General features: G+C 44.7%; 1 protein-coding gene across 1 annotated transcript; it reads left to right on the top strand.

Moving 5' to 3' along the window:
* The first annotated feature begins 15,946 nt into the window (after positions 1–15,946).
* Positions 15,947–51,386, top strand: LOC138665090 (uncharacterized). Its single transcript, XM_069752264.1, has 8 exons — positions 15,947–16,029; positions 18,477–18,612; positions 28,610–31,355; positions 45,841–45,933; positions 46,142–46,252; positions 47,893–47,941; positions 49,553–49,613; positions 49,726–51,386. Exons 2-8 carry the CDS (start codon positions 18,486–18,488, stop codon positions 51,117–51,119), a joined length of 4,581 nt encoding a protein of 1,526 aa, XP_069608365.1. The 5' UTR covers positions 15,947–16,029; positions 18,477–18,485; the 3' UTR covers positions 51,120–51,386.
* Positions 51,387–72,089: the final 20,703 nt, after the last annotated feature.

Below are 72,089 nucleotides of genomic sequence, written 5' to 3'. Positions count from 1 at the left end.
CAAAGTCATCTGTCAAAAATGTTCAACTACCTTAAGCAGAGGACAGAATCTGAAAAGTCTCAATACAAGTTGCATGCATAGACATTTAACCACCATGCATTTGCAAGCCTGGACTAACTACCAAACGTCCCTTAAGGTTGTAGCACCCTCGGCCAATGAAGCTAGTCAGCAACTCAACATCCCTTCCGGCAGTGTAGGGCCACCATTTTCCGCACCACCTGCAGTATCTGTGAAGGTTTCTTTGCCAGGCCAAAGCAGTCAGGGTCAGGGAATCACCAGTTTCGTAGTAGGAAACACTGCATCTAGGGCACCGGCGGCAACAATACCATCTCCCACCGTCTCTCAGTCTGCCATGTCCACCGGCACCCCCGCTAGTTCCACGATCTCCAGCTCTCCAGTCCAGCTCACCCTACATGAGACTATGGTTAGAAAAAGGAAGTACTTAGCCTCGCATTCGCGTACACAGGGTTTGAACGCACACATAGCTAGACTAATCTCGTTAGAGATGATGCCCTACCGGTTAGTTGAAAGCGAAGCTTTCAAAGCCCTGATGGACTACGCTGTACCACGCTACGAGCTACCCAGTCGACACTTTTTTTCCAGAAAAGCCATCCCAGCCCTCCACCAGCATGTTAAAGAGCGCATCGTCCATGCACTCAGGCAATCTGTGAGCACAAAGGTGCACCTGACAACAGATGCATGGACCAGTAGGCATGGCCAGGGACGTTACGTGTCCATCACGGCACACTGGGTAAATGTGGTGGATGCAGGGTCCACAGGGGACAGCAAGTTTGGGACAGTTCTGCCTAGCCCACGGTCTAGGAAACAATTGGCTGTAGCCGTTCGCACCCCCTCCTCCTCCTCTTCGTCCTCCTGCAGAAGCGAGAGCTCATCCACAGACCGCAGTCGCACAACCACTCCATCCGCAGCTGCCACTGTTGCACACCAGGTCTCCCATTATGGGGCAGCTACTGGCAAACGTCAGCAGGCTGTATTGGCTATGAAGTGTTTGGGCGACAACAGACACACCGCGGAAGTTCTGTCCGAGTTCTTGCAGAAAGAAACGCAGTCGTGGCTGGGCACTGTAGATCTTGAGGCAGGCAAGGTAGTGAGTGATAACGGAAGGAATTTCATGGCTGCCATCTCCCTTTCCCAACTGAAACACATTCCTTGCCTGGCTCACACCTTAAACCTGGTGGTGCAGTGCTTCCTGAAAAGTTATCCGGGGTTATCCGACCTGCTCCTCAAAGTGCGTGGACTTTGCTCACATATCCGCCGTTCGCCCGTACACTCCAGCCGTATGCAGACCTATCAGCGTTCTTTGAACCTTCCCCAGCATCGCCTAATCATAGACGTTGCAACAAGGTGGAACTCAACACTGCACATGCTTCAGAGACTGTGTGAACAGAGGCCGGCTGTTATGTTTTTGTGGGAGGATACACATACACGGGCAGGCAGTAGGATGGCAGACATGGAGTTGTCAGGTGTGCAGTGGTCGAAGATTCAAGACATGTGTCAAGTCCTTCAGTGTTTTGAGGAATGCACACGGCTGGTTAGTGCAGACAACGCCATAATAAGCATGAGCATCCCCCTAATGCGTCTGCTGATGCAAAGTTTGACGCACATAAAGGATCAGGCGTCTGCAGCTGAGGAAGAGGAAAGCCTTGATGACAGTCAGCCATTGTCTGGCCAGGGCAGTGTACAGGACGAGGTAGCGGGCGAAGAGGAGGAGGAGGACGAGGAGGATGATGGGGATGATTATATTTTTAATGAGGAAGCTTTTCCGGGGCCACTGGAAATTGGTGGCAACAGGAACACATGGGCTACTTGCACAGTGAACAAGTCTGTATGATCATGTTCACACACCACCAAGAAACCTGAAGACACAAAAGAGAATAGTAAAACCAAAAACACTCAGTTTGAAAAAATGTTGCAGTAATCCGCAAGTGCTAGTAAAAGATGTAAAAAACAGGGTCTTTGGTTGATACATTTTTTGCAAAAAATGTATACTAAGCTGCTCTACCAATCTTCACGGTATACCCTTATCAGAGCAGTCCTAACTAATGTATGCAATCCCTATCTGATGTATTTAAAAACCTGATCATCTGTATATAACCTGTGGGAACAGGGTTCAGAGAGGAAAAATCCATGTGTGCATACAGGGTAGAACAGCTTTTGTGCAGATAGCCCGAGAGGAGTGGTGGAACTCCCCAGTCTTGTAGACACAAGAGAACAATTATGGAAACAGGAACACATGGGCTACTTGCACAGTGAACAAGTCTGTATGATCATGTTCACACACCACCAAGAAACCTGAAGACACAAAAGAGAATAGTAAAACCAAAAACACTCAGTTTGAAAAAATGTTGCAGTAATCCGCAAGTGCTAGTAAAAGATGTAAAAAACAGGGTATTTGGTTGATACGTTTTTTGCAAAAAATGTATACTAAGCTGCTCTACCAATCTTCACGGTATACCCTTATCAGAGCAGTCCTAACTAATGTATGCAATCCCTATCTGATGTATTTAAAAACCTGATCATCTGTATATAACCTGTGTGAACAGGGTTCAGAGAGGAAAAATCCATGTGTGCATACAGGGTAGAACAGCTTTTGTGCAGATAGCCCAAGAGGAGTGGTGGAACTCCCCAGTCTTGTAGACACAAGAGAACAATTATGGAAACAGGAACACATGGGCTACTTGCACAGTGAACAAGTCTGTATGATCATGTTCACACACCACCAAGAAACCTGAAGACACAAAAGAGAATAGTAAAACCAAAAACACTCAGTTTGAAAAAATGTTGCAGTAATCCGCAAGTGCTAGTAAAAGATGTAAAAAACAGGGTATTTGGTTGATACGTTTTTTGCAAAAAATGTATACTAAGCTGCTCTACCAATCTTCACGGTATACCCTTATCAGAGCAGTCCTAACTAATGTATGCAATCCCTATCTGATGTATTTAAAAACCTGATCATCTGTATATAACCTGTGTGAACAGGGTTCAGAGAGGAAAAATCCATGTGTGCATACAGGGTAGAACAGCTTTTGTGCAGATAGCCCAAGAGGAGTGGTGGAACTCCCCAGTCTTGTAGACACAAGAGAACAATTATGGAAACAGGAACACATGGGCTACTTGCACAGTGAACAAGTCTGTATGATCATGTTCACACACCACCAAGAAACCTGAAGACACAAAAGAGAATAGTAAAACCAAAAACACTCAGTTTGAAAAAATGTTGCAGTAATCCGCAAGTGCTAGTAAAAGATGTAAAAAACAGGGTATTTGGTTGATACGTTTTTTGCAAAAAATGTATACTAAGCTGCTCTACCAATCTTCACGGTATACCCTTATCAGAGCAGTCCTAACTAATGTATGCAATCCCTATCTGATGTATTTAAAAACCTGATCATCTGTATATAACCTGTGTGAACAGGGTTCAGAGAGGAAAAATCCATGTGTGCATACAGGGTAGAACAGCTTTTGTGCAGATAGCCCAAGAGGAGTGGTGGAACTCCCCAGTCTTGTAGACACAAGAGAACAATTATGGAAACAGGAACACATGGGCTACTTGCACAGTGAACAAGTCTGTATGATCATGTTCACACACCACCAAGAAACCTGAAGACACAAAAGAGAATAGTAAAACCAAAAACACTCAGTTTGAAAAAATGTTGCAGTAATCCGCAAGTGCTAGTAAAAGATGTAAAAAACAGGGTATTTGGTTGATACGTTTTTTGCAAAAAATGTATACTAAGCTGCTCTACCAATCTTCACGGTATACCCTTATCAGAGCAGTCCTAACTAATGTATGCAATCCCTATCTGATGTATTTAAAAACCTGATCATCTGTATATAACCTGTGTGAACAGGGTTCAGAGAGGAAAAATCCATGTGTGCATACAGGGTAGAACAGCTTTTGTGCAGATAGCCCAAGAGGAGTGGTGGAACTCCCCAGTCTTGTAGACACAAGAGAACAATTATGGAAACAGGAACACATGGGCTACTTGCACAGTGAACAAGTCTGTATGATCATGTTCACACACCACCAAGAAACCTGAAGACACAAAAGAGAATAGTAAAACCAAAAACACTCAGTTTGAAAAAATGTTGCAGTAATCTGCACAAAAGCTGTTCTACCCTGTATGCACACATGGATTTTTCCTCTCTGAACCCTGTTCACACAGGTTATATACAGATGATCAGGTTTTTAAATACATCAGATAGGGATTGCATACATTAGTTAGGACTGCTCTGATAAGGGTATACCGTGAAGATTGGTAGAGCAGCTTAGTATACATTTTTTGCAAAAAACGTATCAACCAAATACCCTGTTTTTTACATCTTTTACTAGCACTGGCGGATTACTGCAACATTTTTTCAAACTGAGTGTTTTTGGTTTTACTATTCTCTTTTGTGTCTTCTGGAAATTGGTGGCGCGGCAAGGCCGGGTTCTGTTTTTTTGAGGGACACAAGTGACGTGGATTTGCCTGAAACTGCCCCTCAACCAAGCACAAACGCAGATTTGAGAACTGGAACTTTGGCCCACATGGCGGATTATGCCTTACGTATCCTCAAAAGGGACACACGCATAACTAAAATGATGAATGATGACGATTACTGGTTGGCCTGCCTCCTTGATCCTCGCTATAAAGGCAAATTGCAAAATATAATGCCACATGAGAACTTGGAACTAATATTAGCAACCAAACAATCAACTCTTGTTGACCGTTTGCTTCTGGCATTCCCTGCACACAGCGCCCGTGATCGTTCTCACACGAGCTGCAGGGGCCAGCAGACCAGAGGAGTTAGAGGGGCAGAAATCAGAAGTGACGTTGGCCAGAGGGGTTTTCTGACCAAGTTGTGGAGTGATTTTGCTATGACCGCAGACAGGACAGGTACTGCAGCATCAATTCAAAGTCACAGGAGACAACATTTGTCCAGTATGGTTACAAACTATTTTTCATCCCTTATCGATGTTCTCCCTCAACCGTCATTCCCATTTGATTACTGGGCATCAAAATTAGACACCTGGCCAGAATTGGCAGAATATGCATTGCAGGAGCTTGCTTGCCCGGCAGCTAGTGTCCTATCAGAAAGAGTATTCAGTGCTGCAGGTTCAATACTAACAGAAAAAAGGACTCGTCTGGCTACCCAAAATGTAGATGATCTAACCTTCATTAAAATGAACCACAACTGGATTTCGAAATCTTTTGCCCCACCTTGCCCGGCTGACACCTAGCTTTCCTATGAAAAGGTCTTGCCTGTGGACTATTCTGAATGCCTTTTCCAATCTCGTAATTTTCTGCACCTGATTGTCCAGCATACGACATGTTTACACCTCACTAAATGGCCAAACTCCCCACACGGGGCCGTGGTATCAACACTTGGCGACAGCACCCGTGAGAGTACAGTTTGTCTGAAGAGGTGGGTGAGCCCGCTTTTGGTCGACGGCACTGCCACTCGGTCCCTCCTAGTACAATAAAGTGTCTCTGGCGGTGGTGGTGCGCACCCAACGTCAGACACACCGTTGTAATATGAGGGGCCCTGGGCCTGTACCGCCGGCCACAAGACAGTTCCCCCCCCAGCTCAAACAGTGCTCTACCACTTGCAAAATTATCTCACAGCTCCACCAATGTTTAGTCTATGCGCTGACATCCTTCAATGCCTGCCACTGACAATACCATTGTATTGACATTTTTGTTATGTTAGGCCTTCGATGCCTGTCTTTGGTCACTCCTTCCACTAGGCCTCCACTGACCACACCACTGCTGCCCGTGTACCCCTGGAACCAATTTAAAATTGCCTACAGCCAGCCCAATTTATTATGTTAGGGCTTCGAAGCCTGTCTGCGGTCCCTCCTTCCACTAGGCCTCCACTGACCACACCACTGCTGCCCGTGTACCCCTGGAACCAATTTAAAATTGCCTACAGCCATGTGTTATTATTTTAGGCCTTCGATGCCTGTCTGCGGTCACTCCTTCCACTAGGCCTCCACTGACCACACCACTGCTGCCCGTGTACCCCTGGAACCAATTTAAAATTGCCTACAGCCATGTGTTATTATTTTAGGCCTTCGATGCCTGTCTGCGGTCACTCCTTCCACTAGGCCTCCACTGACCACACCACTGCTGCCCGTGTACCCCTGGAACCAATTTAAAATTGCCTACAGCCATGTGTTATTATTTTAGGCCTTCGATGCCTGTCTGCGGTCACTCCTTCCACTAGGCCTCCACTGACCACACCACTGCTGCCCGTGTACCCCTGGAACCAATTTAAAATTGCCTACAGCCATGTGTTATTATTTTATGCCTTCGATGCCTGTCTGCGGTGACTCCTTCCACTAGGCCTCCACTGACCACACCACTGCTGCCCGTGTACCCCTGGAACCAATTTAAAATTGCCTACAGCCATGTGTTATTATTTTAGGCCTTCGATGCCTGTCTGCGGTCACTCCTTCCACTAGGCCTCCACTGACCACACCACTGCTGCCCGTGTACCCCTGGAACCAATTTAAAATTGCCTACAGCCATGTGTTATTATTTTAGGCCTTCGATGCCTGTCTGCGGTCACTCCTTCCACTAGGCCTCCACTGACCACACCACTGCTGCCCGTGTACCCCTGGAACCAATTTAAAATTGCCTACAGCCATGTGTTATTATTTTAGGCCTTCGATGCCTGTCTGCGGTCACTCCTTCCACTAGGCCTCCACTGACCACACCACTGCTGCCCGTGTACCCCTGGAACCAATTTAAAATTGCCTACAGCCATGTGTTATTATTTTAGGCCTTCGATGCCTGTCTGCGGTCACTCCTTCCACTAGGCCTCCACTGACCACACCACTGCTGCCCGTGTACCCCTGGAACCAATTTAAAATTGCCTACAGCCATGTGTTATTATTTTAGGCCTTCGATGCCTGTCTGCGGTGACTCCTTCCACTAGGCCTCCACTGACCACACCACTGCTGCCCGTGTACCCCTGGAACCAATTTAAAATTGCCTACAGCCATGTGTTATTATTTTAGGCCTTCGATGCCTGTCTGCGGTCACTCCTTCCACTAGGCCTCCACTGACCACACCACTGCTGCCCGTGTACCCCTGGAACCAATTTAAAATTGCCTACAGCCATGTGTTATTATTTTAGGCCTTCGATGCCTGTCTGCGGTGACTCCTTCCACTAGGCCTCCACTGACCACACCACTGCTGCCCGTGTACCCCTGGAACCAATTTAAAATTGCCTACAGCCATGTGTTATTATTTTAGGCCTTTGATGCCTGTCTGCGGTGACTCCTTCCACTAGGCCTCCACTGACCACACCACTGCTGCCCGTGTACCCCTGGAACCAATTTAAAATTGCCTACAGCCATGTGTTATTATTTTAGGCCTTCGATGCCTGTCTGCGGTCACTCCTTCCACTAGGCCTCCACTGACCACACCACTGCTGCCCGTGTACCCCTGGAACCAATTTAAAATTGCCTACAGCCATGTGTTATTATTTTAGGCCTTCGATGCCTGTCTGCGGTCACTCCTTCCACTAGGCCTCCACTGACCACACCACTGCTGCCCGTGTACCCCTGGAACCAATTTAAAATTGCCTACAGCCATGTGTTATTATTTTAGGCCTTCGATGCCTGTCTGCGGTCACTCCTTCCACTAGGCCTCCACTGACCACACCACTGCTGCCCGTGTACCCCTGGAACCAATTTAAAATTGCCTACAGCCATGTGTTATTATTTTAGGCCTTCGATGCCTGTCTGCGGTCACTCCTTCCACTAGGCCTCCACTGACCACACCACTGCTGCCCGTGTACCCCTGGAACCAATTTAAAATTGCCTACAGCCATGTGTTATTATTTTAGGCCTTCGATGCCTGTCTGCGGTCACTCCTTCCACTAGGCCTCCACTGACCACACCACTGCTGCCCGTGTACCCCTGGAACCAATTTAAAATTGCCTACAGCCATGTGTTATTATTTTAGGCCTTCGATGCCTGTCTGCGGTCACTCCTTCCACTAGGCCTCCACTGACCACACCACTGCTGCCCGTGTACCCCTGGAACCAATTTAAAATTGCCTACAGCCATGTGTTATTATTTTAGGCCTTCGATGCCTGTCTGCGGTCACTCCTTCCACTAGGCCTCCACTGACCACACCACTGCTGCCCGTGTACCCCTGGAACCAATTTAAAATTGCCTACAGCCATGTGTTATTATTTTAGGCCTTCGATGCCTGTCTGTGGTCACTCCTTCCACTAGGCCTCCACTGACCACACCACTGCTGCCCGTGTACCCCTGGAACCAATTTAGAATTGCCTACAGCCATGTGTTATTATTTTAGGCCTTCGATGCCTGTCTGCGGTCACTCCTTCCACTAGTCCTCCACTGACCACACCACTGCTGCCCGTGTACCCCTGGAACCAACATCAGAAAATATAAAAATAAGTATTTTGCTTATAAAAAAGAAAATACTGGAGAGATATCAAATGCAGACATTTTAACATTAAAAACAAACACATACAACAAAAATCTGGTACAGTACTAAAAATGGCCACCAGCTACAATAACTTTCTCCTGCAAGTAGTTAACTGAAAGGTTTTTTCAATTTTAAACACAGATATGGCATCCACCGAGTGTTGTCCTGTCGCGTCTTCTTTATATTATTGCCAAGAAGATGCAAAACAATGAAAATAATAAAATCATTATTTACCAAAAAAATAGAGTAAGTCAAAACCACATTGCAAATAAACATTCATTACAAATAAAGAAGCAGGGCGCGTCCGAGGGTGAGTATATACCTAATAAGAATATAATCACCCTCGGACGCGCCCTGCTTCTTTCCGACAGCCTTCCTTCCTAAGAATCAGCCCTTCCGTGGTGTAGAGAGAGGGTTTGTTACACTCCAAGGTGTTCCCCAGGTTGCCTTTCCTGAGCTTCGATCTTCCGGCTCTCGTTTAGTAGTTGTTGGAAACTACGCTGCATTGGGCCTACAAATTGAGTATGGGGTGTAGAGAGATGGTGTGTTCCACTCCAAGGTGTTCCCCAGGTTGCCTTTCCTGAGCTTCGATCTTCCGGCTCTCGTTTAGTAGTTGTTGGAAACTACACTGCATTAGGCCTACAAATTGGGTGTGGGGTGTAGAGAGATGGTGTGTTCCACTGTAGAGAGATGGTGTGTTCCACTCCAAGGTGTTCCCCAGGTTTCCTCGCCAATGCTTCGATCATCATGCTCTCGTTTAGTAGTTGTTGGAAACTACGCTGCATTAGGCCTACAAATTGGGTATGGGATGTAGAGAGATGGTGTGTTCCACTCCAAGGTGTTCCCCAGGTTTCCTCTCCATTGCTTCGATCTTCATGCTCTCGTTTAGTAGTTGTTGGAAACTACGCTGCATTAGGCCTACAAATTGGGTATGGGGTGTAGAGAGATGGTGTGTTCCACTGTAGAGAGATGGTGTGTTCCACTCCAAGGTGTTCCCCAGGTTTCCTCGCCATTGCTTCGATCTTCATGCTCTCGTTTAGTAGTTGTTGGAAACTACGCTGCATTAGGCCTACAAATTGGGTATGGGGTGTAGAGAGATGGTGTGTTACACTCCAAGGTGTTCCCCAGGTTTCCTCTCCATTGCTTCGATCTTCCGGCTCTCGTTTAGTAGTTGTTGGAAACTACGCTGCATTGGGCCTACAAATTGGGTATGGGGTGTAGAGAGATGGTGTGTTCCACTCCAAGGTGTTCCCCAGGTTGCCTTTCCTGAGCTTCGATTTTCCGGCTCTCGTTTAGTAGTTGTTGGAAACTACGCTGCATTAGGCCTACAAATTGGGTATGGGGTGTAGAGAGATGGTTTGTTCCACTCCAAGGTGTTCCCCAGGTTTCCTCGCCAATGCTTCGATCATCATGCTCTCGTTTAGTAGTTGTTGGAAACTACGCTGCATTGGGCCTACAAATTGGGTATGGGGTGTAGAGAGATGGTGTGTTCCACTCCAAGGTGTTCCCCAGGTTGCCTTTCCTGAGCTTCGATTTTCCGGCTCTCGTTTAGTAGTTGTTGGAAACTACGCTGCATTAGGCCTACAAATTGGGTATGGGGTGTAGAGAGATGGTGTGTTCCACTCCAAGGTGTTCCCCAGGTTGCCTTTCCTGAGCTTCGATCATCATGCTCTCGTTTAGTAGTTGTTGGAAACTACGCTGCATTAGGCCTACAAATTGGGTATGGGGTGTAGAGAGATGGTGTGTTCCACTCCAAGGTGTTCCCCAGGTTTCCTCGCCAATGCTTCGATCATCATGCTCTCGTTTAGTAGTTGTTGGAAACTACGCTGCATTGGGCCTACAAATTGGGTATGGGGTGTAGAGAGATGGTGTGTTCCACTCCAAGGTGTTCCCCAGGTTGCCTTTCCTGAGCTTCGATCTTCCGGCTCTCGTTTAGTAGTTGTTGGAAACTACGCTGCATTAGGCCTACAAATTGGGTATGGGGTGTAGAGAGATGGTGTGTTCCACTGTAGAGAGATGGTGTGTTCCACTCCAAGGTGTTCCCCAGGTTTCCTCGCCAATGCTTCGATCATCATGCTCTCGTTTAGTAGTTGTTGGAAACTACGCTGCATTAGGCCTACAAATTGGGTATGGGGTGTAGAGAGATGGTGTGTTCCACTCCAAGGTGTTCTCCAGGTTGCCTTTCCTGAGCTTCGATCTTCCGGCTCTCGTTTAGTAGTTGTTGGAAACTACGCTGCATTAGGCCTACAAATTGGGTATCGGGTGTAGAGAGATGGTGTGTTCCACTGTAGAGAGATGGTGTGTTCCACTCCAAGGTGTTCCCCAGGTTTCCTCGCCAATGCTTCGATCATCATGCTCTCGTTTAGTAGTTGTTGGAAACTACGCTGCATTAGGCCTACAAATTGGGTATGGGGTGTAGAGAGATGGTGTGTTCCACTCCAAGGTGTTCCCCAGGTTTCCTCGCAAATGCTTCGATCATCATGCTCTCGTTTAGTAGTTGTTGGAAACTACGCTGCATTAGACCTACAAATTGGGTATGGGGTGTAGAGAGATGGTGTGTTCCACTCCAAGGTGTTCTCCAGGTTGCCTTTCCTGAACTTCTATCTTCAGGCTCTCATTAAATTGTGGTTAAACGGAACAACTGCATTTGGCGTACTAGTTGGTTTGGGGCCTACTATCGGTGTCTGCCGCTCCTTGCTGTTCTCCTGGTTTCCTGTCCTGAAATTCCGTTTTCAGGCGCTCGTTAAGTAGTTGTTAATGTTAGACTGCATTTGGCCTACTAGTTGGGTTGGGGCCTACTATCGGTGTCTGCCACTCCTTGCTGTTCTCCTCCACTGAACAAAGCTGTGCCGCCTGTTTACTACTGTTGCCAATTTTGAACTGCATTTCGACTACTTACTGATTTGGGCCTACTCTCTGTGTCAGCCTCTCATTCCAGTTGTCCTCCACTGCAATGCCCCCTGATTAGTCCTGTGTTACCAATTTTGAACTGCATTTAGCCCACTTTATTCTTTGGGCCTATATCTGTGTTTCCTCCTCATCCTGCCCATTGCCCAGCCAGTGATAGATGAGTCTGCTGGTACATTGACCCATAACGCAACATTTCCCGTGCACGCTACACTGCAAGATTGTGACCCTGCTGAAAGTCAGGTCCCCCTTCCCGCATACCATACCACCTTACACGGGGACAAACAGGAAGGTGCAGATGAAAGTGCAGGTTCCTTCATCAGGTGGGGGGAGGAATACTAGTTGGCGACGTCACTGGCACAGGGCCTCTCATGGTACGCAAAAGTGTTGCTGCCGGTGGGAGGCGCCCCCGCCGTGCAAACACACCGCTGTACTTTGAGGGGCCCTGTGCCAGTGCCAATGCCAACGAGTGGGCCCCCCCTGCTTGCTCAGGTTCACAGCACTTGCAAAGTTGAAATACTTACCTCTCCCTGCTCCACTGCCGTGACGTGGTCCAGATTTCCTGGGCCCACTAATTACTTGAACCAGCCCTACCCACCACAACTTTAGCCAAATGAACCCCAATTTCAAATGCCTTCCAATTATTATAAGGTAAATTACGCTTGACAAGCTTCATTAAGAAGAATGGATGGTTTTGACATTAAAATGGGCACTCTAGGTGTTTTCCTGGCCCCCACTCACTGCCGACTATGCTGCCCCATTGACTTGCATTGGGTTTCGTGTTTCGGTCGATCCCGACTTTACGTCATAATCGGCCGATTTCACTCGACCCGACTTTTGAGATAGTCGGGTTTCGCGAAACCCGGCTCGACTCTAAAAAGGTCAAGGTCGCTCAACTCTAATGTTTATTACTAAACATCAGGCTTGGTATTATCTATCTATCTATCTATCTATCTATCTATCTATCTATCTATCTATCTATCTATCTATCTATCATCTATCTATTTATAGATCTATCTATTATATATCATTATCTATCTATCTATCATCCATCTATTATCTATCTATCTATCTATCTATCTATCTATCTATCTATCTATCTATCTCTGTGTGTGTAAACATTATTCTTCAATGGAGTATGTAAATGAAGAAGTTGGACAAGAAATGATATCACAATTCTTTTTTTTGTCAAATACTCAATCTTTATTTAGCTTAAAAAACGCATACAAATCCGCATGAAAAAAAGCATGAAAATCCGCTGCAAAAACGCATAAAAAAAGCATCAAATTCGCGTGAATTTTTATCTGCGTTTTCTGCCAAGAGATGCAGAATCTGCGCAGAAAATTCCACAGGCAAATCTGCAACATGTGCACATACCCTAAGGGTATGTTTCCACATCCAGGAAACGCTACGTTTTTGACGCTGCGTTGAGCCGCAGCGTCAAAAACGCAGCGTCCAGATGTCACAGCATAGTGGAGGGGATTTCATGAAATCCCGTCTCCACTATGCAGGAAAAAACGCATGTGGCATAGCTGCGAAAACGCACATGCGGCGCGTCTTTTCAGAACGCAGCATGTCGTTACAATGAGCAAAACACGCAAGAACACCGCAGGTGACCTGCCAATGACCTGCCAGTGACCTCAGGTGCAGATTTGGTCAGGATTTTACCTGCATAAAATCCTGACCAAATCCTGAAGCAATCCTGAACGTGGACACATACCCTAAGGCTTCAATAGGAGCAAACGAACTTTTTAGGTGCCACAAATATACCCCTCTATGACTACACCACTGTGCACTGTGAGTACTTCAAATATGTTTTAGTTTTGGTGTTCCAGGGAGGCCCAATTAGGACTTTTGCTTTGGGGCCCCATGATTTCTATGCATTCCCCTGATGGCAGCAGATTTACTAGTCCATTAGTGATAATCTCCTGTTGTTCTCAGTGATGTAACCAACACACTTGACATTTAATGGGGGCAGTTTATGTCATACGAATGTCTTAAACAATGGTAAGTATTGCTGTGGCATAAGGCTGTGTATTTAACCTATTGTGTTGATATTTACACGTTAGTTATACATCCCATTAAAATGTATACCTAGTAACGTGGTTACTGTAATTTTGTTGGTCTGAAATGTTAAACCTTTTGCTGGCTGATCACATTACAGCATCACAGTTAATAAGACAAGTGAAAGCTCTACGCAGTTTGCTGTAGGCTTAATGTCTGCTCAGGAGAAGAGCGCTCTTAAGTTGTTTTTGTACATCTTAACATGGGTCAGGGGTTTTGTTAAATAATCTAATCACAACGTGTTATAATCAGATACGTGGAAAATACAACTTCTAATAACATAATGTAGTGAATAAGCTATAAATGGAGTAGAATAATATATATATATATATATATATATATATATATATATATCTACTATATAATTGTGTAAGGGTCACTTCCGTCTGTCTGTCTGTCTGTCACGGATATTCATTGGTCGCGGCCTCTGTCTGTCATGGAAATCCAAGTCGCTGATTGGTCGTGGCAAAACGCAAACGACCATTGCCACGACCAATCAGCGACGGGCACAGTCTGGCGGCAAAATGGCCGCTCCTTCCTCTCCGCAGTCAGTGCCCGCTCCATACTCTCCTCCATTCAGCCCTCGCACAGGGTTAATGGCAGCATTAATGGACCACGTTATGCCGCGGTGTAACGCACTCCATTAACACAGCTATTAACTCTGTGTGACCAACTTTTTACTATTGATGCTGTTTATGCAGCATCAATAGTAAAAAGATCTAATGTTACAAATAATAATAATAATAAAAAAAAGGTTATTCTCACCCTCCAACGTGCGCGCTGTCCTCGGCAGTGCAAGCGGCAGGTTCCGGTGCCAAGAATGCTACAGTATGCGAGAAGGACCTTACATGACGTCACAGTCATGTGACTGCGACGTCATCACAGGTCCTGCGCTCATACCAACCCTGGGACTGGAAGCTGCCACGTGCACCACACACAGGCGCCAGGACTACAAGGGGCCTTCGGAGGGTGAGTATATGTTTATTTTTTATTTTAAGTCTTTTTTAACCATGCATATAGTGCCCACATTGCTATATACTACGTGGGCTGTGTTGCATACTGTGTGGGCTGCGTTATATACGACATGGCTGCTATGTACTACGTGGGCAGTGTTATATACTATGTGGGCAGTGTTATATACTGTGTGGGCTGCGTTATAAACTACATGGCTGCTATATACTACGTGGGCAGTGTTGTATACTATGTGAGCAGTGTTATATACTGTGTGGGCTGCGTTATATACTACATGGCTTTTATATACTACGTGGGCAGTGTTATATACTGTGTGGGCTGCGTTATATACTGAATGGCTGCTATATACTACGTGGCCAGTGTTATATACTATGTGGGCAATGTTATATACTGCGTGGGCTGTGTTATATACTGTTTGGGCTGTGTTATATACTGCGTGGCCACTGTTATATACTGCGTGGCCTTTTTTTTTACGCATCGGGTATTCAAGAATATGTCGTGGCCTGTGCTATATACTATGTGGCTGCTATATACTGTACATACATATTCTAGAATACCCGATGCATTAGAATTGGACCACCATCTAGTATACATATATATATATATATATATATACTAGATGGTGGTCCAATTCTATATATATGTGGTATACATATATATATATATATATATATATACCACACTATTTGCTTCTAAGTGCAAAGGCCTGTCCGCTTGTCCGGTCTCTTACTCTTTCCCCCGGACAACAGAGGAGACAGCCCCAACCGTTCCGGACCCGGCCTAGGACAGATACCCACTGCCCGGTTTGCTTTCTTACAACTACACCAGGATTCTGCAAATCTTTTTGAACAACTTTAGGCTACGTTCACATTTGCGTCGTCGACGCATACCGACGCATGCGTCATGCACCCCTATCTTTAACATGGGGGGCGCATGGACATGCGCCGGTATGCGTTGTATTGCGTTTTACGACGCATGCATCAATTTGACGCACCAGACAGGGAGCGGACGACACTACTTGCAGCGTTTTCCCTGCGCCAAAATTCATGAACATTACTTTACTATTTTATGTCAACGCATGCTTCAAAAAACGCAGCGTTGTGTATATGCGTTGTGGGTTGCGTTGACGACGCTGCGCCCAACAACGCAAATGTGAACGTAGCCTTAGTGTGCACATAAGACTTTGATTTTTTAGCCACTATAATGAATTAAAGAGTTGATGTGTTCAACTGCTGTGTGACATAAGGGTGAAATAGTATATTTATAAAAGGTGTAATTGCCAAATACAACCATTGGTCATAGTCCCAACACATTTTTTCTTTAGTCCAATGTGTTAAATAATTTTTGGGGAATGAAGAAATAATCAGATGAGGACAAACCATATTTGTCACATTTTTTTATTTGTAGTTTTCTTTGTCTGGAGTCCAAAGTAAATAGTTGCCAAAGTACCATTCTACCATAATCTTCTCTGTCATCAATTGGGATTATTTGTTGGAAAGGCTTATAGCCCATCAGTATAAAAGTAAGGTTATTTTGCTGTTTCTTCAGTGGAGAAGGAAGGAAGAATCAAAATTCCTGGGTGAATTTAAAAGAAATAACCACTCCACAACTGAGCAAGGTATTTTGATATGATAAGCCATTAGTAACTTATAAGGACATGTCTTATCTTATTCAGTACTGTGGTGTAATTTTCTTTTTGCAATTTAGAGCATCAACATACATGTGTGCAATGGTATGGCAGAAATTCTATAAAATACTGTAAGTTTAGTTACATGTGTCAGTAGCGCTTTTTCTATTGAATAGGTGAGGAACAATGTTGAAATTTTGGGGGGAATGTTGTTTGGGACTCACACCAAACCCAAAAAAGAAGCATTAAAATAGCCTGTCTAATTGCAGCAGTCACCATACAGGCATTCCATAGCTCCATTCAGACTCTATGATATTGGCGGCGCTGGATAAAGCCGAGTGCTGTAATCTACTACAAAAGTCACGGAGAATGAATGGCGAGATGGTGAACATGTCCGGTCACTGATCCAATCAGAAAGGGCATTACAGTGCACTATTCTTTGGATCAGTTGTGGCCCCAGCTGCCAAATCTACACCGATCAGACAGTTAACAAATATCCATAGGATAGGTACTACCGTCAGATGTTGGGAATAAGACTTTGAAAGTATTCAAATAGAAAAAAAAATACATAATAGTTCTCAATGGCAAAGTCAAAGCTTAATCTAAGCATCATATCATTTAAATTTACAACTTTGTGCTGATTAATTTTGAAGGTTCAACTATTTTCATTTTAGCCATTGACTCTCCAATTTTTGGATACAGAGAACCATTTCTTATACAAAGACATAGGGTGGGCAATTAAACTTTCCCATTTTGGCACATGTAATATTTCCACTTTCGCAACATTTATTTCCACTCTCAGGAGTACAGGACCTAACGAGATCAAATCTTGTAGTGCTCATTGCTTGACCACAGTCTCACCAAAGCTTAATCTGATGAACTGTACGAAGAGTTCACCCTAGTCACTGCATTATAGTAGGTCAACTAAGAGGTAATGAAAAAATATCTATTAAAGATGAGCGATTCTTTTGATACTTGAAATTCACCAGCTTTGCCAAATTTCCCCCAAAAGTCAAATCTCAATTCTGCAAAGCCTTTAATCACCTGGAATAAGATTTGTATAAAATCTACGGCCTATAGAAGAGTTCTAAACCACTTTTGTGTTCTTTATTACAAGCACAAACTTAGTAATGTTCAAATCACCATAACTCATCCGGTTAGAGGAAAAGTGATGGTAATCACAAGCCCATCCAACAATACAATGTGCGGGTTGCCTGGTTGCTAGGGAATCCCCACATGTACTTATGCTGGCTAATAGATGTAAATCATTCAGCTGCGGCAAGAAAAACTAAATCTCCGACCACTAAAAAATACTCGGAGGACCCCCGAGCGTGCTCGAGAAATCTCGAGTAACGAGTATATTCGCTCATCACTAATCATTTTACTTTTTAACAAGCACACTGTGTGAGATAGGCAATTACATTTACATTTCTGGAATATGGAGATAGAAATAATAACTTGGCTTGTGCGTCTAGAAAACCAAGTAGCACACTTTCTGTGATAAACAAGCCTTGGATTCAGGATTTTTCTTTAGTAGCCAAGTTAGAACAGATTTGGAGTAACATGGCCTTTTTGTTTGCAGTAAGTAAAAAATTAAATTAAATGCGGTTATTAAGGAATTCTTACTGCAGAATTTTACAGATCAATTCAAAGTCACATTGACTCTGCAGGTACAGCATTTCCCCCATAACTTAAATATTTGGATTATTATTAACTAGGACTGCCACTCCCATTTTTAATGTTCTTCAGCTCTGCAGAAGTACACCACAATGAGATTCAGCCTTTTTTTCTATCCATATGTGTAATGAGCTGTGTGTTCTAACATCCTATCAATAGGCTGTAAAATCCTATAATGGCCTTGGTTTGGTCCTCATCTTTCATTCTGTTATAGTCCCTGTGATAATCCCCCGTGATTGGCTGCACTAGACCATGTAGCTGAACCTAATGTCATGAGCGCACTCTCTAGCTGCTGCAGTCTTCAACAATGTGTTAAATGGTGTCAGACTTTTTTTTGGTGTGACCTTGTGAATCGAGTCACAAATTGTTCAAAATTTATTAAAACCAGTGATTTTAATTAAATTCAACTATTTGACAATTTGCAGCCAATTTGATCCCCTCATCTCTACTATCTATCCATCTTGGGTGTACTGTATATATAGGCAATTACTGTGAAAGCAGGATCCTGAGTTTTGCACACTTTTGGAGTATAACAGTACTGCTCCGTGCTGTGTATTGGACATCTACCTAAAGTTCAAAGTGGGATAATTGGACTTGTCACTCCAGCACATAGTAAACCTCAGAAATAGAAATCCGGCTGGGTTGTTTCTCATCATTTAGATGAACATTAGAATAAATGGGGGTAAAAGCCTCTTGTGTGGGCACTATGTATTGTAACTTTGTAATTTGAATGGAGCTAATAAAAGATATCCTTTTTGCAGACTCAAAGGATGATGTTTTTCTGGAAAATGCTGCTTCTTTGCAGCTTTGCCATTCTGTCTCATAATGCTGTATTTGCAAGACCTGCAGCTAAAAAAACATTTGCTATGGATTTAATGTCACATGCCAAAAGTGCAGGTAAGGAAATTTTATACTACAAATGTTTGGCTGGCCACAACCTCTTCCGATTATACCACACGATCATGACTTTTAAAGATAAACTTTCTGCAATCAATTTGATTTTATTAAGGAGTTGTTATGGTCGAAAAACCTCTTTAAAAATATATTTGCCACCATGTTTTTGCTACCTAACCAGAAATCAGCATATTGTAGACACAGCTACCCTGATACCAGTGATGTATCACTTACTGGGCTGTTCAATGTAGTTTTGATAAAGAATGACTGTTTTATCAGCAGAAGATTATCACTTGAGGAAGAGTGAACCTGCTGTCATGTAGTCCGCCATATGCATGAGGTCTGTATAATCATGTCCCCAATCTGGCTTTCTGCAAGATTCCAATCATTGGTGTGTGTGGGTTTAGCATTCAGAAAAAGGTCTGCAGCAAATAATGATTTTATAGAAAAATATAATTTGCAGCCCAATAAGTGATATATTGCAAGAGTCATGTTCTTCACCCATGCACCATGCAGGTCTGAGATGGAGGTAGCAAAACCCTGGCCATATATAAACTTTAAAACATTTTTTATAAAGATGCCTGTCATGGATTAAGCTGTGAGTGTCCACCGAGACCAATCAGCAAACAGTGGATCAAGGAGTCAACATTACGAGTAATCTCTCATAAATGTTCAAAAGGTAACCCAGCAATGAGAAAAATATGATCCAACTTTAAAAAGTATTTAAAATAACAATGCTACAGAGTGGTTACAGAGATAGGAGGGAGACCTAGCCTCTCTGATAAAAGTCAGATATAGTCAAAGAAGCTCTGACATAAAAAGATAATGAACCATATATAGTAGGAACAACGGACGCCTGCAAGGAAACATATGTCATTGTGAGGTGGCCAGGGTGATAGTCATGGCAAGGGGCTGTTGTGCTCCCACACACTGGCACTCCGCAAAGAAAAAAAAAGTCCCGTCTGATATGTGATGTGAGAGTATTGTACAAAACTCACGTTTGGGATCAGCAGGATCTGCAAATGCATAGTCCCGTCTCCGGACGATATCACATACTCAGAAACAAACACCGTATTCCGCTTTAACAGCATAACTTTACTCAATAACAATCCATGGCAGATTCAGTACAGCACAAGTTCATGTTTTCAGCCTGAGCTTTACTTCTCAGTTCTGGCTCCTCTAGCCTCCCAGATGCTCTGCGGTCCCATATTTAGCCGGAGCTTTCCCTCTCAATGCTGGCTCCTCTAGCCTCTGAGATGCTCTTCTTGGCTCTGCGGTCCCATATTTAGCCTGAGCTTTCTCTCTCAATGCTGGCTCCTCTAGCCTCTGTGATGCTCTTCCTGGCTCTGCAGTCCCATATTTAGCCTGAGCTTTCTCTCTCAATGCTGGCTTCTCTAGCCTCTGTGATGCTCTTCCTGGCTCTGTGGTCCCATATTTAGCCTGAGCTTTCCCTCTCAATGCTGGCTTCTCTAGCCTCTGCGATGCTTTTCCTGACTCTGTGGTCCCATACTCAGCCTGAGCTTTCCCTCTCAATGCTGGCTCCTCTAGCCTCTGTGATGCTATTCCTGGCTCTGTGGTCCCATATTTAGCCTGAGCTTTCCCTCTCAATGCTGGCTCCTCTAGCCTCTGCGATGCTCTTCCTGGCTCTGCGTTCCCATATTTAGCCTGAGCTTTCCCTCTCAAAGCTGGCTCCTCTAGCCTCTGTGATGCTCTTCCTGGCTCTGCGGTCCCATATTTAGCCGGAGCTTTCCCTCTCAATGCTGGCTTCTCTAGCCTCTTTGATGCTCTTCCTGGCTCTGTGGTCCCATATTTAGCCTGAGCTTTCCCTCTCAATGCTGGCTTCTCTAGCCTCTGTGATGCTCTTCCTGGCTCTGTGGTCCCATATTTAGCCTGAGCTTTCTCTCTCAATGCTGGCTCCTCTAGCCTCTGAGATGCTCTTCTTGGCTCTGCGGTCCCATATTTAGCCTGAGCTTTCTCTCTCAATGCTGGCTCCTCTAGCCTCTGTGATGCTCTTCCTGGCTCTGTGGTCCCATATTTAGCCTGAGCTTTCCCTCTCAATGCTGGCTCCTCTGGTCTCTGTGATGCTCTTCCTGGCTCTGTGGTCCCATATTTAGCCGGAGCTTTCCCTCTCAATGCTGGCTCCGCTAGCCTCTGCGATGCTCTTACTGACTCTGCGGTCCCATACTCAGCCTGAGCTTTCCCTCTCAATGCTGGCTCCTCTAGCCTCTGTGATGCTCTTCCGGCTCTGGGGTCCCATATTTAGCCAGAGCTTTCCCTCTCAATGCTGGCTCCTCTAGCCTCTGCGATGCTCTTCCTGGCTCTGCGTTCCCATATTTAGCCTGAGCTTTCCCTTTCAATTCTGGCTCCTCTAGCCTCTGTGATGCTTTTCCTGGCTCTGCGGACCCATATTTAGCCGGAGCTTTCCCTCTCAATGCTGGCTTCTCTAGCCTCTGTGATGCTCTTCCTGGCTCTGCGGTCCCATATTTAGCCAGAGCTTTCCCTCTCAATGCTGGCTCCTCTAGCCTCTGTGATGCTCTTCCTGGCTCTGTGGTCCCATATTTAGCCTGAGCTTTCTCTCTCAATGCTGGCTCCTCTAGCCTCTGTGATGCTCTTCCTGGCTCTGTGGTCTCATATTTAGCCTGAGCTTTCTCTCTCAATGCTGGCTCCTCTAGCCTCTGTGATGCTCTTCCTGGCTCTGTGGTCTCATATTTAGCCGGAGCATTCCCTCTCAATGCTGGCTTCTCTAGCCTCTGTGATGCTCTTCCTGGCTCTGTGGTCCCATATTTAGCCTGAGCTTTCCCTCTCAATGCTGGCTCCTCTAGCCTCTGAGATGCTCTTCCTGGCTCTGCGGTCCCATATTTAGCCTGAGCTTTCCCTCTCAATGCTGGCTCCTCTAGCCTCTGTGATGCTCTTCCTGGCTCTGCGGTCCCATACTCAGCCTGAGCTTTCCCTCTCAATGTTGGCTCCTCTAGCCTCTGAGATGCTCTTCCTGGCTCTGTGGTCTCATATTTAGCCGGAGCATTCCCTCTCAATGCTGGCTTCTCTAGCCTCTGTGATGCTCTTCCTGGCTCTGTGGTCCCATATTTAGCCTGAGCTTTCCCTCTCAATGCTGGCTCCTCTAGCCTCTGAGATGCTCTTCCTGGCTCTGCGGTCCCATATTTAGCCGGAGCTTTCCCTCTCAATGCTGGCTTCTCTAGCCTCTGTGATGCTCTTCCTGGCTCTGTGGTCCCATATTTAGCCGGAGCTTTCCCTCTCAATGCTGGCTCCTCTAGCCTCTGAGATGCTCTTCCTGGCTCTGTGGTCCCATATTTAGCCGGAGCTTTCTCTCTCAATGCTGGCTCCTCTAGCCTCTGTGATGCTCTTCCTGGCTCTGTGGTCCCATATTTAGCCGGAGCTTTCTCTCTCAATGCTGGCTCCTCTAGCCTCTGTGATGCTCTTCCTGGCTCTGTGGTCCCATATTTAGCCGGAGCTTTCTCTCTCAATGCTGGCTCCTCTAGCCTCTGTGATGCTTTTCCTGGCTCTGCGGTCCCATATTTAGCCGGAGCTTTCCCTCTCAATGCTGGCTCCTCTAGCCTCTGTGATGCTCTTCCTGGCTCTGTGGTCCCATATTTAGCCGGAGCTTTCTCTCTCAATGCTGGCTCCTCTAGCCACTGAGATTGCTGACTCTGGGGTCCCCATATTCCTTTGCACACTTTCCTGTACTGGTTCCCACTCTGGCTCCCCTTCACTGGGAGATGAAAAAGGTTCCTCTGTCCTGATTCGAGCCATAGGCCCCGGATTCTCTGAGGGATACCATTGTACCAATTGGCGGCCGACCGCATTCTGCTTTTCCCCAGCGTTGTGTGCCTTTCCATACTGTGTGGCCCTCTGGCATGTTCTGCCTTCTCCTGAATCACTCTCCAGCACTTTCTTAATGTTACAACTATAATACACAACTGTACACTGCTCCCACTGACTGCCTGAGAATCAGAAAGTCTTTCCTAGAAAAACTCACTCACTCTTACCCCTCCCAACTTGGAAATCCCCTATTTTAATTATTCTTATACAGGAACCCTAGTTTCGTGACTCTATTATGCCCCACTATACTAAACCCAATACTATCCTAATTTATAGCTACCCTCTTATCTTATCCTTTACATCTTTCCCTATTCTTGTGTCAATATCAAAACACAAAATTAGATGTAAAACCAAATACAATATACCAACCACATGACTATTAGTGAGGTACACATAAGCATCATTTACATTACAACATATCACTTATACACACATTGTCATTAAGGAGAGATATGCATGAAAACTTCTGTCACACTCTTACAGCATAAATCAGGTATCTACATATAACCCAATATAAAGAATATCTGCAGTTCTCAATAATGAAGCGACTGGATCTATCCCCAAATGTTTGCACAATATGACAATGATGAACCAATTTTATGGTCAAATATGGTACTGCAAGGCACTAAGATAAATGTCACTGGACAGTGATCCAAAGTGATATCAACAATACAGAAACCCTATTTAGCAGTCTCACCCTATAGATCCCTATTAGGGCTAACAAATCCTAACTCCCCAAACACCCGACTGACAAGGGCAGTCCACACCTGATCCTATAATAGAGGCCCTGCACTGTCCCTCTGCATCCTGGCGCGTTTCAACACATCTGAATCCTCATTGGACCTATGGCACACATGGTCCATTTCCTAATAGTGCAGATTAGTAGGACAACTCCTAAGCTCTTCCTATAAAGTAGAGGCAAGAGACAGCTATGGGAAAAGATCTTATATAGTGGACACTCAAAAAAATCCAGACTTAACTAACTAGTCAAAATAATCTAAGCCACATATAAGCTTACGTTTCCTTTGATTGGAACGCACACAATTTGTTCCATATGTATGTGGAATGCACCGCGCTCCACCTAGAAACTATCTCTGGTATTTTGATCCGGAAGTGGCACAATGTTAATGTGCGAGCCAAGCCACATGTATGTGGAAAGCAAAGTGTTCCACTGAACGCTCGTTTCCGGTATCTGGCCCGCAAAGTGGCATTACATCAGGTCTTTGAGAAACAAGAGGTGTAAATTCCGGTATGAGAACCGCATATCAGTGCTGTATAGGAAATAACAACCACACCCAGGAGATCTGGAATAACATGGTGGTACCTGGAACTAAAATAACGGGTTCTGCATGACAGTATTAGTGAATACATGATTAAAAAAAAAAAAAAAGATCTGCGGGGCATAATTGTTTACATGATCAAAACAGGAATCAGCGCAATTCATTAAAGGTACAGTGACACTAATAGGTTCCAATTATATCATATGTCATAAGTCATTCGATATAAGTATTTGAGGTCACAATTTGTGTTCTAAAGGAAGTATAAGTGGCCGTATAACGATTATTACAGAACTATATACTGTATATAGTGCATTACCAAAGATATAAGGTAGCCATAATCCAAAGATAGAACAAGGGTATTTATTGGCAGTTCAAGAAGTATTAATTAGAGAAATAATGACCAAAACAAGTTATAGAAATAGTCTGTGGGTAAGATAGGGAGTCTACATAGAACAGCTGTAATTGAGCTGTTTATTAACCTCCTGGGGCCACTGTCTTCAGGTAGAAAATCCACCTTATTTATTCTTGCAATATTAGTCTGTCCCAGTTACCACCCCCATGTGGCTTAGTAATCTTTTCGATACCCATAAATTTAATGTGCCCAACATCACCCCTATGACAGTTGTTTATACTTATCGAGATTGGGGTGTTTCTCTTATGCTGTATGTCTCCTACGTGGTCACCAATCCTATGCTTGAACTCCTTGATGATCTTGCCCACATATTCAATGCCTTATAGACAGGTCTGTATCTAGAGTTTCTGCTGCCCTAGGCACTTTTAGTGCTGCCTCCCCCATTGGTGAGTAAGTTAGTAGACACTATCGGCAGTGACTTTTGCAAAAATCGTTGATGTGAAAGTAGCCTTTTGCAGCAGGTCTGGCAGTTTTTCAACATCTGCCATGTAACAGATCACTTACAGCAACACTGCGTTCGGCCTCATTCTTTCCCTATGGGACTTGCAGACATGTGCGGCACTTGCGGTTTGGCTGCGATCTGGCAAATGCGGTACTTGCCTCTGACCACATTCCGAGTAGATGTGCCCGGCCTTGCTCACTTAATTTTCTTTGACTGGGGCCACTCATGTCTAGTCAGCATGTGACCGCATGCATGTAAATCACCAGCATGAGAGAATCCTGACAGCGTGCAGTGCGCACTGTGAAAATTCAGGAGTCTGCAGTCAAAGAATGACTGCAGACTCATTACAAACCTGGACATTCTCTTTAATGCTCCTAACAAATAAAAACATGATAATTACCGTATATACCCGAGTATAAGCAGAGACCCCCTAATTTTGCCACAAAAAAAAAAAAAAACAAAACTGGGAAAACTTATTGACTCGATAATAAGCCTAGGATGGGAAATGCAGCAGCTACTGGTAAATTTCAAAAATAAAAATAGATACCAATAAAAGTAAAATTAATTGAGACATCAGTAGGTTAAATGTTTTTGGATATCCATATTGAATCAGGAGCCCATAAGATGCTCCATACAAAATATGCCCATAAAGTTCATGATGGGCCCCATAAGATGCTCCATACAAAAAATATGCCCCATATAATGCTCCATAAAAGGTTAATGATGGCCCCATAAGATGCTCCATAGAATAATATGCCCTGCATGCTGCTGCGATAAAAAAAAAAAAGACATACTCACCTGGCTAAGTGCTGGTGTCCTGAGCAGGCGGGGACACCAACACACTATGGGGGCCAGGTGCTGGCTTCGCCGCTGTCTCAGGCCCCCGGCACTTGCAATATTCATCTGTCCCCATTCCACTGACGCGCGCTGCAGTGTCTTCCAGGTCTCTGCAGTGTCTGATTAGGCAGAGGGCCCGCACTAAACAGATCATCGCACCCTCTGACCAGAACGTCAGAGCCAGAGGACGCAAAAGACACAGCCCGGTGGTTGAACGGGGACAGGTAAATATTGCATGGCTTACCCTCCCCAGTTATACTCACCCACCTGGCGCAGCCTCTTCAATTCCCTGCTTCGTCCTGGGGCCTATAGCTCCTTCCAGTGTTGAGCGGTCACATGGTACCGCTCATTAAAGTAATGAATATGCGCTACACACCTATGGGAGTGGAGTCGCGTCTATATTCATCACCTTAATGAGCAGTACCACGTGACTGCTGAGCACAGGAAGAGCTGCCGGCGCTGAGACCATTGGAGTTGCAGGCATCGCTGGAGGAGGGCGAGTATGATGTCTTCAAGAAGGTGGGTGAGCGGACGGTAGACCGCGGACTAAAATTTTTCTTTTTTTTTTTTATGCACTTGCTCAGGTGCTGGCCCCGCATCCTAGCACCCTAGGCACATGCCCTCAAGTACCTAGTGGCAAATATGGCTCTGCTTATAGACCACCCCTTTGCTGCTACAATTGATAAATTCCCTGATCTTATATTGTTTACCCACGATATTGTTCGTGAAAACACTGCCAGACCTTATATGGGAGCAAGCAATACAGTGATCACATTTGAACACCCCTTAACATCGCTGGATAGCCATGTGTTCAAAACAGGTTTGTTTTTTGTTTTTTTTAAATGACTATGTACTATTCTGTCACTAAACAATTGTCCTTTCCTACATGCGATTTGCTGTTGTCTGGTCAATTTGGTCCTATCTCAGAATCCATGAGTAAAATGTACCAATGTTTCTCAAGTATGACTCATGCCTCCTGTGCATCCATTATCAAAAGTTGTAATAAATCTGCCACTTGCAGTTAGTGCAGGATTAAGGAGATCAGTTCTACTCTTGCCTTCTGCCTCCCTATAAGCACATTTAAGGACACCAGGGGGATACCCTCTTGCAAGGAATCTATTTCCAAGATTCTTCCGTAGTACAGTTACTGTGGGCCCTGAGATATTGTCCCTTTGGATCTCCCTCTTAAGATGTATCCAGTGATCAATGTCCCACAAGTAATGAATTAGTTGAAGGTTCTTTTCTGTAAGTACAGGTAAATTCTCCATTAGGACCCTTCTGGATCACAATGTCCAGTCATGGCAGGGAGGAGGGATCCGTGAAGGAGGTAAAAAAAAAAAAAAGACCACAATCATTGTGGTTAAGGGTCTCCACAAAATCCTGGAAATATCCTGTGAGTCCCCCCAAACCACAAAGATGTCATCTATATATTGGATTCAAAATTCAGTCCGCTCAGTCTCCTCTGTGCCATTCCAGAACACCTGGGTCTTCTCTCATCAGACCAGGAGCAAATTAACATAGGCCACTGCGCATGGACTGCCCATGATGATGCCTTTGAGCTGGTGGTAGACCCTGTAATCAAAAAGAAGAAAAAAGTTTCATGTTAGGCAAAAACAAAGCAACCTCAAGATAAACTCATTATGAGCCCGGTATTGACAACCCTTGATGCTCAAAAAGTATTTTACAGCTTCCACACTTATCATGTGGCATGAAATATAAAGGGCCTCCATGTCGATACTGCTCAACAATACACCAGGGTCCACAGAAACACCCGACAGCCTACAAAGTAGGTCTGGAGTATCTCGTACAAAAGATTGGTGGGAAATCACAAAGGGTCTGAGAACCCGATCCAGATAGATTCCTGCATTTTGGCTCAAGCTGCCTATACCAGCCACAAAAGGCCTCCCCCTCCCGTTAGTATTTCCTCATCGAGAATACCATTGAGTTCTGCCACATAACTAGCATGTGGGCTGGCTCGCACACTATCATTATGCCACATCCCGAATAAAAAGCCCGAAGATAGTTACTAGGTGGAGAGTGGTGCATTCCGTGTACATACGGAACAAGTTGCAAGCGTTCTAATCAAAGGAAAAGCTTATATTCGGCTTACATTGTTTTGACTGGTTAATTAGGTCTGGATTTGATTACAGAGTGTCCACTATAAAAGATATTTTCCCATAACGTTTTCTTGCCTCTACTTTATAGGAAGCACTTAGGTGTTGTCCTACTAATCTGTGTTATTAGGAAATAGACCATGTGTCCTATAGGTCCCCAGAGAATTCAGATGTAATGACATGCATCAGGACGCACAGGGAGGGTGCAGGGCCTCCATTATATGGTCAGATGTGGACTGCCCTTGTCAGTGTGGGAGTTTGGGGGATTTAGGATTTGTTAGCCCTTATAGGGATCTATTAGGGTGATACTGCTATCCCCATTTCCCTGGAGGTTTTCATTGGATTCTGATATACTTCCCAGACCAGACTGCTTACTGTGAATAATAGGGGAGACCACTCCATTTTCTTTTTTACATCTATTATATGTGTTGGGTGACTATTTTCCCATTGTCATCTTTTCCCTATTGTTGAATATGCACATTTCGCATCTTATAGCTATTAAAATAGGGTTTCTGTATTGTTGATATCTCTTTGGATCACTGTCCGGTGATATAATGTCTTGCGGTACCCGATTTGACCATAAAATTGGTTCATTATTGTCGTATTGTGCAAACATTTGGGGATAGATCCAGTTGCTTCATTATCGCATAACTGTAGATATTCTTTATATATTGGGTTATACGTGGATTCCTGATGTATGCCATATATGTTGCCTTATAAAAAAAAGTGTCCATTGTTCCTACTATATATGGTTCATCATTATCTTTTAAGTCAGAACTTCTTTGACTTTTATCAAAGAAGCTGGGTCTTCTACCTATCTAATTACCACACTGTTTTGGAGCCCCTGTTTCATCTCTTTAGGTAGCTTTGTTATTTTAAAGACTATATTAAAAATGTCCATTGAGCAGTCATTTAAACAAAAATTTGGCAGTGCTATTGAGAAAGTAATGAACTTTCATGAGTATTAAAGGTGAAGGAGAACTGGAATGAAACTGATTTATTATTATTATTTTTTTTTGCACATTTATCATAAATGATTAAAATATCAATGTTTTATTGTGGCTTTTTTATGCTGTAGGAGAACCCTTAAGCCATGGCACTGGTGGGGCACAAAGTCATCGGAGCAAATCCGGAGGAAGCCATACTTGGACTGATGGTGGAACAAAAGAATTTCATGGAAAAAATTCTGATTGGAGCAAACCTGCTTGGAGTGTAGCTAGTGGAGGAAATGATCATTTTAGTAACAGCGCTGGTCATTCTGGTCAATTAGTTGGCAGTTGGAATACTTGGGGATCTGATTTTGATAGAGGAGCACGTCAAGCTACTTTCAACAGTAACCCTATTGAAAGTTGGCATTCATCTAGTAGGGGGAAAGGAGAGGTTGAGTTGGATGCTACTGTAAGAGAAAGTGATACTAGCATAGCTAGTGGTACATTTAGCTTAGAGAGTAGCAAAGCACAAAAAAGTAACAAGAAAGGTGGTTTTAGTGACTTTAAAGGAGGGAGTAAGCATCACAGCAAACATAAAAAGGATTTAGACCATCTGTTAGGTTTTGCCCTTGGTGAAAATGGTCATATAGGCGGTCACAGAGTTGACAATTTGTTAGTTGGTGATCAATTAGGCGCTGTCCTTGGTGAAGATGGTCTGGTAGGCGGTCTCCTTGGTGGTGATCAATTAGGCGGTGTCCTTGGTGAAGATGGTCTGGTAGGCGGTCTCCTTGGTGGTGATCAATTAGGCGGTGTCCTTGGTGAAGATGGTCTGGTAGGCAGTGTCCTTGGTGGTGGTGATCTCTTAGGCAGTGTCCTTGGTGGTGGTGGTGATCTCTTAGGTGGTGTCCTTGGTGGTGGTGATCTCTTAGGCGGTGTCCTTGATAGTGGTGTTGATCTCTTAGGCGGTGTCCTTGGTGGTGATCTCTTAGTTGGTGTCCTTGGTGAAGATGACCTGGTAAGTGGTGTCCTTGGTGGTGATCTCTTAGGCGGTGTCCTTGGTGAAGATGGTCTGGTAGGCGGTCTCCTTGGTGGCGATCTCTTAGGCGGTGTCCTTGGTGAAGATGGTCTGGTAGGCGGTGTCCTTGGTGGTGATTTCTTAGGCATTGTCCTTGGTGAAGATGGTCTGGTAGGCGGTCTCCTTGGTGGTGATCTCTTAGGCGGTGTCCTTGGTGAAGATGGTCTGGTAGGTGGTCTCCTTGATGGTGATCTCTTAGGCGGTCTCCTTGGTGAAGGTGGTCTGGTAGGCGGTGTCCTTGGTGGTGATCTCTTAGGCGGTGTCCTTGGTGAAGATGGTCTGGTAGGCGGTGTCCTTGGTGGTGATTTCTTAGGCATTGTCCTTGGTGAAGATGGTCTGGTAGGTGGTCTCCTTGATGGTGATCTCTTAGGCGGTCTCCTTGGTGAAGGTGGTCTGGTAGGCGGTCTCCTTGGTGGTGATCTCCTAGGCGGTGTCCTTGGTGAAGGTGGTCTGGTAGGTGGTGTCCTTGGTGAAGGTGATATGGTAGGCGGTCTCCTTGGTGGTGATCTCTTAGGCGGTGTCCTTGGTGGTGATCTCTTAGGCGGTGTCCTTGGTGGTGATCTCTTAGGCGGTGCCCTTGGTGGTGATCTCTTAGGCGGTGTCCTTGGTGGTGGTGATCTCTTAGGCGGTGTCCTTGGTGGTGATCTCTTAGGCGGTGTCCTTGGTGGTGATCTCTTAGGCGGTGTCCTTGGTGGTGATCTCTTAGGCGGTGTCCTTGGTGGTGATCTCTTAGGCGATGCCCTTGGTGGTGATCTCTTAGGCGGTGTCCTTGGTGGTGGTGATCTCTTAGGCGGTGTCCTTGGTGGTGATCTCTTAGGCGGTGTCCTTGGTGGTGATCTCTTAGGCGGTGCCCTTGGTGGTGATCTCTTAGGCGGTGCCCTTGGTGGTGATCTCTTAGGCGGTGCCCTTGGTGGTGATCTCTTAGGCAGTGTCCTTGGTGAAGATGGTCTGGTAGGCAGTCTCCTTGGTGGTAATCTCTTAGGCGGTGTCCTTGGTGAAGATGGTCTGGTAGGCGGTCTCTTTGGTGGTGATCTCTTAGGCGGTGCCCTTGGTGGTGATCTCTTAGGCGGTGCCCTTGGTGGTAATCTCTTAGGCGGTGTCCTTGGTGAAGATGGTCTGGTAGGCGGTCTCCTTGGTGGTGATCTCTTAGGCGGTGTCCTTGATGGTGATCTCTTAGGTGGTGTCCTTGGTGAAGATGGTCTGGTAGGCGGTCTCCTTGGTGGTAATCTCTTAGGCGGTGTCCTTGGTGAAGATGGTCTGGTAGGCGGTCTCCTTGGTGGTGATCTCTTAGGCGGTGTCCTTGATGGTGATCTCTTAGGTGGTGTCCTTGGTGAAGATGGTCTGGTAGGCGGTCTCCTTGGTGGTGATCTCTTAGGCGGTGTCCTTGGTGGTGATCTTTTAAGTGGTGTCCTTGGTGAAGATGGTCTGGTAGGCGGTCTCCTCGGTGGTGATCTCTTAGGCGGTCTCCTTGGTGGTGATCTCTTAGGTGGTGTCCTTGGTGAAGATGGTCTGGTAGGTGGGCTCTTTGGTGGTGATCTCTTAGGCGGTGTCCTTGGTGGTGATCTCTTAGGTGGTGTCCTTGGTGAAGATGGTCTGGTAGGTGGGCTCCTTGGTGGTGATCTCTTAGGCGGTGTCCTTGGTGGTGATCTCTTAAGTGGTGTCCTTGGTGAAGATGGTCTGGTAGGCGGTCTCCTTGGTGGTGATCTCTTAGGCGGTCTCCTTGGTGGTGATCTCTTAGGTGGTGTCCTTGGTGAAGATGGTCTGGTAGGCGGTCTCCTTGGTGGTGATCTCTTAGGCAATCTCCTTGGTGGAGGACTTGAGTAAGTATTATAAAATAAATGTCAATAGTATACACTTATTTACATATTGGTAAACTAGAAAAAAATATAGGTCACATTGTTCTATTGTATTATTACTTTTTAGGTTTTAACCTGTAAGATGGCATTGTCTAAATTTAGATGAACTTTACACCTCTGAACTGAGTTAAACAGTAATCCATAATTCACTTGTCTAAGTTTGCTTAGGAAGCTGCAGTTAAAGACATAAACATACCTGCTCATATACTAAAAGACACAAATAGAACATTGTTACGCATTTTCGAGAAGTAATACAATAAATTTCATAATTCATAATTTAAATAAGTTTGCATCAGAGAAAAAGTTGTTTAAAAAAAAAATCTACATATCTATCTACAGTACTGGGCAACATTTTTACTCAGGTTTGGAAAAATGATAAAGAAGTGTTAACAGTTTATTTTGTTAGGTAGCGTAACAATTCAATTCAATATTTTTGTGATCAACATTTGTCATCAAAGCATTAGTTCCTCTAGGTACATTTGCAGTTTTTGAAGGAACGTCGCAGAAAAATTGTTTTGTGGATGTAGGCTTGCGCAAATCCTTTGTCTCTATGTAATCCCACAGATGCTCAGATATTTTGTTGAGATCAAAGTTCTGTGGGGGCCATTGCATCATTTCCAGGACTCCTTGTTTTCCTTGCTAAAAGCAGGACTCCTTGTTTTCCTTGCTAAATGGTATTTCTTGACGATATTGGCTGTATTTTCATGGTCATTTTCCTGCTTAAGCTTAAATTTGGAACCAGACATTTCCCTGATGGTATTAGGGTATGTTTCCACATTCCATATATGCAGCACTTTGGACCTAGCTCCACCCAAAGCACTGCCAGCTTTTGTACATGCGGTGATTCCGTATATGTTCATTGAACACGGGCGGAATCACCGCATCCTATATATAGACTGTGATATTTATCTTGCAGAGACAAGATAAGTAGACATGCTGCGGTCTATAAAGACGCGCCGCATATGCTTATACGCAGATCTTCAACCTGCGTCTTTGAACTATGCTGTAACTATAGTTGAGCGACTTTTACTTTTTTAGGATCGAGTCGGGTTTTGCGAAACCCAACTTTGTCAAAAGTCGGGTAAGGTGAAATCTGCCGATTATTGCGAAAAGTCAGGCGCCGACTGAAACACGAAACCCAATGCAAGTCAATGGGGAATCAAAGTCGGCAGTGAGTGGCGGACAGGAAAACATCTACAGTGCCCATTTTAATGCCAAAAACCTCAATTCGTATTACTGAAGCTTGTCAATCTTAATTTACTTTATAATAATAGTTAGACATTGAAAACAGGGGGTCATTTGGCTAAAGTTGTGGGGGGGTAGGGCTGGCTCAAGGTAGGGCTGGCCCAGGAACCGCGGAATATGTCATGGCGGGGGAGCAGGGAGAGGTAAGTATTTCAACTTTGCAAGTGCTGTGATCCTGAGCAAGCGGGGGGGGGGGGCACTAGTTGACACTGGCACAGGGCCCCTCATAGTACGGCGGTGTGTTTGACGGCAGTTAGCGCCTCACACTGCCAGAGACACTTTTGCATACTATGAGGGGCCCTGTGCCAGTGCCAACGAGTATGCCCCCCCACCTGATAAAGGAACCTGCACTTTCATCTGCACCTTCCTCTTTGTTCCCGTGTAAGGTGGTATAGTATGCGGGAAGGGGAACCTGACTTTCAGCAGGGTCAGACTCTGGCTGTGTAGAGTGCAAGGGGAATGTAGTGGTCTGGGTCAATGTACCAGCAGACTCATCTAGCAGTGGCTGGGCAAAGGGCAGGATGAGGAGGAAACACAGATATAGGCCCCAAATGAAAAAGTAGGCTAAAAGCAGTTCAAAATTGGGAACAGGAGTACACAGGTGGCATAGCTTTGTTCAGTGGAGGACAATTGTAATGAGTGGCTCAGACAGACTTAGTAGGCCTAAAATAAAAAAGTAGGCTAAAAGCAGTTCAAAATTGGGAACAGGAGTACACAGGTGGCATAGCTTTGTTCAGTGGAGGACAATTGTAATGAGTGGCTCAGACAGACTTAGTAGGCCTAAAATAAAAAAGTAGGCTAAAAGCAGTTCAAAATTGGGAACAGGAGTACACAGGCGGCATAACTTTGTTCAGTGGAGGACAATTGTAACGAGTGGCTCAGACAGACTTAGTAGGCCTAAAATAAAAAAGTAGGCTAAAAGCAGTTCAAAATTGGGAACAGGAGTACACAGGCGGCATAGCTTTGTTCAGTGGAGGACAATTGTAACGAGTGGCTCAGACAGACTTAGTAGGCCTAAAATAAAAAAAGTTGGCTAAATGCAGTTCAAAATTGGTAACAAGAGTACACAGGCGGCATTGCTTTCTTCAGTGGAGGACAACTGTAATGAGTGGCTGACACTGCTAGTAGCACAAAATAATAAAGTGGGCTAAATGTCTGCCAAAAAATTGTTCATAAATAAACTGGTTGCATAGCTAGGTACAGGGGTGGGCTCCTCTGCTGAGTAGCAGACAGTGGTAGTTGGCGCAAAGTATTAACTGGTCTAAATGGAGGCCAGGGCCCCGGTATATTTTTACTATCATCTATCATTTCAACAAATTTGTATTGGCAGCGCCATTGAAGGATTTAACAGCACAGACTACACAGTGGTGGATCAGGGATAGGTAAGTTTTGCAAGTGGTAGAGTACTGTTCGAGCTGGGGGGGAACACTCTCTGGTGGGCGGCGGTACTGGCACAGGGCCCCTCATATTATGTCGGTAGTACTTCATTGTACTATGAGTGACCCTGTGCCAGTGCCATCGCCCAAGAGTGGACACACCCACCTGTCCAGGCAAATGGCACTGGCATGGGTGCTTGCGCCAAGTGGTGACCACGGCCCTGTGGGGGGAGTCAGCCCATTTAGGAATGCATAAAAATTGCCTATGGTGGACATTCAGCAGCGGCAAATGGAACAATTGGAGCAGTCAGTAAGAGGAGGCCAAAAGCAAGACATTTTTCAGGCAAGCTATGTGTCAGCAGGGGAAGGTGGGGCAAAATAATTTGAAATCCATGATTGGTTCATTTTAATGAAGATTAGATCATCAACATTTCTGGTAGCCAGACGTGTCCTTTTTTCGGTCAGTATTGAACCAGCAGCACTGAAGACGCTTTCTGATAGCACACTAGCAGCTGGGCAAGCGAGCTCCTGTAATGCATATTCTGCAAATTCAGGCCAGGTGTCTATTTTAGATGCCCAGTAATCAAAGGGGAATGACCTGTGAGGGAGAACATTGATAAGGGAGGAAAAATAGTTGGTAACCATGCTGGACAAATGCTGTCTCCTGTCACTTTGAATTGATGCACCTGTCGTGTCTGCGGTCATTGCGAAATCACTCCACAACCTGGTCATAAAACCCGTGTCCAACGCCATTTTGGATTTGTGCACCTATAATACCTCTGCCATGTTGCCTCCTACAGCTCGTGTGAGAACAATCACCGCCGTTGTGTGCTGGGAATGCCTGAACCAAGCGGTCTACAAGAGTTGCTTGTTTGGTAGCCAATATTTGCTCAAGGTTCTCATGTGGCATGATATTTTGTAATTTTCCTTTATATCGTGGATCCAGGAGGCATGCCAACCAGTAATCTGTCATCATTTTGATAATGCGGGGGTTCCTTTTAAGGATACGCAAGGCATACTCAGCCATGTGGGCCAATGTTCCAGGTGTCAATTCACTGCTTGTGCTGGGTTGAGGAGCACTTTCTTGCAAATCAACATCACTTGTGGCCCGCAAAAACCCTGTACCTGACCTTGCAACGCCACCAGTTTCTATTGCCCCCTGAGAAGCATCCTCCTCCCATAAATATTCATCCCCATCATCCTCCTCCTCCTCCTCTTCATCCATCACCTCATCCAGGAGAGTTCCCTGACCAGACAATGGCTGACTGTCATCAAGACTTCCCTCCTCCTCGGCTGCAGACACCTGCTCCTTTATGTGCGTCAAACTTTGCATCAGCAGACGCATTAGTGGGATGTTCATGCTTATGATGGTGTCATCTGCACTTACCAGCCGTGTGCATTCCTCAAAACACTGAAGGACTTGACAAAGGTCTTGGAGCTTCGATCACTGCACACCAGACAACTCCATGTCTGCCATCCAACTTCTTGCCCATGTATGTGTATCCTCCCACAAATTAATTACAGCACGCTTCTGTTCGCACATCCTCTGAAGCATGTGCAGTGTGGAGTTCCACATTGTTGCAACGTTGATTATTAGGCGGTGCTGGGGAAGATTCAGTGATTGCTGATGGTTCAGCATACGGCTGGAGTGTACGGGCAACCGGCAGATGTGCGAGCAAAGTCTTCGCACCTTTAGGAGTAGGGCTGGTAACTCCGGAAAATTTTTGAGGAAGCACTGCACCACCAGGTTCAAGGTGTGAGCCAGGCAAGGTATGTGTTTCAGTTCTGAAAGGGCTATGGCAGCCATAAAATTCCTTCCGTTATCACTGACTACCTTGCCTGCCTCAAGATGTACACTGCCAAGCCATGACTGAGTTTCTTGCTGCCAGTACTCGGCCAGTACATCCGCGGTGTGTCTGTTGTCACCCAAACACTTCATTTTTAGCACAGCCTGCTGACGCTTACCACTAGCTGTTCCATAATGGGACACCTCGTGTGCAACACTGGCAGCTGCGGATGGAGTGGTTGTGCGACTGCGCTCTGTTGACGAGCTTTTGCTTCTGGAGGAGGAGGAGGGGTGTCGAGACGCCTACAGCCAACTGTTTCCTAGACCGTGGGCAAGGCAGAACTGTCCCACTATGGCTGTCCACTGTGGACCCTGCATCCACCACATTAACCCAGTGCGCCGTGATGGACACGTAATGTCCCTGGCTATGCCTACTGGTCCATACATCTGTTGTGAGGTGCACCTTTTTACTGACTGATTGCCTCAGTGCATGGACAATGCAGTCTTTGACATGCTGGTGGAGGGCTGGGATGGCTTTTCCCGCAAAGAAGTGTCAACTGGGTAGGTCATAGCGTGGTACTGCATAGGCCATTGGGGCTTTGAAAGCTTTGCTTTCAACCAACCGGTAGGGCATCATCTCTAACGAGATTAGTCTAGCAATGTGGGCGTTCAAACCCTGTGTACATGGATGACAGGATGAGTACTTTTTTTTCCTAATGAGAGTCTCTTGTAGAGTGAGCTGGACTGGAGAGCTGCATATGATGGAACTAGCGGGGGGGTGGTGGACATGGCAGATTGAGAGAGGGTTGGTGATGGTATTCTTGATGTTGGTGTACATACAGTGTTTCCTACTAAGAACCTTTTGATTCCCTGACTGCTTTGGCCTTGCGATGATACCTCCACATTTGCTGTTGGTGGTGTCCTAACCGGCGGGCTTACAGTGAGGGAAGCAATGTAGCATTGCTGACTACCTTCATTCTGAGCATGTGTACCAACAATACGGGACGTTTGGTAGTTAGTCCAGGCTTGCAAGTGCATGCTGGTTAAATGTCTAAGCATGCACGTTGTATTTAAATTTAGGAGATTCTTCCCTCTGCTAAAGGTCGTTGAGCATTTCTTACAGATAACTTTGCACTGATCATTCGGATCTTGGTTAAAAAATTCCTACACTGCACTCTTCCTACTATCGAATACCTTTTCAGGCATTGCACGCTGTGCTACTTTCACCGGATGGCCACGCTGTCCTAAAACTGTTTTTGGTTTTGACAAACGTTTTTGGCCAGATACGGGCCTGCCAGATGAAAGCTGTTGCAATGTAGATGGCTGCTGCGGATCATCCTCCTCCACTTCTGAGCAACTGACAGCAGCACCCTCTTCCCCCAATGGCTGCCAATCTAGGTCAACAACTGGGTCATCTATCACCTTCTCTTCAATGTCATGTGCACCTTCCTCTGTGTCACCGTGTAAGGTGCTATAGCGTGCTGGACAGGGCACCATAGTCTCATCAGGGTCAGATTCTGGCTCAGTACACTGCGAGGGCAATGTAGTGATCTGAGTCAATGGAACATAATAATCTAGATGTGGCTGTACATCTGTGCACTCCATGTCCGATTCATCTTGTAATGGGCTGTTAACAATTTCCCTCTCTAACCCAGGTACGGTATGTGTAAAGAGCTCCATGGAGTAAACTGTAGTGTCGCCTGCCACATCCTTCATTTTTGGTTTGGATAAAGGACACAAGGAAGCAACTTGTTCCTGACCGGGAGCATCCACTGACGACTCGCTGCTTTTATATTTAGAACTTTATGAAGGGGAGGCGAAAGAGCTAGAGGCTGAGTCAGCAAGGAAAGCCAAAACTTTTTCCTGCTGCTCCGGCTTTAAAAGCTGTTTGCCTACTCCCAGATAAGAGAGCCTTCGAGGCCTTATGTAGCCAGACGATGACGTTGGCTCAACACCTCGAGCCTTTTGTGCTATTCTGCTTTTCCCACCACCACCAGATGCTCCACCACCACCATCAGTACCAGCTGGCAACGACCGCCCACGGCCTCTTCCACCAGACTTCCTCATTTTTGGAAAAATCTAACCAAAATAACAACCATTATATGGTACTGTGAGACAAGGTAGAAGGTGTAAATAAACTTGTGGAGAATTTAAATCTCCCTTTTTTTTGGGGGGGAGACTGCACCAAAACACAGGCCCAGTGTATTACACTACACAATGTAAGTGGCAGAACGTGGCTGGAAGATATATCAAAAAATACAAGGGCTGTAGTACAATTTCAATCTCCCTACAATGATCTCAGGACAAGTATGGCAGCAATAAAAAGGACTGCTGCACACAAAAGTCTGGATAAATAAACAAGATAACTGTGCAGAAAGGAGCAACAGGATTTTTGCTTTTAAAAAAGCAGTTGGTTTGCACAGCGGCGTACAAACAGCAATGCAGCTATCAGGGAGTCTTATAAGGCAGGTATAAGAAAGAAATGCGGCACTCACCATCTGTCTTCAGCTAAAAATGTCCTTTATTTAGCACTTAAGCCTTCACAAACATGATGCGGCATCGGCAGGAGTATACGAGGGAGCGGGGGAGTGACAGGAGAGGACGACGGCCATTTCGCGCACAGGCACTTCTACGGGTCCATGTGACACATGTCCATGTGACAAGTTCAGGTGTTTCACAGGATTTTGGGAATTTTTAAATAAAAATGAACATTTAACTTTTTTTCACAAAAAATTTACTTCAGCTCCAATTTGTTTTATTTTACTCAAAGTAAAAGGAAAAATTGGACCCCAAAAGTTGTTGTGCAATTTGTTCTGAGTACGCTGATACCCAATATGTGGGGATAAACCACTGTTTGAGCGCATGGCAGAGCTCGGAAGAGAAGGAGCACCATTTGACTTTTCAATGCAAAATTGACTGGAATTGAGATGGGATGCCTTGTTGCGTTTGGAGAGCCCCTGATGTGCCTAAACATTGAAACCCCCCACAAGTGAAACCATTTTGGAAATTAGACCCCCTAAGGAACTTATCTAGATGTGTAGTAAGCACTTTGACCCACCAAGTGCTTCACAGAAGTTTATAACGCAGAGTCGTGAAAATAAAAAATCTTTTTTTTTTCCACAAAAAATATTTTTTAGCCCTCAGTTTTGTATTTTCCCAAGGGTAACAGGAGAAATTGGACCGCAAAAGTTGTTGTGCAATTTGTCCTGAGTATGCTGATACCCCATATGTTGGGGTAAACTCCTGTTTGGGCGCATGGCAGAGCTCGGAAGGGAAGGAGCACTGTTTTATTTTTTCAACGCAGAATTGGCTGGAATTGAGATTGGACGCCATGTCGCGTTTGGAGAGTCCCTGATGTGCCTAAACAGTGGAAACCCCCAATCATAACTGAAACCCTAATCCAAACACACCCCTAACCCTAATCCCAACTGTAAATGTAATCCAAACCCTAACCCTAGCCCCATCCCTAACGGGAAAATGGAAATAAATACATTTTTTTTAATTTTATTATTTTTCCCCAACTAAGGGGGTGATAATGGGGGGATTGATTTACTTTAATAGCAGGTATTTTAGCTGATTTTTATGATTGGCAGCCGTCACACACTAAAAGATGCTTTTTTATTGTAAAAAAAATAGTTTTTGCATCTCCACATTTTGAGAGCTATAATTTTTCCATATTTTGGTCCACAGAGTCATGTGAGGTCCTGTTTTTTGCGGGACGAGTTGATGTTTTTATTGGTACCATTTTCGGGCCCGTGACATTATTTGATTGCTTTTTATTCCGATTTTTGTGAGGCAGAATTACCAAGAACCAGCTATTCATGAATTTCATTTGGGGGGGGGGGGGGGGTCGAGGTTGCGTTTATACCGTCCTGTGTTTGGTTAAATTGACAATGCAGTTTTATTCTTCGGGTCAGTACGATTACGGCGATATCTCATTTATATCCTTTTTTATGTTTTGGCGCTTTTATACGATAAAAACTATTTTGTAGAAAAAATTATTATTTTTGCATCGCTTTATTCTGAGGACTATAACTTTTATTTTTTCGCTGATGACGCTATATGGCAGCTCGCTTTTTGCGGGACAAGATGACGTTTTCAGCGGTACCATGGATATTTATATATTTATTTTTTATTTATTTTTTATCGTGTTATTCCAATTTATTTGGCGGTATGATAATAAAGCGTTTTTTGCCTCGTTTTTTTTGTGACAGTGTTCACTGAAGGGTTAACTAGTGGGACGGTCTTATAGGTCAGGTCGTTACGGACGCGGCGATACTAAATATGTGTACTTTTATTGTTTTTTTTTTATTTAGATAAAGAAATATATTTATTGGAACAATAATTTTTTTTTGTATACACGTGAATATTTTAATTTTTTTTTTTTTTTACATTGTCCCGGGGGGGACATCATACTGTAGCGTCAGCTCGCTGATTTGACACTTTGCACAGCACTGTGTCAGATCAGCAATCTGACAGGCAGTGCTCCTGGCTTACCAGCGCCTGCCCTGAGCAGGAGCTGGTAAGCCACCTCCCTGCAGGACCCGGATGCAGCCCCGCGGCCATTTTGGATCCAGGGCCTGCAGGGAGAAGGAGGTAGGAGACCCTCAGAGCAACACAATCACATCGCGTTGCTCCGACAGTCTCAGGGAAGCATGCAGTGAGCCCCCTCCCTGCACGATGTTGTCCTGTGCCGCCGGAACACTGATCATGTTTGATTGCATTGTTCCGGGGGTTAATGTGCCAGGAGCGTGTCCTGGCACATAGTGCTGGATGTCAGCTGCGATAGTCAGCTGCGATAGTCAGCTGACACCCGGCCGTGAGCGCAGCTGATCATGCTGGACGTACTATCCCGTCCCTGAGAATTAAGTCCCAGGTCACCTCGACGGGATAGTACGTCCAATGGGGTTAAAGCACTCAGCACACCATTTACTTTGTATCATAACCATTATATAGGTAATGGGTGAGGACAGTAGATGAAAATAATCCCTTCCCTGAATATCCACAAGAAAAAAAAAACATAATGATGAATCCCTCTTTTAAAGGGACACTGTCACCTGAATTTGGAGGGAACAATCTTCAGCCATGGAGGCGGGGTTTTTGGGTGTTTGATTCACCCTTTCCTTACCCGCTGGCTGCATGCTGGCTGCAATATTGGATTGAAGTTCATTCTCTGTCCTCCGTAGTACACGCCTGCGCATTTAGGCCATGTTCAAATGCATAGTAAATGCTGCATATTTTTTGCACAGAAAGTTCGCTCTGTTTAAACATCCACGTAAATCAGAAGCGATTTCATGAAAACTGCGCCCACTGCAGACGCTGCTGAACTGAGTAGTTTTGTTGCCTTTTTTTCTCTAGAGGCTTCTATGTGGAGCCTTAAAAAAATGCTGGAGTGGTGCATTAAACGTCTATCTTTGTCACTTTTGTGTCACAGGTTGCACAGCTCAGAAAAAACAAAACCATAAATACAAAATCCATAGCCTTATCCTGGTGTTAAAATAATAACGTAAACCCTGACTGCTCAGACACAGCTGAGCTGGTCCCAGTCCAGGACCTGTATTGCTAGGATTTTTCCCTCTCCTATGTCTTTCCTCAGCATATAGCGAGAATTTGTGTGACACATAGACCTCTTCAATACCTTGTCCATGTAATATAATGCAATATGTCACTGTGGTGATTTTTTTTGCAAAATTGTTATTTGCAACAAATTGCAAGTGCATCGATTGCCCTGAAAACATGTATACCACTAAGGTCCTCATGCACGTATTGTATGCATTTTTTTGTTCACAGACCCATTATAATCTACATGCCAGTTATTTTTCGCAAACTATGTGTCCATGCAAAAGACAAGGGCCAATAAAAGTTTATGAGACACATCCAGCAGCACATGGATGACATCCATGTACAGTCCGTGTTTAACATTGCAAAGGATAGGAGAAGATTTGGTAAAAACAGACACACAAATTTTTTATGTGTTTAAGTATGGGCATGTGAAAGAGGCCTTAGTAATATCAAAGTGACCTCAACATACATGGCTATGAGTCATCTAACTGTGTGGTAAGGGTATGTGCACATTTTAAGTATTTGAAGCAGATATTTCTGCACAAAGGACGTGTTTTTTGGCATGAAAAACACTGTGTAAAATATGTATGGTCCATTTTTTTTCTACGTGTTTTCAAAGCGTTTCTATAGCAATTCCTTTTTCTTGGAATTTTTTTCCAGATATGTTTTCCTTTTTAATCTATATATAATTCTTGTATTTATTGCACCACAACCAGCTTAACCCCTTCACCCCCACGCCATTTTCCATTTTTGTTTTTTTACTCCACTGCTTCCAAGAGTCATAACTTTTCTATATTTCCATCAAATAGCCATATGAGGGCTTGTGTTTTGTGGGACGAGTTTTACTTTAGAATGACGAAAGTGATTTTACCACATAGTGTACTGGAAAACAGGGCAAAAATTACAAGTGCAGTAAAATTGCAAAAAAAAAAAGTACAATTCCATAACATTTTTTCAGATTTTTGAAACTACCATGTTCACAATATGGTAAAATTAAACCTAGCAATATGGTAAAACAAACCTGGCAATATGATATATGATTTTCCTGGTCAGCTGGAGTACAAAGATACCAAACATGTGTGTATACATATATATATATATATATATATATATATATATATATATATATATATATATACATACATATGTATATATATATATAGTTTTGTTTTGGTGTAGAAAAAATGCATACATTTGCATATAAAAATGCTTTGCTTTTGTCATCATTTTCCAATATGGGATATGGGACTGGATGAGGGCTCTTTTTTTACATCCTCAGCTGACGTTTTTATTGATAGCAATTAGGGGTAGATACAATGTTTTGATAGCCTCTTTTTGCATTTTATGGCAGCAGCCAAAAAAACATAATTCTGTCATTTTTTTTTCTTATTATGCCGTTTAGCAATTGGACTAAGGGATCCGCAGCGGATTTGGCCGCTGCTGATTTGCAGCAGTTTTCCATGAGGTGTACAGCACCATGTAAACCTATGGAAAAGCAAATCCACTGTGCACATGCTGCAGAAAATTCCACGCAGAAAAGCAGCGGTATATTTTCCGCAGCATGTCAATTCTTTCTGCGGATTCCACAGCGTTTCACAACTATTCCATTATAGGAATCAACAAGTGTAAAAATGCAGGTGAAATCCACACAGAATCTGCACAAAATCCGCAGGGAATCTGCAGGTAAAACGCAGGTCATTTTACATGCGGATTCTGTAGAATCCACGTGGAAAAATCCGCAGCCAAATCCGCAATGTGTGCACATACCCTAAATGTTTTTATATTTTGATAGATCAGACATTTCTGAATGCAGCTATATAAAATATGTGCTTTTTTTAATTGTTTTATTTTCTATGAGGCAAAAGGGGGGTGATTCGAACTTTTCATTTTTTTATTCTATAAAACGCTTTTTCCACTTTTTTCTTTATTTAATAGTCCTCTTAGGGTATGTTTCCACGTGCAGGAAACGCTGCGTGTTTGACGCTGCATAGAGACGCAGCGTCAAACACGCAGCATTCAGATGTTACAGCATAGTGGAGGGGATTTAATGAAATCCCGTCTCCACTATGTGTGGTAACACGCACGCGGCGGACCTGCGACTCCGGACATGCGGCGCGTCTTTTAAGATCGCAGCATGTCTGTATACCTTGGGGCGACGCTGTGCCGCCGCAAGGTATAACACAGGGCCCTATGCATGGGGTGCGATGATCACGGATGTGTGCTATGAACACATCCGGCATCATCGCGTCCAAGAAGGGGGCGGAGCTTAGCGCAGAGCTGGTTTGCCGCTCCGACTAAACTGCCGGCCATCCTGAAGGTGGACACATACCCTTAGGAGACTTGAAGCTGCGATTATCTGATCTACTATGTTAAGCATAGCAGGGTTTCAGCACTGCTGTGTATAGCAGAAATCATGATATTCCATGAACACCGGCCACAAGCCAGGGTTCACAGGAAGATTGTAATGACAAGTGCAGGGGTCATCAGCAGACCCCCGGCTGCTCGGACAACATATAGACACACCATGGTAACGTGACAGTGGCGCCGATATGCTGGATAAACGATGAGTTTCCGGGTGGAGCATGTTAAATCCCACTGTCAGTGATTGATAGCAGGGTTAAACAGGTTAACAGCCAAGGGAGGAGCAACGCTCCACCCACCGCTGTTAAAGGCACATGATGACTGATTAAATCAGTCTTCATGTGCGGGAAAAATGCAGGCTCAGCGTGTGAGCCCACATCGAAAGCAGGGACACGACAAATGACGTACATGTACGTCATATGTCGTGAAGAGGTTAAAGACTTGTGTTATCTTATTTCATGCTTGAATACAGTAGATTTTGATCAGGTAAAATTTGAATTTACTTGTTTGCACTTTCTTTTCCTGGGAAATTCGATTTGCTGAGATATTATTAATTGTGAATTTAATGTATCTTATTATGCTATGGGGTCTCTCCAGAGTGAGGAGCAAAATAAATTTACCGTGTAAACAAATAGGAAAATCCATATAGTCACCTTCTTGCTTACTTCTCTGGCCCCTCCGCTTACTCACGACTTTCGGATTTCATGGGTCCCGGATGCGTTTTGCGCAGGTGCACAGAAGGTCATAGTGTCATTATGTCTCTGCATGCACCTTGACCTCCCTCATGCATGTGCAAAACACTCCTGCACATCATGATAGGCAGAAAACCTGACAGTGTAAGAGGCCCGGAGAATCCAATGCCAACAGCAGGGGATCAGAAGATGCAGAAAATAGTGGAGGGGCCAGAGAGGAAAACGGTAAGCAAGTGTAAGGATTTTCAAATTATTTTTAAGCTTTTGAGGGCTCTTTATGGCAGAGAAAAATGGCTGCCAGTAGCCGTCATGTGCTAAATCAGCATAGAAGCAAATTACAAAAAAATCAGTCACCTGCCATGTCCCTGGCTCAGCACCAGAGCCCGCATCTTTCCCGACACTTGATGGCTGATTTAATCAGACATCCAGTGCTTCTAATAGTCATGGATGGATCCAAGATCCACCCTTGGCTGTTAGCCAGTTAAATGCCTCCAGCAGCCATTTTTATGGAGACCAACTCATTACAGCAATGGAAGAGCGGGGGATCCGGCCTTTCACAAAATGTCAGCGGAGCCCCCACACCACAGAGCATCTACAAAAGTGCGTGCACCAGCCGGGGATAGATGTGTGGGGGCTCTGTGATTTCCACAAATTACAGTGGTGCCGGGGCTAATCTGTGAAACTGCCGCTCATCAGCCTGAGAAATGTCTCCTGGTAATTGCATCCGGCCTATAAGATGCACCCCCATTTTCCCCCAATGTTTTTTTGGAAAAAAGTGCGTCTTATAGTCTGAAAAATATGGTAATCCAATTAATAAAAGGCATAACAAGAAAAAATATCAAAACTCCAGAATTATGCTTTTTTCGTCGCCACAGCATTGCAATAAAATGCAATTAAATGCAATTACAGAATTAAATCTAATTGTATCGATAAAAACGTCAGCTCAAGTGGCAAACAATAAACCGTCACCCAGCCCCAGAAAGTTACTCATGTTGGAAAATGACGACAAACGCAAAAACTTTTTTTTTATACAAATTTTGGATTTTTTTAACAAAAAAAAGGTTCACATCTTTATGAACCGAAACATTGCTGAGATGGGCTAATAAAAGTAGTTCCTTCCTTTTTCACTGAGAATGGTGTGCTACCTCCATTTTTTTTATTTCTATCTATCTATCTATCTATCTATCTATCTATCTATCTATCTATCTATCTATCTATCTATCTATAGTATCTACAGTATCTATCATATCTATCTATCTCATATCTATCTATCTATCTATCTATCTATAATAACATTAGTTCATGTGTCATCTTTAAAATAGGTAATTTAGATTATATATACATGTACACATGCTAATATTATATCAGAAAATTATTGTCAAAAGGATTGTACAAAAGTGATGTAACCTGTTGTGATTATCTTACAGGACCCTTAAACTTTCTCTCCCTTGGTGTATTTTAACTCCGATGGAAGAAAAATCACTTGGATTTCGTATTGATGCTGGAGCTGAGGTTACTGGGTAAGTTTTTGTGTGTATATATATATATATATATATATATATACATATACATACAGTGTATGATCATATAGATAGTGATATAAATGATCCAACATTTCCTAATTGATATTTTTCTGCATAGAGTGATTTGCTAAAATTTCTGAAATGAATAAATATATTCTGCATTATTTTGGTATTTTTATACTAAGGTATGATTATCTCTTTGTAGGCTGTTGTTCTCTATTAAAGCTAATATTACTGTATATCTGTTCCTGGAAGAAACGGGGCTAGTGGTAGACAAATGTCATGCTATCATTCTCGGAATTACAATGAAAGGACCGTAAGTAATTTGGCATCTGAAACTCAAAACCCACACATGGTTCATTAAGATCTTTTTTTCACAGTTGTTGGTTGTTGATTCTGCACTAAAGGCCCCTTCACATTTAGCGACGCTGCAGCGATACCGACAACGATCCGAATCGCTGCAGCGTCGCTGTTTGGTCGCTGGAGAGCTGTCACACAGACCGCTCTCCAGCGACCAACGATGCCGGTAACCAGGGTAAACATCGGGTAACTAAGCGCAGGGCCGCGCTTAGTAACCCGATGTTTACCCTGGTTACCATGCTAAAAGTAAAAAAAAACAAACAGTACATACTTACCTACAGCCGTCTGTCCTCCAGCGCTGCGCTCTGCTTCTCTGCTCTCCTCCTGTACTGTCTGGGAGCCGGAAAGCAGAGCGGTGACGTCACCGCTCTGCTTTCCGGCTCACAGCCAGTACAGGAGGAGTGCAGAGCACAGCGCTGGAGGACAGACAGCTGTAGGTAAGTATGTACTGTTTGTTTTTTTTTACTTTTAGCATGGTAACCAGGGTAAACATCGGGTTACTAAGCGCGGCCCTGCGCTTAGTTACCCGATGTTTACCCTGGTTACCAGTGAAGACATCGCTGGATCGGTGTCACACACGCCGATCCAGCGATGTCTCCAGGGAGTCCAGCGACCAAATAAAGTTCTGGACTTTATTCAGCGACCAACGATCTCCCAGCAGGGGCCTGATCGTTGGTCGCTGTCACACATAACGATTTCATTAACGATATCGTTGCTACGTCACAAATAGCAACGATATCGTTAACAATATCGTTATGTGTGAAGGTACCTTAACATATATCACCAAACTGTTCTTTGTGGAAGTACTCGTTAATTAGTGCATACTACAATTGTTTGCTTGTTACCTTGGGAGTGCCCACAAATATCTCACTATAGGGCATAAAGTTGGAGATTGATTTTTTTTTAAGCTGTACAATATTATTATCAGGTCACTCCAAGCTGCAGTTATATTGTTATATTGATCCAAATTATACAGCTACCTACTATATTAGGCTGCATATACCTAAAGCTTTGTACACATATCAAAGTAAACCTTAAAGTGCATAAGTTAAGCACACTAATGTGTGTGCATGCATCCAGTGTATTCACTGTATAGGAAAGTGGAGATCGGTGCTCTTTCTTATGTTGATTAATATAGTAAAAATAAATCTTTCACAAACTATGCTTTGTATGTTTTTTTTTTTTATTACAGTGACAGTCATTAGAGTTGTATGTCACTGTAAGCCTAGACTTGTTTTGGAGGTCCACATCTTGAGTGCTTCCAAGTGAGAAATTTGAGGGAAGAAAAAAAAAATAAGTGTAAAAAGAGCCTATTTAAAAAAACTTCACGTGGACATAGATTAAATACTCTTTTATCATGAAGGGGGATATGTTTATCATAAAAAATACATTTCGTTTGAAAACTGTGGTGATATAGTGCTAGAAATGTTCCATTGACTTACTGATGTATTAGCTGTCCACTCTTGAACATAGAGATAAATCCTAAATATGAGATATAAAAAGGGTTGGTGAGACATTTGACTATTTGTAATAACAGTAAGTAGTACAACTATATATACAGTATATGCTCATATACATTTTATTCATTAATCCTAGGGGATTGGAAATGGCAGAAGCCTTGTTGCACTCACTTGGGGCCAGCCTAGTAAGTAAAAAATATTAATATGGTAAAAAACAGCAACTTGTGTTTCCATTTAAGTTCACAATGGGGTCTTTCAGATCATGTACATGAAAATCAGCTAATATCCAATAATTTTGCATTTGAGATAGTTAACTTGACATTATGGAGGGGCACTGCTATGGAACGGAAGGTTGGTTTTGGGCCCCATTTGCTGATTGTCAAGGGGTACATAGAAGCCACTCTGCCTGGCTTGGGTATTTAGACAGAACCAGGGCAGAAAACTGAATCTTTTCCCCAGTTTATCCAAGGCCAGACTACACTGTTTTTCTATAATGTTGGCATCTCAAGCCTGAGATTTTAGCAATCTCATTGGTATTGCTGGAACTGTAAAGCTTTGTGTTTTTTTTTTTCGCAGTAAAAAAATGCAACAAAAGAGTGGCAAAAGAGCAATGTGTGAACAAACCCTTACTCCTTTTACTATGGTGTTGGCATCTCAAGATGCCCACCTATTAGCGTGCTGGGTTTGATCTATTCCCCCGCTACTAAATACCCCACTTCTGAAAACTGATCACATTTACATACAGTAGATCAATTAACCACAAAATTGGGTTTATCCTCAAAACAGAAATGTTTTGGACAAAATGGAATCATTCTGCTGTTCCCATCCCATCAAAAGAGTAAGGGCTTGTTCACATATTGCACTCTTGCCACTGTTTTTGTTGCGTTTTTTACTGCAGAAAAAACACAATGCTTTAAAGTTCCAGCAACACCAACGAGATTTCTAAGATCTCCGGCACACAGTGTGTTTTTTTTCCTTGGTTATTTCCAGCTGCTGGGCGTTTTTTTTTTTTTTTTTCAAATCTGCAGCATATTAATTCTTTCAGCATTTTTGTAACGATTTTAATCCATTAAAATGACTGGGGAAGAAACGCAAGTAAAAATACATAAATAATGCATGAACAAATGTTGCAAGAATGCACTCTTTTAGGCCAGTCTCACACGTCCAGATAATTCCGGTACCGGAAAAATCGGTACCGGAATTATCCGTGTCCGTATGCCCGTGCGTTTATGTGGCACATCAGTGTGGCACACGTGTGGCATCCGTGTGCCTCCCGTGTGCCGACTGAGGACCACACGGAGCGTGCAGGAGACAGCGCTAGAGATAAGCGCTGTCCCCTGCATCTGGTGCTGAAGCCGCCATTCATATCTTCTCTCCAGCAGCGTTCACTGGAGAGAAGATATGAAAAATCCTTTTTTGTTTAAAATAAAGATCCCTGTCCCCACCCCCCTCCCACTCCCTGTGCGCCCGCCCGCTGTTAATAAAATACTCACCCGGCTCCCTCACAGCGTCCTGTCCTCGCTGCAGCTTCTCCTGTATGAGCGGTCACGTGGTGCCGCCCATTACAGTGATGAATATGCGGCGCCACCCCTATCAGCTCTAACAAGAGAATGTGGCTGATCCCTTTAAATAGATCGCATCTAAGCTTACTGGCCGTCCAGCTAGACACAAGCATACACGTTAGTTCAGACAGGGCCCCACACTGGATACAAAATCTAATCATAGCACATTAACAGAATGACTCATTCATTATGAAGCAAATCTAAAATAAATATTTTTTTTTCTTAATAAAACAGGTATGTACTGTGTTTGATCTTGCCCTCTCTGTGGCTAACGTTCCTATTGCAGCCGCCTACAGTAAGTTTAATTGTTTGTTTGTCTTTGCATTTTTTTTTTTGAGTTTATGCTAATTTGAAAATGCTGTTTAAGTCATTTCATATATTAAATCCTAGCAAAACTTTCTTTTCAGACCTTTTACCCACGGATATTCTTCAGATGCTTCCGCTCGGAGGTGGTGCATCAGGAAATGAAGACACGCAGAACTCCATGACTTATGAAAATGCAGATTTTAATGATGCTAAACCTGACTCTGAAATTATGTCAACAGAATTAATTATGGATGTGGTTGAAATTATAGATAATGAATTAATTATGGAAGAAGGTTTCGATAAGAACGACAATGATGTGAACAATGACATGGAAAATCATTATTTAGGTATGGAAGAAGGTTCGGATAATACTGATTCATATGGTATGGACACTGACACGGTAGATTCTGGTTATTATGAGGAAGAAGGAGAAGATATTGCAAATTTATCAGATTTTGATGCATCATACGTGGACCTTGATGTGGTAGACGAGGGTTCAGAAATAGAAGTAGTAAATTTCTATGAAGACTATATAACAGAAACTATGGAACAAGATGATGAGGACGTGGTACACAAGGGTTCAGAAGTAGAAGTAGTAGAGGTGTATGAAGTCTATACAACAGAAAGCACAGAACAAGATGATGAGGACGTGGTACACAAGGGTTCAGAAGTAGAAGTAGTAGAGTTGTATGAAGTCTATACAACAGAAACTATGGAACAAGATGATAACGTTGATCAAGCAGACAAAGATGACTTAATAGCTACTGAAATAGATATAATCTCTGGAGAGGAAGATTTATCTTCAGTTACAAGCTCTTTCACAGAAGAAACAGAACAATACACTAGCGATGTGAACAATTCTGCAGAAGACAATGGTATAGGTGACATATTGCTTGATGGCATTGCATTTGTTAATATACCTACTAACGAGGAATATTATCTGACAAGTTTTTCTGAAGCAATTGATAAAAATGACTATGAATCAAGTAATGAAATTGTGGACACTGTCTTTGTAATAACAGATGTGTTAAGTGAAAACGTGATAAGTACTTCTAGTGTTGAAGAAGTTAGTAACGTTGTTGATGCAGCCAGTGAGAGCTCTAAAAGTATTTCAAATGTAGCTGAAGAAATAATAGTAGGAAGCAATATTGGATTTGCTGGAGTTGATGACAATGTAGACTCTCAGATGGTAGGACATATGATTTTAGGTTTTTCTGATGGCAACGCAGGTGGAAAAGCAGAAAACATGGGCTATGTTAGTGATGGATCTTTCTTTAGCACATATGGAGATGAAATACAGGGATGGGGAATTATTGATGGTAATTCTGAAAAACAACAGAGTTCACAACATGGAGGGGGGTCTGGTGGAGGTAACTTAGGATATACGAAGATAGCAAATGGAGGGGGATTTTCTGGAGCATGGGGATCTTATGGAGGTGGAGATGACTTTAAAAAACATAAGAGTCATAATAAGTTTTCTAAAAAATGGTGGTAACTGGAGCAAATAAATAAATGATGAGAAATTTCATAATGGAGAATCAACAGAATGATCTTATGAAATATTAAGCTTAACATTAATATAATAAACCTAAATGAATCAAAATTTCTCTGTAAATTAATTTTTTTAAAGGTGCTTGTGGATAAACCTGCATAAGCCACAGCTGTTCTTTTATAATTTGCTAATTAATTCTGCCGAAAAATCTAAATTGTCCAAAATGACATGTGCTTTAATCATAAATAAATTTAACTCAGCAAACTTCCAGTGGTGTGTTTTTATTACTTTGAAAGGGTTTAAAACACAAAAATTGACTCTCCAAAACAAGCACTACTTTTGAATGTAACAAGTTTACGTTATATTCTATGGGTTTTGCACTTATTTTACTCTCTAGTGTGAGAATGGGAAAATCATGGTAACTGGCTCTGTGGACACCATATTTTATGTATCTGGGCTGATTGCACTTGTTAGGCATGGTTTAGCAATATGTAAGCACTGTGTATTAGGCCCTGGACAGGCACAGTTTAGTACTATACAAGCCTTTTTTTTTAACACTGTGGCATGGATTTAAACAATTCGTGCTTTCAAATGCAAGTCTGGAACAAAATGTCAGACTTGTGCAAAGTGTACCAAATCTATAAAGAGGTGCATGCCATTTAATCTATTTGATACATCTTTGGGCTGTCCATGCTCCGGAAAATGAAACCTATGTCAGCCATAAACTAGCACAGATTTCAGCTTTAATTTACCCCAGTTTTCTAACATACATTAGAGTAAAGTCGCAGTTGCCCACACTTTTACTAAGCCATACCTACTTTTTTAATAAAGTTAGACTTTTTTGCAGAAGGGCAAAAACTCATAACATTTTTCCCACCAATTTTTTAATGCCTTAAAACTGGCTTGAGTGGAGTGTTAAATCCCATCATCCTATAGATGTGTCAAAGCACAACAAGAAAATATGGCATTCCCTGGACACATCTTGGTTCTATATGGACACAATAAAACACTATAAAGATGTAAAGGTGAACAGTGTTACTATCATTAGGCATTCTTTGTCTCTATGTAAAAACTTAAAGCAGAATGCCAGTACTGTTTGGATTTTAGTAGGCACTCTAATTAAAAACCAAAAGAAATGAACTGAGGTTTAAGTTGGTATACATGTAGCTTATAGAAGCATATATAAGCTGTTTTAAATAAATAAGTACAAAGCAATAGTGCATATACAAGTACTAGATGGTGGCGCGATTCTAACACATCGGGTATTCTAGAATATGTATATAGTTTATTTATGAAGTTTTCAGAATAATGCAATTTATGCAAAGGATTTGGCCGGCCACGACCAATTAGTGAAGCGTGGTTCAAATTCCGCGACAATTTGCGGGTGGACTGCGACTGTTGCTGATTGTTCGTGGCCGGGCGTGACCAATCAGTGAAGGCAGGGCCAAGTCCAGGTTTTTGAGAGCCCCGGGCGAAAGAGTCTCAGTGGGCCCTCCTCTTTAACACATACCACGATTCATGATGCACAGATACAGCAGAGAAATATAGCACAGCCAAGTAGCGCATAACACAGCCCACGTAGTATATAACACAGCCCACGTAGTATATAGCACAGCCACACAGTATATAACACAGCAACGTAGTATATAGCACACGCTCCGGTCCCAAGAGTGCATTGCAGTCTCGTGAGATGATGACGTAGCGGTCTCGCGAGACCGCTACGTCATCATCTTGCAAAACCGCAATGCATGGACCCGAGCATCGCGAGGAGCGGGAAAGGCCTGGGCTGGATCCGGGGGCCGACGGAATGTGAGTATACTCTTACATTGTGTAGTGTTATACACTGGGCTTGAGTTTTGGTGCAGTCCCCCCCCCCCCCCCCGAAAAAATGGAGATTTAAACTGTCACAAAGTGGAACTATGTCAGTTCTGTTAGTTTGTTGTATATCAGCCAGCCACGTTCTGCCACTTACATTGTGTAGTGTCATACACTGGGCCTGAGTTTTGTTGCAGTCTCCCCCCCAAAAAAAGGAGATTTAAATTGTCACAAAGTGGATCTACGTCAGTTCTGTTAGTTGGTCGTATATCTTCCAGCTACATTCTGCCACTTACATTGTGTAGTGTTATACACTGGGCCTGAGTTTTGGTACAGTCTCCCCCCAATAAAAGGAGATTTAAATTGTTGCAAAGTTGATCTACGTCAGTTCTGTTAGTTTGTCGTATATCTTCCAGCTACGATCTGCCACTTACATTGTGTAGTGATATACAACGGGCCCGAGTTTTGGTTCAGTCTCCCAAAAAAAGGGAGATTTAAATTCTCAACAAGTTTATATACACCTTCTACCTTGTTTTACAGTACCATATAATGGTTGTTATTTTGGTTGCATTTTCCCAAAAATGAGGAAGTCTGGTGGAAGAAGCCATGGACAGTCGTTGCCAGCTGTTATTGATGGTGGTGTTGGAGCATCTGGTGGTAGTGGGAAAAGCAAAAGGCTCGAGGTGTTGAGCCAGCATCATTGTCTGGCTACACAAGGCCTCGAAGGCTCCCTTATCTGGGAGTAGGAAAACAGCTTTTAAAGCCGGAGCAGCAGGAAAAAGTTTTGGCTTTCCTTGCTGACTCAGCCTCTAGCTCTTTCGCCTCCTCTTCAAAAAGTTCAAAATATAAAAGCAGCGAGTCGTCAGTGGATGCTCCCGGTCAGGAACAAGTCGCTTCCTTGTTTCCTTCACCCAAACCAAAAGTGAAGGATGCGGCAGGCGATACTACAGTTTACTCCATGGAGCTCTTTACACATACCGTGCCTGGGTTAGAAAGGGAAATTGTTAACAGCCCATTACAAGATGAATAGGACATGGAGTGCACTGATGCACAGCCACAGCTAGATTATAATGCTGTTCCATTTACTCAGATCACTACATTGCCCTCGCAGTGTACTGAGCCAGAATCTGACCATGATGAGACTATGGTGCTCCGTCACGAACGCTATAGCACCTTACATGGTGACACAGAGGAAGGTGCACATGACATTGAAGAGGAGGTTATAGATGACCCAGTTGTAGACCCAGATTGGCAGCCATTGGGGGAAGAGGGTGCCGCTTCCGGTAGCTCAGAAGCAGAGGAGGATGATCCGCAGCAGCCATCTACATCGCAACAGCTTTCACCTGGCAGGCCCGTATCTGGCCAAAAACGTTTGTCAAAACCAAAAACAGTTTTAGGACAGCATGGCCATCCGGTGAAAGTAGCACAGCGTGCAATACCTGAAAAGGTGTTCCATACTAGGAAGAGTGTAGTGTGGCAATTTTGTAACCAAGATCCGAATGATCAGTGCAAAGTTATCTGTAAGAAATGCTCAAAGACCTTTAGCAGAGGGAAGAATCTCCAAAATTTAAATACAACGTGCATGCTTAGACATTTAACCAGCATGCACTTGCAAGCCTGGACTAACTACCAATCGTCCCGTGCCATTGGTGCACCTGCTCAGAATGAAGGTAGTCAGCAACGCTACATTGATTCCCTCACTGTAAGCCCACTGGTTAAGACACCACCAGCAGGAAATGTGGAGGTATCGTCGCAAGGCCAAATCAGTCAGGGAATCAAAAGGTTCTTGGTAGGAAACACTGTATGTAGGCCAACATCAAGAATACCACCACCAACCCTCTCTCAATCTGCCATGTCCACCACCATGTCCACCACCACACCCGCTAGTTCCACCATATGCAGCTCTCCAGTCCAGCACACCCTACAAGAGACTCTCGTTAGGAAAAGAAAGTACTCATCCTCTCATCTGCATACACAGGGTTTGAATGCCCACATTGCTAGACTAATATCGTTAAAGATGATGCCCTACCGGTTGGTTGAAATCAAAGCTTTCACAGACCTGATGGCTTATGCAGAACCAGGCTATGACCTACCCAGTTGCCAATTCTTTGCGAGAAAAGCCATCCCACCCCTCCACCAGCATGTCAAAGATCGCATTGTCCATGCACTGAGGCAATCAGTCAGTGGAAAGGTGCACCTCACAACAGATGCATGGAGCAGTAGGCATGGCCAGGGACGTTATGTGTCCATCACGGTGCACTGGGTTAATGTGGTGGATGCAGGGTCCACAGGGGACAACCATAGTGGGACAGTTCTGCCTAGCCCACGGTCTAGGAAGCAGTTGGCTGTAGGCGTTCGCCACCCCTCCTCCTCCTCCTCCTCCAGAAGTGAAAGCTCGTCCACAGAGCGCAGTCGCACGACCACTCCATCCGCAGCTGCCAGTGGTGCACATGAGGTGTCACATTATCGAACAGCTAGTGGTAAGCATCAGCAGGCTGTGTTAGAAATGAAGTGTTTGGGTGACAACAGACACACCACGGAAGTACTGGCCGAGTACTTGCAGCAAGAAACTCAGTCATGGCTGGACAGTGTACATCTTGAGGCAGGCAAGGTAGTCAGTGATAATGGAAGCAATTTTATGGCTGACATAGCCCTTTCAGAACTGAAACACATACCTTGCCTGGCTCACACCTTGAACCTGGTGGTGCAGTGCTTCCTGAAAAATTATCACCAGCCCTGCTCCTGAAGGTGCAAAGACTTTGCTCACACATCCGCCGGTCGCCAGTACACTCCAGCCGTATGCTGAACCATCAGTGATCGCTGAATCTTCCCCAGCACCGCCTAATAATCGACATTGCAACAATGTGGAACTCCACACTGCACATGCTTCAGAGGCTGTGCGAACAGAGGCGTGCTGTCATTTATTTGTGGGAGGATACACATACACGGGCAGGCAGTTGCATGGCAGACATGGAGTTGTCTGGTGTACAGTGGTCGAAGCTACAAGACCTCTGTCAAGTCCTTCAGTGTTTTGAGGCATGCACACAGCTGGTAAGTGCAGACGATGCCATCATAAGAATGAGCATCCCACTAATGTGTCTGCTGATGCAAAGTTTGACGCACATTAAGGAGCAGGCGTCTGCAGCCGAGGAGGAGGGAAGCCTTGATGACAGTCAGTGTTGTGATCTGGTGGCATTGGAGCAGCATGAGACATACTCTGGAGCAGGTGGTCCCTGTACTGACCGCAAACCCTGAACCTAGCAGCACAACTAAAAGCAGCCATGGGGGGTACCTAACACTCCCTAGACCCCTCGACACAGCCTAAGATCTAACTACCCCTAAAGACAGAAACAGAAAACCTATCTTGCCTCAGAGAAAATCCCCAAAGGATAGATAGCCCCCCACAAATATTGACTGTGAGAGGAGAGGAAAAAACATACGCAGATATGAAATCAGATTTTAGCATAGGAGGCCATACTTCTAAAAAGAAAGAATAGAACAGAGTACTATGCGGTCAGTATAAAAACACTAGAAAAATATCCACCGCAGAAAATACGGATCACCACATCTGACTAAAGACATGGGGGGTATATCTGCATCTCCAGAGAAATAGCTAGACTGCAAAAAATCCTTCACAGACCAAGCTGGACAGGACAAAAACAAGAAAATGCACAGAACTATAAGGTCCACTGCAGGTGGACAGCAAAAACAAAGCCAGGACTTATCTTTGTAGAAAAACACAGCAAACTGGAGAGACCAGCAGGGAAGTGAATCCTTCAAGAACAATGGACAACTCGCACTGACTAAAGGATCCTGCAAAGCTATATACCCCAGTCAGTCCTGCAATTAGTAGATACACATGTCCACCCCTGCAATCCAGGCCCAACTGCATTACCCTCTACAACCACCGGAGGGAGCCCAAAAGCTGAATTCACAACAGTACCCCCCCTTGAGGAGGGGTCACCGAACCCTCACCAGAGCCCCCAGGCCGGTGGCATGGACATCAGAGGCAGAAACCCAAGAATTATCCTCCTGGCCATAACTGTTATGACCTGGTGGTCAGGACAATAATGGACCTGGTGGTTACTGATAATAAGGACGAGCTCTGGGACGTGGGAACTCTGCTGACCGCAATCCCTAAACTTATCAAACACACTAGAAATAGCCGTGGATTGCGCCTAACGCTCCCTATGCAACTCGGCACAGCCTAAGAAACTAGCTAGCCCTGAAGATAGAAAAATAAAGCCTACCTTGCCTCAGAGAAATTCCCCAAAGGAAAAGGCAGCCCCCCACATATATTGACGGTGAGTAAAGATGAAAATACAAACACAGAGATGAAATAGATTTAGCAAAGTGAGGCCCGACTTACTGAACAGACCGAGGATAGGAAAGGTTACTTTGCGGTCAGCACAGAAACCTACAAAAAGACCACGCAGAGGGCGCTAAAAGACCCTCCGCACCGACTCACGGTGCGGAGGCGCTCCCTCTGCGTCCCAGAGCTTCCAGCAAGCAAGACAACAAATTAAATAGCAAGCTGGACAGAAAAATAGCAAACCCAAGAAATACAAGCTGGAACTTAGCTTCTGATGGGAAGACAGGTCACAAGAACGATCCAGGAGAGAACTAGACCAATACTGGAACATTGACAGGTGGCATGGAGCAAAGATCTAAGTGGAGTTAAATAGAGCAGCAGCTAACGAATTAACCTCGTCACCTGTGAAACTCAGAAACACCCACCAGAGGAAGTCCATGGACAGAACCAGCTGAAGTACCATTCATGACCACAGGAGGGAGCCCGACAACAGAATTCACAACACATAACCCTTCCACTTAACAAGGTACTGAAGCTTCCGCCTCGAAAAACGAGAATCCAAAATCTTCTCAACAACATATTTCAACTCCCCATCGACCAATATAGGGGCCGGAGGATCAACAGAGGGAACAACGGGCTCCACATATTTCCGCAACAAAGATTTATGGAAGACATTATGAATAGCAAACGAGGCCGGAAGCGCCAGGCGAAAGGACACCGGATAAATAATCTCAGAAATCCTATAAGGACCAATAAATCGAGGCTTAAACTTAGGGGAAGAAACCTTCATAGGAACATGACGGGAAGATAACCAAACCAGATCCCCAATCCGAAGCCGGGAACCAACACACCGACGACGATTAGCAAAACATTGAACCTCCTCCTGAGACAGCACCAAATTGTCCACCACATAAGTCCAAATCTGCTGCAACCTGTCGACCACAGAATCCACACCATGAAGGTCAGAAGGCTCAACCTGCCCAGAAGAATAACGAGGATGAAAACCAAAATTACAAAAAAATGGCGAAACCAAAGTAGCCGAACTAGCCCGATTATTAAGGGCAAACTCGTCCAATGGCAAAAAAGCCACCCAATCATCCTGATCAGCAGACACAAAGCATCTCAAATAGGTCTCCAAGGTCTGATTAGTTCGCTCAGTCTGGCCATTTGTCTGAGGATGAAATGCAGAAGAAAAAGACAAATCAATGCCCAGCTTGGCACAAAAGGCCCGCCAAAACCTAGAAACAAATTGGGAACCTCTGTCGGACACAATATTCTCCGGAATACCATGCAAACGCTCCACATGCTGAAAAAACAACGGAACCAAATCAGAAGAAGAAGGCAATTTAGGCAAAGGCACCAAATGAACCATCTTAGAAAATCGGTCACAAACCACCCAGATAACCGACATTCTTTGGGAAACAGGAAGATCGGAAATAAAATCCATAGAAATATGTGTCCAGGGCCTCTCGGGGACCGGTAATGGCAAAAGCAACCCACTAGCAAGGCTAGCCCACGCACAAATCCCACAGGACTGCACAAAAGAACGCACATCCAGCGACAAAGGAGGCCACCAAAAGGACCTACTAACCAAATCTCTGGTACCAAAAATCCCAGGATGGCCAGCCAACACAGAACAATAAACCTCAGAAATCACTTTAGTAGTCCATCTATCAGGAACAAACAGTTTCCACACAGGACAGCGGTAAGGCTTATCAGCCTGAAATTCCTGACGAACCCGTCGCAAATCAGGGGAGATCACAGAAAGAATCACCCCTTCCTTCAAAATGCCTACCGGCTCAAGAACCCCAGGGGAATCAGGAAAAAAACTCCTAGAAAGGGCATCTGCCTTAACATTCTTAGTACCAGGAATGTACGAGACCACAAAATCAAAACAGGAGAAAAACAGGGACCATCGAGCCTGTCTAGGATTCAGCCGTTTGGCAGACTCGAGGTAAATCAGATTCTTATGATCGGTCAGGACCACAATACGGTGCTGGGCCCCCTCAAGCCAATGTCGCCACTCCTCAAATGCCCACTTCATAGCCAACAACTCCCGATCGCCGGCATCATAATTGCGTTCCGCAGGCGAAAACTTCCGAGAAAAGAAGGCACACGGTTTCATCAAGGAACCATCAGAAATCCTCTGAGACAAAACGGCCCCTGCCCCAATCTCAGACGCGTCAACCTCAACCTGAAATGGAAGAGAAACATCTGGCTGATGCAACACAGGGGCAGAAGTAAATCGGCGTTTAAGCTCCTCAAAGGCAGAAACAGCCGCGGAGGACCAATTCGTCACATCAGCGCCTTTTTTGGTCAAATCGGTCAGAGGTTTAACCACACTGAAGAAGTTGGCAATGAAACGACGATAAAAATTAGCAAAGCCCAAGAATTTCTGAAGGCTCTTCACAGATGTGGGCTGAATCCAATCATGAATGGCCTGAACCTTAACCGAAACCATTTCTATAGATGAGGGAGAAAAAATGAAACCCAAAAAAGAAACCTTCTGCACTCCAAAGAGGCACTTTGACCCCTTCACAAATAAAGCATTATTATGGAGGATCTGAAATACCATCCTGACCTGTTTCACATGAGACTCCCAATCATTGGAAAAAATCAAAATATCATCCAAATATACAACCATGAATTTATCAAGATAACTCCGAAAGATATCATGCATGAAGGATTGGAACACAGATGGGGCATTAGAGAGTCCGAATGGCACACAAGGTATTCAAAATGGCCTTCAGGCGTATTAAATGCAGTTTTCCATTCGTCACCCTGCTTGATACGAATAAGATTATATGCCCCTCGAAGGTCAATCTTAGTAAACCAGCTAGCCCCCTTAATCCTAGCAAACAAATCAGTAAGCAAAGGCAAGGGGTATTGAAATTTGACCGTGATCTTATTCAAGGGGCGATAATCAATACAGGGTCTCAAGGAGCCATCCTTCTTGGCAACAAAAAAGAACCCCGCTCCCAACGGTGAAGAGGATGGCCGAATATGCCCTTTCTCCAAAGACTTCTTAATATAGCTCCGCATGGCGGTATGTTCAGGCACAGACAGGTTGAAAAGTCGACCCTTAGGGAACTTACAACCTGGAACCAAATCAATAGCACAATCACAGTCCCTATGCGGTGGAAGGGAACTGGATTTAGGCTCATCGAATACATCCTGGAAGTCAGACAAAAACTCAGGAACTTCAGAAGAGGGGGAAGAGGAGATTGACATCAAAGGAACCTGATCATGAACCCCCTGACAACCCCAACTAGTCACAGACATGGATTTCCAATCTAACACCGGATTATGTAGCTGCAACCATGGAAAACCCAGCACAATATCATCATGCAAATTATGCAACACCAGAAAACGACAATCTTTCTGATGGGCTGGAGCCATGCGCATGGTCAGCTGTGTCCAAAACTGAGGTTTATTTTTAGCCAACGGTGTAGCATCAATGCCCCTCAAAGGAATAGGGTTCTGCAAAGGCTGCAAGGGAAAACCACAATGTCTGGCAAATTCTAAGTCCATTAAGTTCAGAGCGGCGCCTGAATCCACAAATGCCATGACAGAAAATGATGATAATGAGCAGATCAAAGTCACAGATAACAGAAATTTAGGTTGTATAGTACTGATGGCAACAGAACTAGCGATTCTCTTAGTACGCTTAGGGCAATCAGAAATAACATGAGCAGAATCGCCGCAGTAAAAACACAACCTATTCTGACGCCTGAATGTTTGACGTTCAGCTCTAGACAAAATCCTATCACACTGCATAGGCTCAGGGCTCCGCTCAGAGGACAACGCCACAGTGTGCACAATTTTGCGCTTGCGCAAGCGCCGATCAATCTGAATGGCCAGAGACATTGAATCACTCAGACCAGCAGGCGTGGGGAACCCCACCATAACATCTTTAACGGATTCAGAAAGACCCTTTCTGAAAATTGCCGCCAAGGCATCCTCATTCCATTTAGTCAGTACAGACCATTTTCTAAATTTCTGGCAATACAATTCTGCCGCTTCTTGACCTTGACACAGGGCTAACAAGATTTTCTCAGCCTGATCCACAGAATTAGGCTCATCATACAACAACCCCAATGCCTGAAAGAACGAATCAACATTAAGCAAAGCAGGATTGCCAGATTCCAGGGAAAATGCCCAATCCTGTGGGTCACCACGCAGCAGAGATATGATGATTTTAACCTGCTGAATAGGATCACCAGAAGACCGGGGTCTTAATGCAAAAAACAGTTTACAGTTATTTTTGAAACTCAAAAATTTGGATCTGTCACCAAAGAACAAATCAGGAGTGGGATTCTTAGGCTCTAAGGCAGGAGTCTGAACAATGAAATCTGAAATCCCCTGTACCCTAGCAGCAAGCTGATCCACCCGAGAAACCAACTCCTGAATATTCATGTTAATACTAGACTCCGTAGCCACTCAGAGGTAAAGAGGGAGGAACAGACCAAACAGGCTAAGGAAAAAAAAAAGGCTCAAAATCTTTCCACCCTTCTTCTGAAATGCAATTAACTCATTGTTGGCCAGTTGTACTGTTGTGATCTGGTGGCCTTGGAGCAGCATGAGACGTACTCTGGAGAAGGTGGTCCCTGTACTGACCGCAAACCCTGAACCTAGCAGCACAACTAAAAGCAGCCATGGGGGTTACCTAACACTCCCTAGACCCCTCGACACAGCCTAAGATCTAACTACCCCTAAAGACAGAAACAGGAAACCTATCTTGCCACAGAGAAAATCCCCAAAGGATAGATAGCCCCCCACAAATATTGACTGTGAGAGGAGAGGAAAAAACATACGCAGATATGAAATCATATTTTAGCATAGGAGGCCATACTAGTTAAAAAGAAAGAATAGAACAGAGTACTATGCGGTCAGTATAAAAACACTAGAAAAATATCCACCGCAGAAAATACGGATCACCACATCTGACTAAAGACATGGGGGGTATATCTGCATCTCCAGAGAAATAGCTAGACTGCAAAAAATCCTTCACAGACCAAGCTGGACAGGACAAAAACAAGAAAATGCACAGAACTATAAGGTCCACTGCAGGTGGACATCAAAAGCAAAGCCAGGACTTATCTTTGTAGAAAAACACAGCAAACTGGAGAGACCAGCAGGGAAGTGAATCCTTCAAGAACAATGGACAACTGGCACTGACTAAAGGATCCTGCAAAGCTATATACCCCAGTCAGTCCTGCAATAAGTAGATACACATGTCCACTCCTGCAATCCAGGCCCAACTGCATTACCCTCTACAACCACCGGAGGGAGCCCAAAAGCTGAATTCACAACAAGTCAGCCATTGTCTGGTCAGGGAACTCTCCTGGACGAGGTGGAGACGAAGAGGAGGAGGATGATGGGGATGAATATTTATGGGAGGAGGATGCTTCTCAGGGGGCAATACAAACTGGTGGCATTGCAAGGTCAGGTACAGGGTTTTTGCGGGACAAAAGGGATGTTGATTTGCAAGAAAGTGCTCCTCAACCCAGCACAAGCAGTGAATTGACACCTGGAACATTGGCCCACATGGCTGAGTATGCCTTGCGTATCCTAAAAAGGGACCCCCGCATTATCAAAATGATGACCGATGACGATTACTGGTTGGCCTGCCTCCTGGATCCACGATATAAAGGAAAATTACAAAATATCATGCCACATGAGAACCTTGAGCAAATATTGGCTACCAAACAAGTAACTCTTGTAGACTGTTTGGTTCAGGCATTCCCAGCAGACAGCGGCGGTGATGGTTCTCACACGAGCTGTAGGGGGCAACATGGCAGAGGTGCTAGAGGTGCACAAATCCGAAGTGGCGTTGGACAGAGGGGTTTTATGAGCAGGTTGTGGAGTGATTTCGCAATGACCGCAGACACGACAGGTACTGCTGCATCGATTCAAAGTGACAGGAGACAGCATTTTTACAGTATGGTTACAAACTATTTTTCCTCCCTTATCGATGTTCTCCCTCACAGGTCATTTCCCTTTGATTACTGGGCATCTAAAATAGACACCTGGCCTTAATTGGCAGAATATGCATTACAGGAGCTCGCTTGCCCAGCTGCTAGTGTGCTATCAGAAAGAGTCTTCAGTGCTGCTGGTTCAATACTGACCGAAAAAAGGACACGTCTGGCTACCCAAAATGTTGATGATCTAACCTTCATTAAAATGAACCAATCATGGATTTCAAATTATTTTGCCCCACCTTCCCCTGCTGACACGTAGCTTGCATGAAAAAGGTCTTGCTTTTGGCCTCCTCTTACTGACTGCTCCAATTCCTCCATTTGCAGCTGCTGAATGTCCACCATAGGCCATTTTTATACCTTCTTAAATGGGCTGACTCCCCCCACAGGGCCGTGGTCACCACTTGGCGCAAGCATCCGTGCGTGTGCCGTTTGCCTGGACAGGTGGGTGTGCCCACTCTTGGGCGACAGCACTGGTACAGGGTCCCTCATAGTACAATCAAGTGTCTCTGATGGTGGTAGTGCACAACAAACGTCAGACACACCGTCGTAATATGAGGGACCCTGTGCCAGTACCACCGTCCATGAGAGCGTGTTCCCCCCCTCCAGCTCGAACAGTGCTCTACCATTTGCAATACTTACCTCTCCCTGCTCCACCACTGTGTTGTCTGTATTGTTAAATCCTTCGATGGCACTGCCAATACAAATTTGTTGAAATGATAGATGATTGTACAAATATACATGGGCCCTGGCCTCCATTTAGACCAGTTAATACTTTGCGCCAACTACCACTGTCTGCTACTCAGCAGAGGAGCCCACCCCTGTACCTAGCTATGCCACCTGTTTATTTATGAACAATTTTTTGGCAGACATTTAGCCCACTTTATTATTTTGGCATACTAGCTGTGTCAGCCACTCATTACAGTTGTCCTCCACTGAACAAAGCAATGCCAACTTTTTAGTCCTGTTACCAATTTTGAACTGCATTTAGCCTACTTACTTATTTGGGCCTACTAACTGTCTGCCTCTCATTACAGTTGTCCTCCGCTGAACAAAGCAATGCCGCCAGTTTAGTCCTGTTACCAATTTCGAACTGCATTTAGCCTACTTACTTATTTGGGCCTAGTAACTGTGTCTGCCTCTCATTACAGTTGTCCTCCACCACTGAAGAAAGCAATGCCGCCTGTGTACTCCTGTTACCAATTTTGAACTGCATTTAGCCTACTTTATTATTGTGGCCTAATAACTGTGTCTGTCACTCATTACAGTTGTCCTCCACTGAACAAAGCTATGCCACCTGTTTAGTCCTGTTACCAAATTTGGACTGCATTTAGCCTCCTTTTTAATTTTGGGCCTACAAACTGTGTCTGCGACACTCATTACATTTGTCCTACACTGAACAAAGCTATGCCGCCTGTTTAGTCCTGTTACCAAATTTGGACTGCATTTAGCCTCCTTTATAATTTGGGCCTACTACCTGTGTCTGGCTGTCAGCCACTCATTACAGTTGTCCTCCTCCACTGAACAAAGCAATGCCGCCTGTGTACTCCTGTTACCAATTTCGAACTGCATTTAGCCAACTTTATTATTTTGGGCCTACTAAGTCTGTCTGCGCCACTCATTATAGTTGTCCTCCACTGAACAAAGCAAAGCCGCCTGTTTAATCCTGTTACCAATTTTGAACTGCATTTAGCCTCCTCTTTAATTTTGGGGCTACAAACTGGGTCTGCGACACTCATTACAGTTGTCCTCCACTGAACATAGCTATGCCGACTGTTTAGTACTGTTACCAATTTTGAACTGCATTTAGCCTACTTTATTATTTGGGCCTATATCTGTGTTTCCTCCTCATCCTGCCCATTGCTCATCCACTGCTTGATGAGTCTGCTGGTACATTGACCCAGACCATTACATTCTCCTTGCACTCTACACAGCCAGAATCTGACCCTGGTGAAAGTCAGGTTCCCCTTCCCGCATACTATACCACCTTACACGGGGACAAAGAGGAAGGTGCAGATGAAAGTGCAGGTTCCTTCATCAGGTAGGGGGCATACTCGTTGGCACTGGCACAGGGGCCCTCATAGTATGCAAAAGTGTCTCTGGCAGTGGTAGGCGCCACCGGCCGTCAAACACACAGCCGTACTATGAAGGGCCATGTGCCAGTGCCAACTAGTGGGCCCCCCTGCTTGCTCAGGATCACATCACTTGCAAAGTTTAAATACTTACCTCTCCCTGCTCCACCGCCGTGACGTATTCCGTGTTTCCTGGGCCCACGAAAATCTTGAGCCAGCCCTACCCCCCCACAACTTTAGCCAAATGAGCCTTTGTTTTCAATGCCTAACTATTATTATAAAGTAAATTAAGATTGACAAGCTTCAGTAATACGAATTGATGTTTTTGGCATTAAAATGAGCACTGTAGCTGTTTTCCTGTCCTACACTCACTGCCGACTTTGATTCCCTATTGACTTGCATTGGGTTTCGTGTTTCAGTCAGCCCCCGATTTTTTGCAATAATTGGCCGATTTCGCCCGACCCGACTTTTGAGAAAGTCGGGTTTCGCGAAACCCGACTCGATCCTAAAAAAGTAAAAGTCGCTCAACTCTAGTCGTGGCCGTTTGACCGTGACCAATCAGCGACTTGAAATTTCTGTGACAGACAGAAAGACAGACAGACAGACAGACAGTCAGAAAGACGGAAGTGACCCTTAGACAATTATATAGTAGATATAAAATAGGATACGCAGTAAACACTAATTTTGGAGTAAAAGCCATCCCACCAGCGACAAAGTGACCCTAATCGGGATGTGTGTTACCATGTGTCAAAAATGACTTCAGTTTAACCCCTTCCCGACCCATGACGCCACGTAGGCGTCATGAAAGTCGGTGCAAATCCGACCCATGACGCCTATGTGGCGTCATGGAAAGATCGCGTTCCTGCAGATCGGGTGAAAGGGTTAACTCCCATTTCACCCGATCTGCAGGGACAGGGGGAGTGGTAGTTTAGCCCAGGGGGGGTGGCTTCACCCCCTCGTGGCTACGATCGCTCTGATTGGCTGTTGAAAGTGAAACTGCCAATCAGAGCGATTTGTAATATTTCACCTATTATAACTGGTGAAATATTACAATCCAGCCATGGCCGATGCTGCAATATCATCGGCCATGGCTGGAAACACTAATGTGCCCCCACCCCACCGATCGCCCTCCCAGCCCTCCGATCTGTCCGGTACACTGCTCCGGCTCCCCTCCGTCCTGTGCTCCTCTCCCCCCGTGCTCTTGTCCGCTCCCCCCGTGCTCCAATCACCCCCCCCCCCCGTGCTCCAATCACCCCCCCTGCACTCCGATCCACCCCCCCGTGCTCCATTCCACCCCCCCGTGCTCCGTTCCACCACCCCCGTGCTCCGTTCCACCACTCCCGTGCTCCGTTCCACCCCTCCTGCGCTCCGATCCACCCCCCCATGCTCCGTTCCCCCCCCGTGCTCCCTCCCCACCCCATCATACTTACCAATCCGGCCGGCAGATTCGTTCCAAAGTGCATTTTGATCACTGAGATATAATCTATCACAGTGATCAAAATAAAAAAAATAATAAATGACCCCCCCCCTTTGACACCCCCATAGGTAGGGACAATAAAAAAATAAAGATTTTTTTCCACTAGTGTTAGAATAGGGTTAGGGTTCGGGCTAGGGTTAGGGTTAGGGCTAGGGTTAGGGTTAGGGCTAGGGTTAGGGCTAGGGCTAGGGTTAAGGCTAGGGTTAGGGTTAGGATTAGGGCTAGGGTTAGGGCTAGGGTTAGGGTGTCGGTATGTGCACACGTATTCTGGTCCTCTGCGGATTTTTCCGCTGCGGATTTGATAAATCCGCAGTGCTAAACCGGTGCGGATTTATGGCGGATTTACCGCATTTTTTCTGCGCATTTCACTGCGGTTTTACAACTGCGATTTTCTATTTGAGCAGTTGTAAAACCGCTGCAGAATCCGCACAAAGAAGTGACATGCTGCGGAATGTAAACCGCTGCGTTTCCGTGCAGTTTTTCCGCAGCATGTGTACAGCGATTTTTGTTTCCCATAGGTTTACTTTGAACTGTAAACTCATGGGAAACTGATGCGGATCAGCAGCGATTTCCGCAGCGTGTGCACATACCTTTAGAATTAGGCTATGTGCACACGGTGCGGATTTGGCTGCGGATCCGCAGAGGATTGGCCGCTGCGGATTCGCAGCAGTGTTCCATCAGGTTTACAGTACCATGTAAACCTATGGAAAACCAAATCCGCTGTGCGGAACTGCTGCGTTGTATTTTCCGCAGCATGTCAATTCTTTGTGCGGATTCCGCAGCGTTTTACACCTGTTCCTCAATAGGAATCCGCAGGTGAAATACGCACAAGAAATACTGGAAATCCGCGGAAAATCCGCAGGTAAAACGCAGTGCCTTTTACCCGCGGATTTTTCAAAAATGATGCTGAAAAATCTCACACGAATCCGCAACGTGGGCACATAGCCTTAGGGTTAGGGGTGTGGGTTGGAATTAGGGTTGTGGTTAGGGTTAGGGGTGTGTTGGGGTTAGGGTTGTGATTAGGGTTATGGCTACAGTTGGGATTAGAGTTAGGGGTGTGTTGGGGTTAGTGTTGGAGGTAGAATTGAGGGGTTACCACTGTTTAGGCACATCAGGGGTCTCCAAACGCAACATGGCGCCACCATTGATTCCAGCCAATCTCGTATTCAAAAAGTCAAATGGTGCTCCCTCAATTTCGAGCCCCGACGTGTGCCCAAACAGTGGTTTACCCCCACATATGGGGTACCAGCATACTCAGGATAAACTGCGCAACAATTACTGGGGTCCAATTTCTCCTGTTACCCTTGTGAAAATAAAAAAATGCTTGCAAAAACATCATTTTTGAGGAAAGAAAAATTATTTTTTATTTTCACGGCTCTGCGTTGTAAACGTCTGTGAAGCACTTGGGGGTTCAAAGTGCTCACCACATATCTAGATAAGTTCCTTGGGGGTCTAGTTTCTAAAATGGGGTCACTTGTGGGGGGTTTCTACTGTTTAGGCACACCAGGGGCTCTGCAAACGCAACGTGACACCCGCAGACCATTCCATCAAAGTCTGCATTTCAAAAGTCACTACTTCCCTTCTGAGCCCCCACGTGTGCCCAAACAGTGGTTTACCTCCACACATGGGGTATCAGCGTACTCAGGAGTAACTAGACAACAACGTATGGGTCCAATTTCTCCTGTAACCCTTGGGAAAATAAAAAATTCTGGGCTAAATAATTATTTTTGAGGAAAGAAAACGTATTTATTATTTTCACGGCTCTGCATTATAAACTTCTATGAAGCACTTGGGGGTTCAAAGTGCTCACCACACATCTAGATAAGTTCGTTTCGGGGTCTAGTTTCCAAAATGGGGTCACTTGTGGGGGGTTTCTACTGTTTAGTCACATCAGGGGCTCTGCAAACGCAACGTGACGCCCGCAGAGCATTCCATCAAAGTCTGCATTTCAAAACGTCACTACTTCAATTCCGAGCCCCGGCATGTGCCGAAACAGCAGTTTACCCCCACATATGGGGTATCACTGTACTCAGGACAAACTGGACAACAACATTTGGGGTCCAATTTCTCCTATTACCCTTGGCAAAATAGGAAATTCCAGGCTAAAAAATCATTTTTGAGGAAAGAAAAATATAATCACTGCCCTCGTACATATGGAGATATTTGCTTCAAGTGGATAGTTTATTTACATAGAGGTGCACAGGTGGAGCGACAGGCAAACAACGTTTTAGCCAACCAGTGGCCTTGATCACAATATCGCTGAAACAAACAAAGAAACAAATAGACATACCTTTATTAAAGGTTCTTTCTAGAATTAAATATGTGATGTCGCTGAAGTAGTCAGATATGGTAATAAATATAAATAGTCCTGTTGAGGATGATAAATGGTAGTGAGAGATGGAAAAGATCTCTGACATTCATTGGAATGTAGAAACTATGTTGAAACACATATATACAGATATATAGAGTACCGTGCTGTTGAAAGAGGCGTGTAGCGAAACAATTATACATAGATATGTCATAGTAAAAAAAATTCAGAATCTACTATAGAGTACTGTGCTACTATTACAGGGGAATTTGTAGTTGGAACAAGTAAATTCAGGTATTTACCACATTGAGGAAAATATGCACAAAGGTCCAAACGTGAACCGCCAGAGGGAGATTGCTGGAAAAAAGTGTGGTAAAAGAATCAAATGGAGTTAATATGTGATTGTACAGTTAATTTATGTAGTAATATAGGGAACCCATCTATGTTGATGGAATGTCAGATTACCAGACACATTTGTGTCACAGAAAGTGGGTAGATACAGGCTCGGACTGGCCCACCGGGAGATCGGAGAATCCTCCGGTGGGCCCGCCTCCCAGTGGGCCCTCCCCCTCACCAGCAGCAGACTCCTGCCTCATTCATTATTAGTGCCTGCACCCAGCGGTGAGTTCTTTATTCTATACCCGGTGCCAGCCGTCTGCACTGCTCAGTAACAAGTGATGTGAGCGCTTTCTCATCATTTGCTGCGGCTTCTGCTGATCTAGTGGCACTCACCGCTCTATCAGCTGTGGCGTGCTGAATGAGATCAATAGAAGCGGCAGCAGCAGCAAGTGATGAGAAAGCGCTCACCTCACATCACTTGTTGCTGAGCAGTGCAGACGGCCGGCACTGGGTGTGGAATAACCCGCACAGCGCAGAGCCACAGGCTGTGAGACTGCACTGTACAGCACACAGCCTCTAGAGCGGAGTTGATTTTTAGAGCCTGAGGGCAATGGCATGATGTCACCGGATGGGGCGGGGCCTCCATCAGACCAGTGACCAGGAAGCAGCGTTGTTCTGACTGAGGCTCAGGCTGCTGGAGAGGAATGAAATGAGAGGCTGCACATGGAGCCCCGTGAGGAGAGGACCAAGGGGCTGCGCAATGAACCCTTGAACAAATAGGAATGAAGACCCAGGATTCAGTGAGAGGATGTGTTTTGGAAAGGGTTGATGTAACTAGAGTGGGGCTTGTATAGGGAAGATGATGAAAGGCTGTGTGGAAAAGTGGAGATGATAATGATGGGCTGCATGAAAAAAGGGTCATGATGAGGGGCTGTGTGAAAAGGGGGATGATCAGGGGGCTGTATGGAGAAGGAGGGATGATGAGGGTCTGTGTGGAAAAGGGGGGGTAATGAGGGGCTGTGTGGAGAAGGGCGGATGATGAGGCCGTGTAGAGAAGGAGGGATGACGAGGCTGTGTGGAGGAGGGATGATGAGGGGCTGTGTGGAGAAGGAGGGATGATGAGGCCGTGTGGAGAAGGAGGGATGATGAGGCCGCGTGGAGAAGGAGGAATGATGAGGCCGTGTGGAGAAGGAGGGATGATGAGACCGTGTGGAGAAGGAGGGATGATGAGGCCATGTGGAGAAGGAGGGATGATGAGGCCGTGTGGAGAAGGAGGGATGATGAGGCCATGTGGAGAAGGAGGGATGATGAGGGGCTGTGTGGAGAAGGAGGAATGATGAGGCCATGTGGAGAAGGAGGGATGATGAGGCCGTGTGGAGAAGGAGGGATGATGAGACCGTGTGGAGAAGGAGGGATGATGAGGCCGTGTGGAGAAGGAGGGATGATGAGACCGTGTGGAGAAGGAGGAATGATGAGGCCATGTGGAGAAGGAGGGATGATGAGGCCGCGTGGAGAAGGAGGGATGATGAGGCCGTGTGGAGAAGGAGGGATGATGAGACCGTGTGGAGAAGGAGGAATGATGAGGCCATGTGGAGAAGGAGGGATGATGAGGCCGTGTGGAGAAGGGCGGATGATGAGGGCCACTGCAGTTCAGGGGCCCAGCTGGGAACACAGCCTCAGTGACCTGCCGTAACCTCGATGAGGTTAGCCGACGCCAGTGACCGGAGGTAAACTATACCTCCGATAACAGCTGCGGGTTCAGATCATTTGACAGCGTGTGGACCTCAGCTGTCTGACTGGCGGGGATGATTTTACCGCCGATCAGAAGCAGTGTTTGCCACTCTGTCTTGCAACTCACAGATTGGTAAACACTGGAAGTTCGGGCCCCCCATTCAAGTGAATGGGGTCCGGGTACTGTTCTGTACCCGAACCTGGACTTTTTTTTAACTGTTCGGCTGGACCCGAACATCCAAGGGTCTGCTCATATCTAATCCTGTGTCTAGTGTGTGACTGGTGTTTGTATGCTTTGTAAGTGTGTCATGTGTCTAGCATGTGACTGGTGTGTGTCACGTGTTAGTATCCTGTGTCTAGTGTGTGACTGGTGTGTATCACGTGTATGTACCCTGTGTTTAGTGTGTGACTGGTGTGTCATGTGTATATATCCTGTGTTTAGTGTGTGACTGGTGTGTGTCACGTGTATGCATCCTGTGTTTAGTGTGTGACTGGTGTGTATCACGTGTATGTATCCTGTGTTTAGTGTGTGACTGGTGTGTATCACGTGTATGTATCCTGTGTTTAGTGTGTGACTGGTGTGTGTCACGTGTATGTATCCTGTGTCTAGCGTGTGACTGGTGTGTATCACGTGTATGTATCCTGTGTTTAGTGTGTGACTGGTGTGTATCACGTGTATGTATCCTGTGTTTAGTGTGTGACTGGTGTGTGTCACGTGTATGTATCCTGTGTCTAGCGTGTGACTGGTGTGTATCACGTGTATGTATCCTGTGTTTAGTGTGTGACTGGTGTGTATCACGTGTATGTATCCTGTGTTTAGTGTGTGACTGGTGTGTGTCACGTGTATGTATCCTGTGTCTAGCGTGTGACTGGTGTGTATCACGTGTATGTATCCTGTGTTTAGTGTGTGACTGGTGTGTGTCACGTGTATGTATCCTGTG

This window comes from Ranitomeya imitator, chromosome 2 (genome assembly GCF_032444005.1).
Source record: "Ranitomeya imitator isolate aRanImi1 chromosome 2, aRanImi1.pri, whole genome shotgun sequence".
Classification (NCBI taxonomy): domain Eukaryota; kingdom Metazoa; phylum Chordata; class Amphibia; order Anura; family Dendrobatidae; genus Ranitomeya; species Ranitomeya imitator.
The sequence above is the reverse complement of the archived record's forward strand: the minus strand, read 5'-3'. Positions and strand labels throughout refer to the sequence as shown.

Bases quoted from the DNA above. Each gene is read 5' to 3' on its own strand.
- LOC138665090 (XM_069752264.1), top strand. From the start codon at position 18,486: ATGATGTTTTTCTGGAAAATGCTGCTTCTTTGCAGCTTTGCCATTCTG. The intron at 18,613-28,609 runs GTAAGGAAATTT...TTTATGCTGTAG, and splicing joins GTCACATGCCAAAAGTGCAG to GAGAACCCTTAAGCCATGGC. The intron at 45,934-46,141 runs GTAAGTTTTTGT...ATCTCTTTGTAG, and splicing joins GCTGGAGCTGAGGTTACTGG to GCTGTTGTTCTCTATTAAAG.